Source organism: Coregonus clupeaformis, chromosome 4 (genome assembly GCF_020615455.1).
Source record: "Coregonus clupeaformis isolate EN_2021a chromosome 4, ASM2061545v1, whole genome shotgun sequence".
NCBI lineage: Eukaryota > Metazoa > Chordata > Actinopteri > Salmoniformes > Salmonidae > Coregonus > Coregonus clupeaformis.
The window spans coordinates 9,225,741-9,297,829 of NC_059195.1; the positions used below are offsets into that span (position 1 = coordinate 9,225,741).

Below are 72,089 nucleotides of genomic sequence, written 5' to 3' on the forward strand. Positions count from 1 at the left end.
TTCAGCACTCGGCGGTCCCGTTCTGTGAGCTTGTTTGTCCTACCACTTCACGGCTGAGCCGTTGTTGCTCCTAGACGTTTCCACTTGACAGGGGCAGCTCTAGCAGGGTAGAAATTTGATTTCACATTACTGGGAATACAGATATGCATCTGTTGGTCACAGATACCTTTAAAAAAGAAGGTAGGGGCATGGATCAGAAATCCAGTCAGAATCTGGTGTGAACACCATTTGCCTAACGCAGCGCGACACATCTCCTTCACATAGATCTTGATCAGGCTGTTGATTGTGGCCTGCGGAATGTTGTCCCACTTCGCAGGAACTGGAAAACGCTGTCGTACTCGTCGATCCAGAGCATCCCTATCTGATGAGTATGCAGGCCATGGAAGAACTGGGACATTTTCAGCTTTCAGGAATTATGTACAGATCCTTGCGACATGGGGCCTTGCATTATCATGCTGAAACATAAGGTGATGGCGGCGGATGAATGGCACGACAATGGGCCAGGATCTCGTCACGGTTTCTCTGTGCATTCAAATTGCCATCGATAAAATGCAATTGTGTTCGTTGTACATAGCTTATGCTTGCCCATACCATAACCCCACCGCCACCATGGGGCACACAACATTGACATCAGCAAACCGCTTGCCCATCTGCCCGGTACAGTTGAAACCGGGATTCATCCATGAAGAGCACACTTCTCCAGCGTGCCAGTGGCCATCGAAGGTGAGCATTTGCCCACTGAAGTCGGTCACGACGCCGAACTGCAGTCAGGTCAAGACCCTGGTGAGGATGACGATCACGCAGATGAGCTTCCCTGAGATTGTTTCTGACAGTTTGTGCAGAAATTCTTCGGTTGTGCAAACCCACAGTTTCATCAGCTGTCCGGGTGGCTGGTCTCAGACGATCCTGTAGGTGAAGAAGCAGGATGTGGAGGTCCTGGGCTGGCGTGGTTATGAGGCTAGTTGGACATACTTCCAAATTCTCTAAAACAACGGAGGTGGCTTATGGTAGAAAAATTTACTTAAAATTCTCTGGCAACAGTTCTGGTGGACATTCCTGCAGTCAGCATGACAATTGCACACTCCCTCAAAACTTGAGACATCTGTGGCATTGTGTTGTGTGACAAAACGGCACATTTTAGAGTGGCCTTTTATTGTCCCCATAAGAAAGTGCACCTGTGTAATGATCATGCTGTTTAATCAGCTTCATGATATGCCACACCTGTCAGGTGGATGGATTATCTTGGCAAAGGAGAAACAGGGATGTAAACACATTTGTGCACAACATTTCAGAGAAATAAGCTTTTTGTGCGTGTGGAAAATTTCAGGGATCTTTTATTTCAGCTCATGAAACTTGGGATCAACACTTTACATGTTACGTTTATATTTTTGTTCAGTATAGATTCCTCTGTGGGTAATACACAGGCACATTCAAGTTCTTTTTTGAAAAGTTTGAAAACTATTTTTGTTCACTATACAGTGGGGGAAAAAAGTATTTAGTCAGCCACCAATTGTGCAAGTTCTCCCACTTAAAAAGATGAGAGAGGCCTGTAATTTTCATCATAGGTACACGTCAACTATGAGAGATAAAATGGATAATTTTTTTCTCCAGAAAATCACATTGTAGGATTTTTTATGAATTTATTTGCAAATTATGGTGGAAAATAAGTATTTGGTCAATAACAAAAGTTTCTCAATACTTTGTTATATACCCTTTGTTGGCAATGACACAGGTCAAACGTTTTCTGTAAGTCTTCACAAGGTTTTCACACACTGTTGCTGGTATTTTGGCCCATTCCTCCATGCAGATCTCCTCTAGAGCAGTGATGTTTTGGGGCTGTCGCTGGGCAACAAGGACTTTCAACTCCCTCCAAAGATTTTCTATGGGGTTGAGATCTGGAGACTGGCTAGGCCACTCCAGGACCTTGAAATGCTTCTTACGAAGCCACTCCTTCGTTGCCCGGGCGGTGTGTTTGGGATAATTGTCATGCTGAAAGACCCAGCCACGTTTCATCTTCAATGTCCTTGCTGATGGAAGGAGGTTTTCACTCAAAATCTCACGATACATGGCCCCATTCATTCTTTCCTTTACACGGATCAGTCGTCCTGGTCCCTTTGCAGAAAAACAGCCCCAACGCATGATGTTTCCACCCCCATGCTTCACAGTAGGTATGGTGTTCTTTGGATGCAACTCAGCATTCTTTGTCCTCCAAACACGACGAGTTGAGTTTTTACCAAAAAGTTCTATTTTGGTTTCATCTGACCATATGACATTCTCCCAATCCTCTTCTGGATCATCCAAATGCACTGTAGCAAACTTCAGACGGGCCTGGACATGTACTGGCTTAAGCAGGGGGACACGTCTGGCACTGCAGGATTTGAGTCTCTGGCGGCGTAGTGTGTTACTGATGGTAGGCTTTGTTACTTTGGTCCCAGCTCTCTGCAGGTCATTCACTAGGTCCCCCCGTGTGGTTCTGGGATTTTTGCTCACCGTTCTTGTGATCATTTTGACCCCACGGGGTGAGATCTTGCGTGGAGCCCCAGATCGAGGGAGATTATCAGTGGTCTTGTATGTCTTCCATTTCCTAATAATTGCTCCCACAGTTGATTACTTCAAACCAAGCTGCTTACCTATTGCAGATTCAGTCTTCCCAGCCTGGTGCAGGTCTACAATTTTGTTTCTGGTGTCCTTTGACAGCTCTTTGGTCTTGGCCATAGTGGAGTTTGGAGTGTGACTGTTTGAGGTTGTGGACAGGTGTCTTTTATACTGATAACAAGTTCAAACAGGTGCCATTAATACAGGTAACGAGTGGAGGACAGAGGAGCCTCTTAAAGAAGAAGTTACAGGTCTGTGAGAGCCAGAAATCTTGCTTGTTTGTAGGTGACCAAATACTTATTTTCCACCATAATTTGCAAATAAATTCATTAAAAATCCTACAATGTGATTTTCTGGATTTTTTTTCTCTCAATTTGTCTGTCATAGTTGATGTGTACCTATGATGAAAATTACAGGCCTCTCTCATCTTTTTAAGTGGGAGAACTTGCACAATTGGTGGCTGACTAAATACTTTTTTTCCCCACTGTAGTATGCTTACTTACTTACTTACTTACTTGCTTATTGTGTTATTCATATTTCTTCTTATTTCTTGTGTGTTTTTTATAGCATTACATTGTTATTGATTATTGCATTGTTGGGTTTTGAGTTTGCAAGAAAGGCATTTCACTTTACTTGTGCATGTGACTTTAGAACTTAAAACTTAAAACTGAAACAATGTAAACTACGCTTTGGTCCTATTATTGCTCACACAATTTATATTTGGCACAAAATTAAAAAACAATGTAACTGGGAATCAAAATGGTATGCCTATACTCCAATATTTCACAATAATGCCTTGCAATCTGGAGGGCGGCCTTTTGCATCCACCCAATGATCCAACTGTGGAATCCGTAACCTTACCAATATCATGAACAGTAATGGTTTGAGAACATTCCAAAATTTGAAAGATACAGTTGAAGTCGGAAGTTTACATACACTTAGGTTGGAGTGATTAAAACTTGTTTTTCAACCACTCCACAAATTTCTTTGTTAACAAACTATAGTTTTGGCAAGTTGGTTAGGACATTTACTTTGTGCATGACATAAGTAATTTTTCCAACAATTGTTTACAGACAGATTATTTCACTTATAATTCACTGTATCACAATTCCAGTGGGTTCCAGAAGTTTACATACACTAAGTTGACTGTCCCTTTAAATAGCTTGGAAAATTCCAGAAAATGATGTCATGGCTTTAGAAGCTTCTGATAGGCTAATTGACATAATTTGAGTCAATTGGAGGTGTACCTGTGGATGTATTTCAAGGCCTACCTTCAAACTCAATGCCTCTTTGCTTGACATCATGGGAAAATCAAAAGAAATCAGCCAAGACCTCAGAAAAAGAATTGTAGACCTCCACAAGTCTGGTTCATCCTTGGGAGCAATTTCCAAACGCATGAAGGTACCACGTTCATCTGTTCAACAATAGTACGCAAGTATAAACACCATGGGACCACGCAGCCATCATACCGCTCAGGAAGGAGACACGTTCTGTCTCCTAGAGATGAACGTACTTTGGTGCGAAAAGTGCAAATCAATCCCAGAACAACAGCAAAGGACCTTGTGAAGATGCTGGAGGAAACAGGTACAAAAGTATCTATATCCACAGTAAAACGAGTCCTATATCGACATTACCTGAAAGGCCGCTCAGCAAGGAAGAAGCCACTGCTCCAAAACCGCCATATATCTTCATTCCATTTATTTTGTCTTGTTTATTACACACACCTGGTTCATATCCCCTCATCAGTACCTGTATAAGTGTTCCCTCTGCCCCCTTGTCTTTGTGTGTGATTGTTTATTGTAGAGGAGATTAAAGCTCGGTGGAGTTCGTTTCTATTGTGTATCGCTGGGTTGTTCACCCTTGTGCCTTATTTTCCCCAGTGCGCTGTTTGTCTGCGCTGGTGTGTATTACGCATTGCTGCGTACCTCTGTTTATTGATTAAACCATTTATTCCGTGATTTCCTCTACTGCGTCTGACTCCGTCCATCATCACCCGCTACAGTCTGTTTACACCATTTGTTCGTATGGTTGATATTTGATAATGTTCTTCATGGATTGGATTTTCGGATGATCTCCCTCTGAAATAAAGATGGACTTTGTGTTTGGGTGGAATTAGATATTGCAACACTGATCCTACGTTAAACAACTAGCAGTAGAAAACAGGAAATAGTTGTCTGAGACCCAACATTACAGTATATAACTGACTGCAAAATTGATTCATTTTATGATGTGATTTATTGTGTTCAACTTACTCTCAGTTACAAAGGGAATATGCCATCACAATCCTTTTGGAGAGAATGCCCTGAAGTGGCCTGAGAAAAATTATGATTTACTAAACAACCTTTCTTTTGCCTATTATGAAAACCTGCCCATGGGCACTAAAAGTACTAAGTCTAATGAATCATGTCTAAGAGAATAGCTTGGAAATGGGAGACTGTTGTCTTGAGGGAGAGGCAAAGGTGGTGAATCTGTGGTTGAGTAACTATTTTTGGACATTGTTGGGTGAGTAAGACTGATGTACTGACTGAAATACTGGGGTGTTGGAGGTCACAGGAGAGGACAATAGCAAGTTATTTGAAATACATAAAAGATCCCCTTGGGATCATAATCACAATAATTTCATAACGCCTAAGGACTACCTGATATGCACTGAGAAGCTCCACTAAGACACAGAAGACAGAGCAACAACTGCATGTTCTGATATATCTTCAAGTCACCTAATATTGTCAGATACATGTGAAACCAGATGGAAACATCCCAAGGGAGCGTGCTACCCCTGATAATTCAATTAGTCTATAGACACACGTGCCTCAGTCCCAGATATAAGCAGCTAGCTAGTGGACAGACATCACCCTGCAAGACAATACCCTGCAGATTGCTCCTAACTAGCCCCTGAAGCAATGGGGCTCCATGATGGACCAGACATTGATTTGATTTGAAGGAAGAATGAAAGCCGACGTCTGTGCCCTCTGTTGGAGAGGTGAACGATGATTGAATGATGTGTGTCCAGAGGTTTCACTGCAGAACTGTAAGGGACAAATAAGTGTGACATATAAATTAAGCTCTGCTTCATGAACATGGCTATAACTACATACGTACAATTTCTGTGAGATTCCTGGCCAAACAGGACCCATTTGGACCATTGTGCTTAAAACAGGCACACAAATGTTTTGACATGTTTTGATACAAGATATTTCTACTATGGGAATGATACAGATGTATACTGTATGTGGTAGCTACAGTATATTAAGGTATTATAAAACAACCAAATACACAAGACTTATCTTGATACAGGACCAAAGTAAACAGATGACCACTGTAGACAAAGATAACTGAAGGACCCAACTCTTACAGCAATGTAGATGCAGCTGATAACCGAGAGCTTCTGCTGCTGACACTTGATAAGCCTGTGGTCTGCATATTGCTCTGGCACTGCCTTAGATTCCTATAGCCCAAAGCAAATACTCAAGATGACAATCAGTCAATACAGTATCCGTTTATACGTGGTTGCTAACAAGCTCTGTAAAATCCTTGTTTATCTCGAGGTTTCATTCTTGCCATAAACTCAGGAGTCTTATGAGAGAGTTCAACAAACATCTCTACAGAGACATATGGGACATTTCCAGACAGTCCTACTTTCCTTCTCAAAATACTTGCACCTCACATCTAATGAGTAAAAACTGATTTACTTCAGAAATACATTTCACACAGATATTGCCAATATTACTGAGCTGAGTTTTCCACAAATTGCACCTGAAACAATTAACCAACCAAAGAAGACGCTCTGACTCATTAAAGGGCTATGTTTGCGTTCCATAAAAAGAGATGTTGATGTTCAATGAGCATAAACCACCATTTACCTCCTGTTTTAAATGGGCTAACTTATCCCTATTAAATAATCAACAAGGTAGACAGGACACTGGTCAATGAGCAGTAAACCCAAATGTATTATTTACACCAGATCTATATTTAGTCAAAAACAATCCTCTAAGGATTCAGGGGAGCAAGCAAGGAAAATAAACCCTCCATATCAGCAAAGGGATCTTAAGTCTTTAGCAAGAAAATATTTCAATTGTGCCTCAAACTCTGGGAAAATAAACCAAAAGCCAGCAGAATACAAAGCCCTCGGGCCCAGAGTGAGATCTTTTAGGATCTGTCTACAGAGACTACACAAGAAGGAAACTATACCACTGGGGGAGGGAGGGTTGTTTACTTTGCTTTAAAACCCACCAATTGTATTATTCTCATGGGAAACTACCTTAATCTTCCAGAATACAACAAAAAAGTGTATCATACCACTGTGCGTTTCTGCTAGTTTGAGTTCTACAGAGGACACCTAAATCAAATGTTGTATCTGTCCTGATCATCAACATTCACATCAAAAACATCTAGTAAAATAACAAACATGACCAATAGTCTGTCTGAGGAACTGCTTTTGTTCCTACTCAAACACAATCCCCAACTGGCAACCCATTCATACTGGCTCCCTGGGAGCACCAGACGACTGAACACACTATAATTAGGAGTACAGTTTCACTTGGGGGCTCATAATTATAGCTCACTTCCTGTGAAAGAGAGCAAAAACAAATTCCGTTAACAGGTGCCTGTTTTACTTTCTATTACCCATTCCTAGAGACAACAGGAATATAAAAATAAAACAACTATTTGTTTTGTGCTCACTTCAGGCAAGAAGGACCTGTGTTGTTATTCAGACTTCAAGGCACCAGAGCAGAAGTAAAAAATGTCCCTCTGGCTCGGCTGATATCCATCCATTTGTACTTCGTTTTCTAGTGTTTGGGACAGATCCATGCCATAACATAGTATATTCCAACTATCTACTCATTGAAATGGTCATGCCTTGACAGGAATGATCATATATGTTGTATTTCCATCAGAGTTAAATAGTTAATGAGCTCAGTCCGACTGTGTTGAGTGGAGCTATAAATCAGGCCTAAAAGCAAATGCCAGAGGTGACCGATCTGATGTAAATTTGTGTCTTTGCAGAGAGGATGTTAAAAATGCTCCATCTACATAACATTTATAAAGCTAATGAAGATCTCATGTTAATGTGAAACTATGTGCCAATAGTCAGATGTGTCCATGCTCACCACATGATTCCCATGTTTTAAACCTATTTTTGTTCTCATCCAAGAGAAAGGAAAGTGACAAGCAATCTTAAATCAAATCACTTTTTTTCTATTAAAGATTAAACTTTCACTCTGCTATATTGAAATACATGCATTCCCTTTTCAATTAATAAAGCATCATTTTATGTACTCTGTAACAATACACCAATTAATAATAAAGATATGAATGCATTCAATAGTGAGGCTTATCCACATGTTGATGTCTCACTGAGTGCTAATGCAGGGGATTTGAATTAAGTCTGGATTAACAGCAGGTTTATGACTTGTTCTCCTCAGACTGTCTATAAACCTTATCTACTGTCATCTGGACTATTGTTCCTCTTATCTAAGTAGATCAGGGCATTGGTGACCTGCCTATACGTTGGACGGGGCCTTCCTTCTCCTCTAAAAGCTACCCAGGCCATATGGATGGTCTCAGACCAGTGAAAGCTTGAAAGGCAGCCTGTGGTGATCCCTTTCAGTGCCTTCTGTCACAAATAGGTGCTGCAAAGAGCTCTCCTGCTGCCGATGGAAAGAGGAGCACTGAAGGAGAATCACTCAGACTGACGGGGAGCTATTGAATTATATGCTAAATCACCTGTCCTTCATTGAACATTGAAGCAGAAAACAGTTATCTTCTAGAGCACAAAAATTACTAAATTAGAATGATTTTATCAACCACTGAAATTCATGATTACATAGAGAAGGGTAGGCCTAAATGCAGAATTCTTAGAGCTGCATGGTCTATTTTTGTAGTATCAACTGTAGTATATGAGGTCTCACAAAAGAAGACTTGGCGCCTTCTCTGGATGTTTGTTAAGGCTATTGCACACCGCAAACCACAATTTAGCCGTTAGTAACAAGGGAAAGGGAACCCATGTTGCATTTATCTTGGACACAGAAAGAACACCCTTCCCTTATAAAACATAGCACTACGTTTCTCAACCACTGCTGTGGCTTATACTTGGGCTCCAAGCCAATTGGATATACATTTCCCCAACAGCCCCACGGGTAGTGTCACCTATTTCAATTTGATTGGCTCATGCCTTTTTTCAGACTTCTACTACTGAGTGAACCCGTGTCAGGTCACACAGCGGCAGGATTTGTGTCATCAGGGTTTAGTTTATTAGGATCCCCATTAGCTACTACACATGCAGCAGCTACTCTTCCTGGGGTCCACATAAAACATACAAATACATGACAAACGACAGAACAGTAATAGACAAGAACATCACAAGATATTACATACAATTCTAAATTAAAAATTAAAATATGAGTTATATATACGAAAGACACCAAGAGACAACAAAAATGCTATTTACACACTATTCATATATACATATTCATATTCTTATATACAGTACAGTTAAATTAGATCTTTAGAAAAAGGAGTGGTGCTGTGATACAGTATATTTTTTATCCGTTTTTTAAAGCTAAACTTTTTGTCTGAGTAACCTCTGGTGGCAGAGCATTCCACGATGACATGGCTCTATACATAACTGATAGATGTAGAGATAGGTAGAGGTAGAGATGTTCTGAAAACCTACCACTTCCTGTTTGACCTGCCTGTACAGAGAAAGTTGGGTTTGCTGACTTTATACAGGTCTATTTATATTTCTGTATGAGAAGCACTAAATGACCGCTTATAAGCATGAAGTGAAGGATGGACACAGTCATCACTTGTACTTTCACTGCCAGTTCTGATGTAGGCAGCTGCTATCACAGCAAAATGCAATAATACAGTACTTTTCAACAATGAGTTACGCTGACTATGTCAGTTTATTCTCAATGAGCTCTTTCACCAATATGTTGCATATTACTGATTTGTAGATTTAAACAATGAGTCAGTGCCAGTCTTTGATTTGAAGTAGGCTGTCAACTCTGTGACAGCAACCATCCTAAACATCGCCTAAGAGTCTGTCTGGCTGTTCCGAGACCAGCAGCAACAACGAGCTGGCTTGTAAGCATTATATAGACAGGTCTCACCCTAAACAGTTGGTGAAACCAAAACCTCTTTTTGTTCAGATAAGTTTGGGTGCATTTCTCATTACACAAATAGGCTGTTGTTCATAAAACAGCAGAATACAGCAGAATACATATTTTTTTCTAAAGAGAATCTGCTCTAATGATAAAACAGAACTTCACATGCAGAGTCTGTGGTGTAGCAGTAAACACTCCCCAGCTCTAACCACACATCTGCATCTCCCCACGGGAGACCAGGGTTCTTCTATCCTCATGTCTTCCCTTCCCACTATTTATCCCACCTGCCTGTCTCCCCCTCTTGTTTCACAACTGTCTGAAAAAGCTAAATTCATACATAAGGTTGAAGTTGTTTTTTTTAACAGAACTTTACAAATAAGTAGTATTTCTGACAGATGGGTGATTCAGATACATTTACATTTACATTTTAGTCATTTAGCAGACGCTCTTATCCAGAGCGACTTACAGTTAGTAGCAGATACTGCAAAGGCCCTGCTAACCAGCATATGATGACCAGTGATGTCAGTGGAGGAACTTTCCTAAAGTCAATACAGTCACCCACACCCAAGTAGGACGTTTCTGAAGGTGCCTTCCTCAGATAAGGACAACCTTTGTCCTTAAAGCGGGTCTATTGTTAAAATTTTTGGCCTTTCTATAAACACAAGCATTTAAACATGCATTCCGGAAATTTCTGAACAAAAAAATTCTACACAAGAAGAACGTAATCTTTAAGAGTCCCAATTCAATGAGGAATTACATTTTTTACTGGCACCCTCCTACATGAATTCCGATTAACTTCAACTACTTAGAGCCATGTAAAGCAAAACATGTTTGTTTTTATGACTAATTGTCTACGTCACCACTGTTCATGGGTGAGGTGTTGTGATAAGTCCCAGATATGAACGCCTCTACTCAGGTGTCATGTTCTATGCACCTCATCTCTCTTTACAGGAGACAAACTTTGCACAAAAGCACAGAGAGCAGGCCAAAACAAGCATGAGGGATCTCTCAACCCGACTGCCTCCTACTAGATGGCAAACAGCTTCCCCTCCCCCAAGACTCCATAGACCATGAAGAACAGTAGTACCCCGATAAAATCATTTTAGATACTGGAGTTGTGCATTCCAATATGAATACTGAGAATACCTTAATGTTTAGACATGTCGGAACAAACAACAAAATAAACCAAAGTCTTTAACAGATGTTTTACACTGCTAAATCAACCTATCGGAAAGAGAACATAATACACAGAGAGAAAATGAAAAGCTCTGTAAACCAGACTGTATTCCTAATATTTCAGTATAGGAATCGAATGGGTATGTACATGCATTCAAGACAAATATCCATAGAATAACCATATTGTGTAATTAATCAAAACACTTTTATTGAAGACCCACCCATTTAAATATGCTGCAACCAGTTGGCATTCCTTACAGACAGATTAAAAGCGTATTTCAAAAACCCTTTATTTGGGGGAAACCCAAAAGTAACAACAAAGGGTGTATCTCATTTTCTATGTGGTAATAAAAAAGTGAAGGTGATATTGGAGCGCTTCAATCATGATGAAAATGTTCTCTGCTAACTTGCTGTGGGCCATGGATGAGTTGTGACTGGAAAACAACCATTGTTGACTCAACCTCTCTAAAAGCATGGCTCATTCTTCTCTCTATCTCCCCTGCATTCTTACCCCATTTTAATACCCATTCTTGACTGAAGAGCCCTCTTACGGCTGTTCACACTTCTGATTTGTATTGTAAGTAGCTCATAGTTATTTTGTATTCTGATTGCTGAATGCTATCTGCAAGCTCCTGCAGCTTACACTGGGGTCTGCAGACCTGCAGACTTTTTCTGCAGTCTTTTGGAACAGAAAAACATTATACACTGTGCAAAAAAGAATGCCAATGAAAACAACAAATAGAGTGAAAATATCAAGTACATTTATATTTTTTTTATGATCTCCACAAACATGATATATCTCAATCTAGCTTTAGGGTCTCTATAACCAAAGTGGGTCGATGTACATGCAAGGGTCACTATAAACAATGTGGGCAAGACTAATGTATTTTACAGTAATTTCTATCTTGTTCCTGCATGCATTAGTGGATTATCTACTAAAACATGAGTGTACATAAAATTCAATGAATAGTTGGGTAAACATTTGTACTGAAGGCACAAAAAGTGTTTGTAATGGTCTTTTTTATGTAGTAAGACACTGCTTCTACATTTAATCCATCAGCACACACTTCTTCAACCACAGCTTTTGATTTCAAAGGAACAGAAAACAACTGTTTGCCAGTGGCTAGCTTTGATATGAGCAGCACATCCATTCCCATACAGTGGGCATTCTCTCTCTCTCCGGCCCCTCTCCTCAGGAGTCCAGGACCTGCAGATAACAGAGTGTTAGAATGGTTCCTAATAACACTGCTTCCTCTTCTCCTCTTACCCACATCAACTGCTGGTCTGCACTCTGCACTATGTACAGTATCTGATGGGATTGGTGTGGTGCATAAAACACTTGTTTACAACCCAAGTACATTGAACTGGTGAAGTGGATGGATTCATTCAATCAATCAGTCATATCAGATTTCAAAGAGGATAACTTTGCATGCTATACTCAGCTATTTGGTTACAGAGTGACCATTTTTTTCACTAAAGATCATAGTAACCTGCCCCCCTGTCATCACCCAACCCTTGCTGGGGATTACTTCAACAGAAATAAGAGATGGTGAGAGTACTTTGGTTGAAAAAGGGCGAGAAGAATGGAGTTGAGGGTTATGTTCTGTCTAAGGAATGAGCACACAAGGGAGAGAGGGATATTTCAAATCCGTTGGGTCAATCAGCACTTGGAAAGTGCAGACATAACAGTAGCCTACTTAGAAAGTGACAACCTGTGGAAAGAGTCGAGGCTGGGTTTGGAGAAAACTGTTATCAGACAAATCACATCACAGCAACTGCCTGACAGCACTCCAAATCAATGTTGCGAGGAGCATAGTTGATTTATAGTGAGAAAAATACATAGATGCACCGTGCACGGAGATTCCAAGACCAATTTACGCGTCATTCAAAATAATGTGTAGAATCGGTCCAATGTAAATGAGGGGCTACGTAGATTTCTCATAGTCTATGCATTTAGGAGGGGTCGGCCACTTCTGTGATAACCCTAAAAACAGCATGGTGTCACACGCGACCAAGGGCTCCTCCTTTGGGAGGAGCGCTAGGGGGTATTGCAAAGGGAGTAGGCTATTTAGGCGCATTCAAATCTTCAGGTCACCAAAGTTGCTCATACACTCAGTCACGATGTCTACTTATTACGAGGTGAGTTTACAATTTCAGTCATTCAAAAACGTACCTAATACTCTCTATAGATTTAATATAGGGATAGGGCTATACATCGTTTTCTATAGAATCAATTAGACTATGTTTCTGAAATTATATCGTCAATAATTGGCCGCTATTTTAAATTATGGACGTTTCTCAAATAAGGCAGATGTAGCCATATAGTAGCCCTATAATAGGCATACATTATTCCATGATAACTGCCTTCGTTTTATATGTTCACAAACAGCCAATTATTAGATTTAATAGACGTATTATAAACAATTATAAACTTACACTTTCTCCCCCTTTTTTTGCAGACCATAATTTTTTACAACGACAACAGCTCGGAAGAATCAGGGGATTATGACTTGGGCTATGAGGAACCGTGCAACAGAGTCGGTGGTGATGATTTTCAAAGGATCTTCTTACCGACGGTTTATGGAATAATATTCCTGTTAGGAATCGTCGGGAATGGACTGGTAGTGATAGTGATGGGCTACCAGAAAAAGGTCAAAACGATGACCGATAAATACAGGCTGCATCTCTCCGTGGCTGACCTCCTATTTGTCCTCACTCTACCTTTCTGGGCGGTGGATGCGGCCAGCAGTTGGTACTTTGGAGGTTTCCTCTGTACCACTGTGCATGTGATCTACACCATCAACCTGTATAGCAGCGTCCTTATTCTGGCCTTTATCAGTGTGGACAGGTACCTGGCAGTGGTGCATGCCACCAATAGTCAAACCACCAGGAAGTTGCTTGCAGACAGAGTGATCTATGTGGCTGTATGGCTACCTGCTGCTGTTCTCACTGTGCCTGACATAGTGTTTGCCACAGCTCAGGATGGAGGCTCCAGAACCACCTGTCAACGCATCTACCCCGAGGAGACTAGCTTCTACTGGATGGCGGCGTTCCGTTTCCAGCACATTCTGGTAGGCTTTGTCCTTCCCGGGTTGGTCATCCTCACCTGCTACTGCATCATCATTGCCAAGCTGTCCCAGGGGTCCAAGGGTCAGGTGTTGAAGAGAAAGGCTCTCAAGACCACTGTCATCCTCGTCCTGTGCTTCTTCAGCTGCTGGCTGCCATACTGCGTGGGGATCTTCGTGGACACCCTGATGTTGCTCAATGTGATCTCACATAGCTGTGCCCTGGAGCAGAGTCTGCAGACTTGGATTTCAATCACAGAGGCTCTGGCATACTTTCACTGCTGTCTCAACCCTATCCTTTATGCTTTCCTGGGAGTTAAGTTTAAGAAATCTGCCCTGAATGCACTGACTGTCAGCAGTAGATCAAGTCATAAGATACTGACAAAAAAGAGAGGACACATTTCATCTGTGTCAACTGAATCTGAGTCTTCAAGTGTCATGTCCAGTTAATAGTCACCAACCTATGACTTTTAACCTTCAGGGTAAAACTAAGCTTCATTTTCAGGGACTATCTACGTTTTGTACAGTTGTATACATTTGTAAAGATTTGTCTATTTGTAGTTGCCACTTGAGTTTTCATTCTCCGTAAATAAAATAGTTGTATGTACATAGACAATATAAATCTACAGGCAGAGCCTGATGGCCATTGACTTGTCAAATGTATATATTCCTCCTGCTACATTTCCTTGCAGATCATTATAAAGGATCCATTGTTCTAGCAATACACTGGGACATGCAATACTTCTTCATACCTGCTATGGGATACTATCTGTTTTCTTTAAAAGATCTGTACATAGTTGTTTGCCTTTGTGGTCGCACTTAAGTTGTGTGATAAGAAGTTATTATTTATTGCTGTCGCTCACGCTGAACGTTTTTTATCATTATTTCGTATTTTGTTATTAAGTGTTTGTATCATTTCAAAGTCATTGCATTTTTGTTCAAGTGTTCTAAAATAAAAATTTGAGAAAGGACATGTAATCGCTGTGTGGTGTTAATTTCTTCCGAATTGTTTTTCTTCCAAGTGGATGTCCCCTGGGGGGCAGGGAGAGGTCAGAGTAGAGGGGGGAGGTGTGTCAGGTCTCCAACACAAATGCCTCCACCTTATCTGACTGAGGACTGACCAGAGAGCCTTGTAATTGCAAGAACATCTGTGCACTTTAACATCTTAATCAGCCGCGGCAGTACAAAAGCTCTGAGATCGAGTCAGAATGAGCACCCATATGGCTTCTGCTGGAGTAAGAGAATAATGTGTGTTTAGTTTAGTTAGCCTAAAATGTTTTTATAAGACCGACTGCACCCCTCCTCCAATAATGTACTGAGCACGTAATTTTACATTTACATTTTAGTCATTTAGCAGACGCTCTTATCCAGAGCGACTTACAGTTAGTGAGTGCATACATTATTTTTTTCAATTATTTTTTCACACTGGCCCCCCGTGGGAATTGAACCCACAACCCTGGCGTTGCAAACACCATGCTCCACCAACTGAGCTACATCCCTGCCAGCCATTCCCTCCCCTACCCTGGACCAATTGTGCGCCGCCCCATGGGTCTCCTGGTCACGGCCAGCTACGACAGAGCCTGGATTCGAACCAGGATCTCTAGTGGCACAGCTAGCACTGCGATGCAGTGCCTTAGACCACTGCGCCACTCGGGAGCCGTAATGGGGTCCAGTGTGTTTCAACTCAATGATGTCATTTTTAAACTATCTGAGTTCATGATTAGAGATGCTGAATGATGTCCACCAACCAATCCCAGATTGGTGATTTGTTGACATTGACAAACAAAGATTGAGATGAATAATATATTTCTTGAAATCTAAAGGCTCAAGAGAAATTGTGATAATAATAAATTAGGGAACACACTGGTTATTTTTCATGTAGGCCCATAGAATTTGAAATAGAATGAATAAGCGGACAGACACATTAATCGTTCCTAATCCATTGGTTTATGGTGAATGTATTCATTTGAAATGATGAAAGGCTGAAAGGCTGATGATCAAGTTGGAGACTGGAGGAAGCCACAACAAAGGATGCCATGGCAAATGAAGTAGGTGTTTGGATTCACTGCATTGTGGTGGTCACAGTCATTTCACCAGAGTCCAACTAGGAGGCATTACCATATCTTTACATAAAAAAAAGGTATCAAGTACCCCCATCAGTCCCAGAAGTTTATGGTTATTTTTTAGTCTATGTTCTTATAGTCTGCTCACAATAAAACAGGATGAAATAAGAAGTGCTTTTTCATTTGTTAATGTGTTGGAATGGTCCACCTATTAGCATAAGAGCTCAGCTGCCCCACTCAGCTGAGGGAGAACAGTGCCATTCACATTCCATTGAGTTCAGATGGGCTCACCATTTCTGCTTCTTAACCACTTGGAAACCTCTATGACAGATGGGAGGCTTCCAGACTATTTTATAGGATACCCCATCTTCATACCATCATACAAAGCTTGTCACTGATCAAGCACTACTGTTTTGGTGATGCAACATCAGTTCCTTTGATATGGGATCAGTTCCTTTGATATGGGATCAGAAATGTATGTATTATATAAATTATTTGTTTATTTTGACAGAAGAACAATTCAGTTTTAATGTGACCATCACGATTACCACACAAACCAATGGTTTCAAATTAAAATATTTTTGGTTTTAATGAAAACATTTGACAGAATATTTTGAGTCAACATTTGGATAGGATGCTTTGTCCTTTTGAGAGGTTAATTAAAGGCTAAAGCTGTTGACATGCACAGGAAATTGTTTCTATCCTGGGTTCATTATCAATATGCATTCAACTGTTAATAGGTTCCAGTCGACGACATACTGTATAATGATCACTTCTATTGCAAGATTTGATCCTTAGCTATGGGGAAACTTGTGGGATGACATTATTGGGGAATAGCAAGATCACCTTCATATTAACCTTACGGAGGTGTGACATAGTGTTGTGAGTTGGGGGCTTTGGTAAAACAAACAGACAAGGTACCTCTGGGGCGTTAACCTATTATTAACGGTTACATTGTTTTAGTTGGGAAGTGACCAGCAGGAAGACTGTTTCCTGCATCAGGAGCTCCTGTGGCCAACAGCCTGTGAAAATACTCATGCTCCCCCAGCAGGGGTGTCAAAGTAATTTAGTCGCTGAGGCCATTAATGTAAAAGAAAATGTCAGTGGGGTCACACTGGGGAAAAACAGTATTGTGTACATCTCTGTGTATCGGACCTGGGTCAAACACATAAACTACTTGATACTCATTTATTTCATATACTTGAGCTGTACCTGATTTAATATGACTAGTACAATAGATGGGTTAGCCGACAATGTCACGAAAACGATGCGCACCTTCAATGGGGCAGAAGTCCGTGAGGTGTTGTGATTCTGGATGGCCAGATAGCTACCAACAATGACAAAAAATGCAATGTAGGGAATCTTAAGTGACTAGTTGCATCTTGTTTTTGATACCATGTCTTGTTTTGAGGTGTTTTGACTGAGTTCATGTCAATGCTAATATGGCAAAAAATGTGCTAGCTAGCTAACTAACAACTGTAATGATGTATTTGAGAGACAACAAGTGCTCATTGTGCAAATGTATTTGTTTTCAAAAAACATTGACCAAAAGTATGTGGACACCTGCTCGAACATCTCATTCCAAAATCATGGGCATTAATATGTAGTTGGTCCCCCCTTTGCTCCCATAACAGCCTCCACTCTTCTGGGAAGGCTGCAGGGACTTGCTTCCATTCAGCCACAAGAGCATTAGTGAGGTTGGGCTGACGCTTGGCATTGCGCATGGTGATCTTAGGCTTGTGTGCAGCTGCTCGGCCATGGAAACCCATTTCATGAAGCTCCTGACGAACAGTTCTTGTGCTGACATTGCTTTCAGAGGCAGTTTGGAACTCGGAAGTGAGTGTTGCAACCAAGGACAGACAATTTTTACGCAGTGAGCACTTCAGCACTCGGTGGTCTCATTCTGTGAGCATGTGCGACCTACCACTTAGTGGCTAAGCAGTTGTTGCTGCTCCTAGACATTTCCACTTCACAATAACAGCGCTTACAGTTGACCGGGGCAGCTCTAGCAGGGCAGAAATTTGATGAACTGACTTATTGGAAAGGTGGCATCCTATGACGGTGCCACATTGAAAGTCACTGAGCCCTTCAGTAAGACCATTCTACTGCCAGTGTTTGTCTATGGAGATTGCATGGCTGTGTGCTCGTGCTTTTATACACCTGTCAGCAACAGGTGTTGCTGAAATAGCCGAATCCAATAATTTGAACGGGTGTCCACATACTTTTGTATATATATTATAGATCACATGTTCAAATCAAATGTTATTGGTTACATACACATATTTAGCAGATGTTATTGTGGGTGTAGCGAAAGGCTTGTGTTCCTAGCTCCAACAGTGCAGTAGTATCTAACAATTCACAACAATACACACAAATCTAAAAGTAAAATAATGGAATTAAGAAATATATAAATATTAGGACGAGCAATGTCGGAGTGGCATTGACTAAAATACAGTAGAATAGAATACAGCAGTGGCGGCTCCTGAAAAAATTCTCAGGAGGGGCAATTTTTCTGATGATTTAGGTGACCTACACACATTTTAAAAAAGATATGTCCAGCAACAACATGAAGACAGGGGCAGCATATAAGTCAATACCAGAAGCATTTATTGACTGATCTGGGGAGATGGATTCCAGTTTCTGTGACAGATTATAAATAATCTCTGATGCCTTTGTTATATTAGCTTTTGGTTGAATGTACTGTCGTAGTAAATATATAATGTTATAGCTTGGTCTGACTAAAATCTTGTGCATGACCCATTTTGTGTTGGGCGTTTGTTTTCAATCAATGCTGTTCCTATCCTATAACAATGGACAAAAGAGTCCTATCTTGTCAGCCTTGTCAGCAGGTGGCCAAGGACAACACCCACGCCATAGGTCTCTCAGTTCTTCCAACTCACGAGTTCTTGCTCTGAGGACACACACACACACACACACACACACACATCATCACTGATAACACACACACACACACACATCATCACTGTTAAACACACACACACACACACACACAAATCCCCTCTCTTTAGGCTGAACATTTGAAGACAGAGAAACCGACTCAGAGCCAATGCAACAGTGGAGGGGACCTCGCCCAACTCATCAGGACCAATCAGAAGATCAGAACTACTAGATTCAACCTACATCATTTATTGTATAAAATGTCTGCACACAATGTTTTCGGGGCTCTCTTCTCCCTAAGAGTTTGACGAACGAGTCCGTGCACGCGATTCCAGATATCTTTACCTCTGAATAAACTGCCTTTATTATACCATATCCACCCTGTCCAAAGTCTCTACTTGGTCTCAGTTCTCCAGTAAACTTGTGATTATCAACAGTACACAACGGTAACAAACAATTGGGGGAACTCACGGGGCAGATAGTAAGGTCGCAATGACACAGAAAGCAGTTCAATGTCGGGGTACAGAGTCGCTCTCTTACCAGGATCGCGGTCCGCTCTGACCAGGGTGAAGCCGGCCGGCTCCACTTCTCTGTCCGGGACTCTGTCATCCAGCCAAGTCTCCCAGCTGTATTGGGATTCCGCTGCCAGCAGCGTTTTCATTATTTAGTCCGTTCGTAGCGGGTATGTACACGATCAACAAGATCAGTCCAAAACCAACCACTGGAAATCCATGGTTGGCAGAATGTTTGTAAACTAAGTCTACAAATTAAAAACATAAAATAACGCCACACTGCAGGTCGCAACAGAGACGCTGCTAGCCGCTATTGTCTTAGTTACGTTCATGGTTACGTCACGTATGACGAAAGCGCGTAAGTGCAAGCCCACAGACACCCATAGAGAATGTATTGAAAGCTTTGAAATTTGAAAAAAATAGATTTTACATGACAGGCTATGAGAGACTTCTGGGCGATTTTCAACTTGACTGAAATCGCCCCAAAAACGGGCGGGGCCATTTGAAGCACGACTTTAGCCTGATTTGACATTTAGTGGCTGGCAGATCAGACGTGAACACTGATAACTACTGTTGCCGTGATATAATTGATTAGAAAAAATCCCTTCCTTTTCCCGTTTGGCAGTGCGTCGCCCATATTGCCCTATTGAACAGGCCGTCCCTGGAATACAGTATATACATATGACATGAGTAAAGCAGTATGTAAACATTATTAAAGTGACTAGTGTTCCATTATTAAAGTGACTAGTGATTCCATGTCAGCACCCTCTAAGGTGCAGGGTTGAGTAACTGGGTGGTAGCCGGCTAGTGATGGCTATTTAACAGTCAGATGGCCTTGAGATAGAAGCTGTTTTTCAGTCTCTCGGTCCCAGCTTTGATGCATCTGTATTGACCTCGCCTTCTGGATGGTAGTGGGGTTAACAGGCCGTGGCTCGGGTGGTTGATGTCCTTTATGATCTTTTTTGGCCTTCCTGTGACATCGGGTGCTGTAGGTTGTGGTACATGTTGTGTGTGGTACAGCAGGGGTTAATATAAGCCACACTGCCTGCCAATGTTTCACTTTTGAATTTGAATGGTGCCCAGGCAAGATGAGATAACTTTTTCTGAGCCAGTCAAAATCACGCATCAATGTTATTATCATGGACATATCCAAGTGAATGCCAATAGAAAAAAAGCTTAAACAAACGAAAATGCAACTAGTGTACTGTCATTCCAGGTTCAATATTTGACATGACTGAGTTAGTTGAAGTTGGCTAGCTAGCTAGCAAGTGACAAGAACATTAACGAGCCTGCATAGCAACCATTTTGTTCAGAACAGACAACCAATGCTTTTGCATAGCAACTAAGCAAAACGAATGAAAGACTGGGTCGCATCTGTAGCAACAACACCAAAAAAACTAACAACCATATTTTTGTCTGGACTATATCTTCTGGCGGAAGAATGAAATCGTATAAATTGACTTAAAATAAGTCAGCGATAATGGGGCTATGTGTTCTATGGAAAATAATGAATGACGTGGAAGGTGTGTTCCAAGAGGAACTGACCTTCCATGGAGTTGCATTATTTTCCAGAGAATGCATAGAGCCGCGAGTTGATTATCCCTTTTATACCATGACTATAATTTAACACATTTGCTGCTAGAAATGTGTTCATTTGCAGGTAGAAATGTGTTCAACATCCACTGAAGTAACAAGCAAGTTTACTAGAGAGCTACAGTAGTTGCCGTGGTAACAAAACAAACATAATTGTTAGTTTAGCTAAGCAAACCATCGGTCCTAGCTTGCCATTATGAAAATCGAATTCAACAATGCCAATAATGTTTTCAATTCGACTTTTGCTTTCAAAAGCAGCTCAAACATAGAACATGTAAGGGATAATCAACTAGGGGCTATGCATTCTATGGAAAAATACTGAATGACGTGGAAGGTGTGTTCCACTAGTTGCAGCTCAAACAAAACATTTAAAACTATAGCCATTGAATTCTACCGTGCAAATATACTGTGTGTTACAGGGAAATATATAATTATAAACTGGGTGGTTCGAGCCCTGAATGCTGATTGACAAAACATTTATTTGTACTGCTCTATTTACATTGTTAACCAGTTTATAATAGCAATAAGGTACCTCTGGGGTTTGTGGTGAATTGCCAATATACCACAGCTAAGGACTGTATCCAGGCCGTGGTATATTGGCCATATACCACACCCCCTCTGGCCTTGTTGCTTAATTATACAATGGGTGGGTCTACTCTGAATGCTGATTGGGATAAACCGCATTCCAGCCAGTGTCTATTCCACAAGTTACCACCAGCTAAATCTATGACGTTAAAATGCCTATTTACTCTGTTCCATCTGACTGTGCAATCCACTGTCTCATCAGCCCAGCCAGGCACTTTTATAAACTTGATCTCCACTATAAAAAGCATCTAGACATTATCTCACATTTCTTTCAGACTAACATTTCGTTTTCAACAGCCGAGATTTGTATAAACCTCTCCGACATTTGCAACATTGTTTCAATATTCAAATTCGATCTCGAGCTGTCCCATAGTAATGAACGTGTCGGGAATCGGGACAAGTCAGACAGGCAGTCAGCGTTTCTCAGCCAGTCGAAATCATGAATCAGCTGGCATAATTTTTATGGAAATATACAAAGAAATGTCAATTGAAAAAAGGTCAAATGAAACGAAGTTCAGCTAGTTTGCAGTCTTTCCAGCTTCAGTTTGAAGTGATTGTGTTAGCTGTGTTGTTGGCTAGCTCCTCTGAACAACAGTGTCCTGAAGAGTGAACACATTTTCTATGCCAGGTGATATCGCGCCTCATTAGCTCATTGTCATGGATGTATCCAAATAAATGTCACTAGAAAACAGCTTGAACAAATGCAAATGCAGCTACTTTGCTGTTATTCTGGCTGCACTTTTTGACATGACTGTAAGTTAGCCGTAGTTGGCTAGCTAGCAAGCAAGGGATAAGAACGTTGCCAGCCAGTATGGCAATGGAACATTTAGAACGAACGACTGGGTCACGTCCATAGATACAGAACAAAAAGTATCTCGCAACCGAACCGATAGAACGAACGACCAGCCGGCTTGGGTAGCAACCCTAGATTTGTGTCGGGGCTATATCTTGGAGAAGGATGAAATAGTATGAATAAATTCATCAAAATAATGTTTTTAATTAAAATATGTCAATCATTATTTTAATATGTTTGTAACCCGTTGTATAAAAGTGATAATGCCCTCGAAGCCGGTGTTTGGAGGATATATTGGCACGGTTTGCCGGCCCTCGACCTCATCTCGGGCCTAACAACACCCGTGCCAATGTATCCTCCAAACACCGGCTTCGAGGGCATTATCACTTAAATATATAATGCACGCTCTAGAATGCCCTTCAAGCCAATCAGAAAGGAGTATTCAACAATGCCATGGCATACTGTAAGTAAGATTATAAACTGGGTGGTTCGAGCCCTGAATGTTGATTGTCTGAAAGCCGTGGTATATCAGACCATTTACCACAAGTATTACAAAACATAGATTTTTACTTATATAATTATGTTGGTAACCAGTTTATAATAGCATAATGGGTGTTTGTGGTATATTGCCAATATACCACGCTAAGGGCTGTATCCAGGCACTCCGCGTTGTGTCGTGCTTAAGAACAGCCCTTAGGCGTGGCAAATTGGCATTTTTAAATGAACTATAGCCATTGAATTCTACCGTGCAAATATACCGTGCGTTATAGGGAAATAATGCACGCTCTAGAATGCCCTTCAAGCCAATCAGAAACAAATATTCAACAATGCCATGGTACAACGTTAATGAAAATATGTAAGTCATTGTTATTTAAATATGTAGGGTAACAGTTTTATAAAAGCAATAAGGCACGCGAGGCAGTGCTGTATCATGAATACAGTCACAAGTAAATAGGTTGATTGACCCTCACAGGTAAATGGGTTGACTGGCCTGACCTGATACAATGCCATTTACCTGTGACTGTATTCATGATATAGCACTGCCTCGCGTGCCTTACTGCGTAAATAAAAAGTGCAAACATCCATATTATCAATCTTTCATTATCTTTAAAAAATGACAAGTTGATATTTCCACAGCTCTGGCGGAACTATTGTTATTTGCTCTAGTTTCTACCCGGATTGAGTGAAACTCCTTTCCTGTGCATCAGGGAAGCAGGTTCAAAAGATCCAAGGACAGGACATACTGGGTCAGCATTTGTAGTGCAGGAATGTGGGGTGGAAGTCAGGAAACGTAATACAGATCATCTGGCTGTATATACGGCGGAGCTGATGGCCATACTGTTGGCCCTGCAGTGGGTGGAGGAAGTCAAACAAGACAGAGTAGTTATTTGCTCTGATTCATGTGCAGTGTTAATGAGTCTCCAGTCTTTTAGCTCACGTAGCAGACAAGACCTGCTTTATGAGGAGCTACAAACCCATGGCAGGATTAAACAGATGGGTATACAGATAAGATTTACTTGGGTCCAAGCCCATGTGGGGGTGGAGGGGAATGAGGCAGTAGATGAACTGGCTAAACAAGCACTTAGTAGTGGGGATGTTGATGTTGAACTTTCAATGAGCAAGGCACAGGCAAAAAGACTGATATATACAGTGATGGTGCAGAGATGGCAGGAGCAGTGGAATAGAGATAATAAGGGAAGGCATTTCTTTCAAGTACAGAGGAAAGTCGGGGAGGGGAGGACGGCAGGAAGGGACAGAAGAGAGGAGGCTATTTTTACAAGATTAAGGGTGGGACACAGCCAGTTGAATAAGACATTAAATGTGATAGGAAAGCATCCAACAGGAAAGTGTGATTATTGTCAGGAAACAGAGACCGTGGAGCATGTATTGCTACAGTGTGGGTAGTATCAGAGGGAAAGAGAGAAGATGAGATCTAGTATAAGGGAGAAGGGGATACAGGAAATTCGTTTAAAGAGTATATTGAGTAGAACGTCATTGGATATAGTCTCAAATATTTTGTCATCTTTTTGTAAGAGCGGGCCTGTCGGGTAGGATTTAGTTTCTCCCTGTCGCTGGCCCACACTCCAGTACAGTAGGTGGCGGTAATGCACCATAACGTTGGATGCCAACTGCCGATAAACCCCACTGAAGAAGAAGAAGAACAGGGACGCAGGTCCTTCTACTACCACCCAAGCATGCTCTGTGAACAGCTGATGGGTTGACTCTATCAGGGAATAATAGTCAAGAAACGTTTGATATCTAGCCACGTTAACTTCCCAAAAGAATGATAAGTGTCATGACTAAAGACGCAGTCCAAGGGTAAGATAAACTAAGGTTTGACAGCTAGCTAACGTTAGCAGCTAACTAACTTGTTAGTAGGAGCTAGCTAGCATTAGCAAGCTAACCATGCATGCATGCCAATGTCTTCTGACCGTGCCATCATGCGCCATGCTTAACACAAATGAAATCATGTCATTAAAGCGTTACTAGCTATATCATATGAAACACAATCTGTGATAGAGGTAGCCAGCTGTATTTGTATTGCTTCATGTTATCAACGTATTTCTTCAAATTACACACTGGCCTACTTTCTTTCCCACCAAACCAAAGGCCCTTGGTGACATTTATTGTTTGCTGTAATGGCTCTACAAAAGGTGACTTGTCATAACCTGTCCATCCATACAAATTCCACTGGTTGCTTGACCAGTGGCAGTTTCCCCACAGGACAATGAGCACAACTTTGTCATGAAGAGGGGTGTTTTCCTTATAACGGGTCTAGGCAGGGGTAGAGGGAGCATTACAATTTGTTTTGGGACAGAAATAAACCTGACGAGGCTGTGTCCCTGTTTGACAGCTAGTTGTGGACATTATATAGCATATATTTGCAACATCAATGATTCTCTCTCTCTCTCTCTCTCTCTCTCTCTATATATATATATATATATATATATATATATTAGGAGTGGGCGATATACCGGTTTGATAGTAAAAACCGGTATTGTGCCGCGCCATGATATGGATTTAGCAATATCATGGATACCGCGATTATTCAGAATTCATAAATTCGAATTTTGCATCAATATTTTTTTGTTCCAAATTTCAACTGAGTGATAGTACTAAGTAGCTACATCTTTTTTTTTTTTTTTTATCCAACCTTTCTTGGTTCTTACGAATAAAAGAATGTATGTTAATATGTTGACCTATTTTTTATGAGCGCACGTCGCATGCACTTGTTGCACGCATGTAGTGCTAGCAACAAAGAAGTGTGCAGGCAGCTGCAGTTAGGAGGCAGGTTAACTATTGGGGGAAAACTTTACAATCCAGGATGAGCGAAAACACAGAAATTGATGTTGCTCAAGAGCAGGAGGATAAATTGGTTAAGAAGAAAGGGGGCACCTCTGTTGTTTGGAACTGGTTTGGCTTTAAAATCTCCGACCCGACCAAAAACACTACCCTATGCAAGTTGTGTCGTCGTGTTGTCTTAGCAAAAGGTGGAAACACGACCAACCTGTTCAATCACTTAAAAACATACATGTCCGTGAGTATGAACAATGCACCAGAATGCGTGAGACAGTAAGCCCAGGAGCTCGCTCCGAAGACAAGCCAGACTCGCACTCAACAATCAATTATATCATCATTTGCTGCCGGTACTTGCTATGAGAAGACGAGCAAAAAATGGATAGACATCACAGCTGCGATTACAAATCACATAGCGAAGGACATGGTACCGATTCAAACTGTGGAGAAAGAGGGGTTCAGAAAGTTGATTCAAACTCTGGACCCAAGATATGAGATCCCGAGCCGCAAATATTTTAGCCAAAAATGCCTGCCACAGCTTTTACACAGAATGCTGGGACAGAGTTTACAGTGAGATAAATAACATTCCATTCTTCTCCACTACTGCCGATCTATGGTCAAGTCGTACCACAGAACCTTATATAAGCCTCACAATCCATTACATAGACGGTGACTGGAAACTGAAAAGTAAGTGCCTACAGACGTCTTATTTCCCGGACGACCACACCGGGAAATAATTGCAGGTGGGCTGAGGGACATACTGTCGTCCTGGGGATTAAAAGAGTCGCGTCAAGTTTGTATGACGACCGACAGCGGATCGAACATGATCAAGGCATTGCAGCTGAACAAGTGGGCAAACCTTGGATGTTTCGGACACAGGCTGCACAATGCTATTGGTAAGTTTCAGGACTGTAGCCTAGGCCTACCCTGTATGATGCTTATTATTAAGAAAAAAATACAGCTCACATCAGCCATGTACCGTAGGCTAAATCTAAGCACATCAGATTTGTAAAATGTGTAACAGTTGAATGTAAATGCCGTAAATCCTCAAACAAAGATTAAAAGTTATATTGTATTGTGATTTCTATATAAAAATGCATTATTATTAATTATTATTGTATTGTGATTCGATTATTTTTCACCCTATTATTTTGATTTCTTATTCCCAATTTCCAGAGAGGAGTGTCCAAAACGCTCCCGGGCCACAGGGGTGTGCGATTTCCCGGGCCACAGGGGTTTGCAAAAAGGTGGTTAGCACGTTCTCATACAGCTGGAAAAAGCAGAAGGCCCTGATGACAGCACAGAATGAACTAAGCCTGCCCCTGCACAAGCTCATCACAGAATCTCCGACAAGGTGGGGGATCTCGTCTGAAAATGATGGAAAGAGTCCTGGAGCAGGAAAAGGCCATTACACAGGTCCTGGCAGGGGACAAAAAGACACGGCACCTTGTACCTACCTGGCAAGACATCCAGGTCTTGGAATCAGTCACAGCAGCACTGAAGCCACTCCAGGACTTTACAGATGCCCTGTCAGGAGAAGCGTATGTGAGCGTGTCCTATTTGAAGCCTGTCATCAATCTGTTAAATGCAGAGGTTCTAAATCTGAGCAAGGACGATACAGAACTGACCAAAGAGATCAAGATCAAGGTTCTTGATTACTTGAATAACAAGTACACTGACCCTGCAACAGATGAGCTGCTCTCCATGGCTACCTTTCTAGATCCAAGGTTCAAGACCAGGTACATGTCCGCTGAGAAACTGGAGGACATTAAGGTATTTATTCATTTGTTCTTGTTTTATTGCTTCAAATGTAAAGCACTTTGGGCTGCATTTTATGTATGAAAGGTGCTATACAAATAAAGTTTAATTATTTTCATTTTTAAGGTGAGAGCTGCCCAAATCGTCTCTTGCAGAGGATCACACTGACAGGGAGAAAGAAGCTTCCACTGCTCATCAATCAGGCAAGAAGCCCAAGAAGAGCCTTGGGAGCTTCTTTAAGCAGACCAGCAGTGCACCTGCCTCATGTTCAGAGAGGCAGATCATTGAGCAAGAGCTGAATAGCTACATTCTGGCAACGGCAGCAGACAGCGAGTCTGATCCTTTGGAGTGGTGGCGATTTCACGGATCTAATTTTCCACGTGTGAGTTGTCTGGCAAAGAAATACTTATGCATCCCTGCCACAAGTGCCCCTCTGAGAGGGCATTCAGCACTGGGGGGCAATGTGGTGACATGTCACAGGGCAGCACTAAAGCCAGAAACAGTCAACATGCTGGTATTCCTGGCACGGAACTTGTGAAGAAAGTTCTAGTGAAGATTTGTTGATATTGTTGATAATTGATGGTTGAGGCTTGAAAGGTTTAGTTTCAAACGGTTAGTTTTTTACATATCTACGGACCGTAGCCAAAACAAACACACGTATTTGAATTTGTAATTACCTTATTTTCTTTATCTCCTGTTATTTTTTATTTAATTTTACTTAATATCTAATTTATATATATATATATATATATATAGGCCTACCCTACCTCATGTTTACGGAATGCATGTTTGCACAATACAAATAAAAACTTTTCAGGTCCATACGGTCCAATGCCTCACTCTTTCTGGTTATATAAGGTTCAAATACATATTTTTCCTTAACTAATATAATTTAACCAAGAAGGGATATTAAAATGTGATTCATATTTTTTTACGTCATATATCGTGATATCATATCGATATCGTCTGGACAGTGGAAAATATCGTGATATGAATTTTAGCTCATATCGCCCACCCCTAATATATATATTTGCATCTACTGTAAATTAAACAACTACAATTGGCAGTGTCAATGTAATGACCATGCCCACAGCAGGTGTAGGCTAATCCAGAAGTGAATTGACAACAGAGGGAAGGTGTCCTGGGGGCAGCAGTAGTCCCCAAAAAGTGGAAACACTGTAATAATGACTGAAAGTCATAAAGTAGCCTAGGCCTATTCATTATGAAAATTAGGAATGAGTATGGTGCCTAATCAATCAGTTCATGACATGTTTTACTTTAACTTATTCAATTCTTTGTTTTCTATTAATGAATAGTAATCAATTAGTCTATGCATGATGGCACATGTTAAAGTAGTTACACTGACTCCCTGAGTCTTCCATTTGGAGGAATATGTCTACACGGGGCCCCGTGTAGCTCAGTTGGTAGAACATGGCGCTTGCAACGCCAGGGTTGTGGGTTCGTTTCCCACGGGGGGCCATTATGAAAATGTATGCACTCACTAACTGTATGTCGCTCTGGATAAGAGCGTCTGCTAAATGACTAAAAATGTAAAAAATGTAAAGTTAGATGCCATTAACTATAGCCTGACCAGGGGTCCTACCACCAATTTCCTCCTCTCCTCATTGTGTGTTAATGCCACTGGATATGTAGATACAGTGGGGGAAAAAAGTATTTAGTCAGCCACCAATTGTGCAAGTTCTCCCACTTAAAAAGATGAGAGAGGCCTGTAATTTTCATCATAGGTACACGTCAACTATGACAGACAAAATGAGAAAAAAAATTCTCCAGAAAATCACATTGTAGGATTTTTTATGAATTTATTTGCAAATTATGGTGGAAAATAAGTATTTGGTCAATAACAAAAGTTTCTCAATACTTTGTTATATACCCTTTGTTGGCAATGACACAGGTCAAACGTTTTCTGTAAGTCTTCACAAGGTTTTCACACACTGTTGCTGGTATTTTGGCCCATTCCTCCACGCAGATCTCCTCTAGAGCAGTGATGTTTTGGGGCTGTCGCTGGGCAACACAGACTTTCAACTCCCTCCAAAGATTTTCTATGGGGTTGAGATCTGGAGACTGGCTAGGCCACTCCAGGACCTTGAAATGCTTCTTACGAAGCCACTCCTTCGTTGCCCGGGCGGTGTGTTTGGGATCATTGTCATGCTGAAAGACCCAGCCACGTTTCATCTTCAATGCCCTTGCTGATGGAGGTTTTCACTCAAAATCTCACGATACATGGCCCCCTTCATTCTTTCCTTTACACGGATCAGTCGTCCTGGTCCCTTTGCAGAAAAACAGCCCCAAAGCATGATGTTTCCACCCCCATGCTTCACAGTAGGTATGGTGTTCTTTGGATGCAACTCAGCATTCTTTGTCCTCCAAACACGACGAGTTGAGTTTTTACCAAAAAAGTTCTATTTTGGTTTCATCTGACCATATGACATTCTCCCAATCCTCTTCTGGATCATCCAAATGCACTCTAGCAAACTTCAGACGGGCCTGGACATGTACTGGCTTAAGCAGGGGGACACGTCTGGCACTGCAGGATTTGAGTCCCTGGCGGCGTAGTGTGTTACTGATGGTAGGCTTTGTTACTTTGGTCCCAGCTCTCTGCAGGTCATTCCCTAGGTTCCCCCCGTGTGGTTCTGGGATTTTTGCTCACCGTTCTTGTGATCATTTTGACCCCACGGGGTGAGATCTTGCGTGGAGCCCCAGATCGAGGGAGATTATCAGTGGTCTTGTATGTCTTCCATTTCCTAATAATTGCTCCCACAGTTGATTTCTTCAAACCAAGCTGCTTACCTATTGCAGATTCAGTCTTCCCAGCCTGGTGCAGGTCTACAATTTTGTTTCTGGTGTCCTTTGACAGCTCTTTGGTCTTGGCCATAGTGGAGTTTGGAGTGTGACTGTTTGAGGTTGTGGACATGTGTCTTTTATACTGATAACAAGTTCAAACAGGTGCCATTAATACAGGTAACGAGTGGAGGACAGAGGAGCCTCTTAAAGAAGAAGTTACAGGTCTGTGAGAGCCAGAAATCTTGCTTGTTTGTAGGTGACCAAATACTTATTTTCCACCATAATTTGCAAATAAATTCATTAAAAATCCTACAATGTGATTTTCTCGAATATTTTTTCTCAATTTGTCTGTCATAGTTGACGTGTACCTATGATGAAAATTACAGGCCTCTCTCATCTTTTTAAGTGGGAGAACAATTGGTGGCTGACTAAATACTTTTTTCCCCCACTGTAGGTGTGAATGTGCTTAATTGCCCTCACTCATCCTGGCTATATTGTCTATTGACATACTCATATGGTTCCCATGGGTTGCTATGATAGTATTACAGGATATAAGGATTAATCAATATCAGGAATTTTGAGTTTGGTAAATGGTCATTTCCATGTAAAAGGACCCATGAGCACCAATGTGAAGTTTATAGGAGCATATCCATTTTGGTATTAAATGAAAGCTAAGAGTCTATAGTTTTTGGAAATGAAGGCATAGATAAGTTTTTCCACCATTTTCCATCCTGAAAATGATGAATAAAGCAAAAGCTTTCATTTCTGGTCACACAGATGGAAAAGGGGTCTTAAAAAACATCTACTAGAATAAGTCTTAAGGTATTAGAAAATACATCAAAACACAGTAATGTTGAAGTAAAGGCCCCTGCCAACTAATATCAACATTTATGTATATTTTTGCAAACGTTATTTCCATTTGTAAGTTTAGGAAATATTGCCTAGTGTCTTGTCATCCTGTTACCAACAGAATGAGAAGACACTTTCTCTCCCCCATGAGGAGGGAGGATTAGGAAAGTTCACAGAAGTAACAAGTACAGGTAGACCTGCCAATTAGTTAGTGTTTTTACTGATACAATTTTTGTTGGTGAATTATTAAAGCCCCCATGCAGTCTATTTTTATATATCTAATAAATCAATGTGTGTTTATTTAATGAAAATAACTCCAAAATATATTTGTTATTTTTTAATACCCTGAGCCTCCTTTTTCTCTTGAAATGCTCAGTCTGATCGTGTGGGCGTTAGGAAACAAATGTAAAGATATTTACATACACAGCCCTGATTGGTTGATAGGATGGTCTAGAACCCACCCCCTTACCCATAGGAACAGTTGTTGGTCTATTATATGCAGATCACATTGTGACATCATAATGTGGGCCAAAATTTCCATCCCACCTGAACAGGCTGAAATTCCAGGCATTTTTTTCAAACAGCCCTTACACAAAAAGGGCATTATAGTGTGGAAATATCAAATGATTAAAACCCATCACTCTGTTACCAAATCGGTAGTGAATGAAAAATCTGTAACAGAATGACTACAATTGAATTGGCCACAATGGGAAATCCTAGTAGTTACAAACCACAGTTGCAGTAGAGCACAGATTAGTACAGTAGAGCACAGTAAAGAAAAGTAGAGTATAGTTAATTACAGTAGAGTTCAGTACAGTATAATGTAATATACTCTGGTGATGGGGGGAAAAATCGATACAATTACGTATTATTATTATTTTTTGCTACTGTACATAGCGTTAGCTAGTGCTAGTCGGCTGTACCTGCGTCAAAACTCTGGTGTTTTTCATCCTATAGCTTGTTCTCCATCATATTTTACACTTGTGAGCCAACATGTTTCCAGCACTTTTTTTCCTTGACTGATTAAAACTTGTTTTCTCATGCTCTCTCTTGTCTCTCTGCAGCAGACATACACTGGGCATACCAAACATTAGGAACACCTTCCTAATATTGAGTTGCAACCCCCCTTTTGCCCTCAGAACAGCCTCAATTTGTCGGGGGATGGAATTTACAAGGTGTCAAAAGCGTTCCACAGGGATGCTGGCCCATGTTGACTCCAATGCTGCCCACAGTTGTGTCAAGTTGGCTGGATGTCCTTTGGGTTGTGGACCATTCTTGATACACTCAGGAAACTGTTGAACTTGAAAAACCCAGCAGCGTTGCAGTTCTTGACACAAACCGGTGCGCCTGGCACCTACTACCATACCCCGTTCAAAAGCACTTAAAACTTTTGTCTTGCCCATTCACCCTCTGAATGGCACACATACACAATCCATGTCTCAAGGCTTAAACATCCTTCTGTTACCTGTATCCTCCACTTCATCTACACTGATTTGAAGTGAATTTAACAAGTGACATCAATAAGGGATCATAGCTTTCACCTGGATTCACCTGGTCAGTTTATGTAATGGAAAGAGCAGGTGTTCTTAGTGTTTTGTATACACCGTGAGTATAGTGAGCAATATGTTTGGAACATCAAATCGCAGTATTGAATCGCAATACATATCATATCAGCACCTAAGTATTGCGATAATATCGTGAGGTCCCTGGCAATTCCAAGCCCTAATATACTCTACTGGACTGTACTGTACTGAACTATACTTTACTTTACTGGAATGTACTGTACTCTACTGTGCTGTACTGAACTATACACTACTCTACTTTTCTTTACTATACTAAACTCTACTGTACTCTTTTGTAATGTACTGTACTTTGCTCTACTGTACTGAACTCTACTCTACTGTGCTGTACTGTACTCTACTGTGCTGTACTGTGATGTCCAAACTTGTGAAACATAGACGTTTATGATTGGTACAGATTTTGTCCGGTCTGGACCAACCAAATTTGGTCTTGTTTGGGGGCGGAGCTTATTAGAATAATAGCCAGTATGTAGAATAAAATCCAAACATGCATATTACATTTTTCTGCCTTTTATGTACCTATTCATGAAGAGAATGACATGAATAATTATGCATTTCTGTATAGTACAGATCAAGGACCCATGACGTCATTCTCTTACCGTCATTCTGTTACCTGGTGTTGATCCACTTCACTTACTGTAGTTCAATAACCAATATATTTTTTCTATCTCAAGGTGTCATTTCTTAGCTGACACCCCATTATTTCTGCAGACATCTTTGAATCTGAATTTGGAGAATATATTAAAGTTTTTAGAAAACGTGGTCGCATAAAAAAAGGAGAGATGTGACTGTCATTCTGTTACCAAACTTTGCATCTGCACCGTTCCTCAAGTAAATGCGTTTTAGTAAAATGTTCAGTGGCAATTGTTAACAGTAGACTTCTGCATATAGGTGTATGGTTTGTTAAACATTGCAATCAATGGTTTTTCATGGCATACATTTTAAAGTGACAAAGCTATTATGATTTCCTTTGCAAAAGGAAACAAGTGCAACGGAAAATGGTGTAAAAACACTGGCAGGTGCTTCAGGTCCTTCTTTTGAAGTCGTGCACAACGTCATATGTTGCTGTTGTGATTGTTGTTTATATTTCTATTTATATCACTGTTCTCCCTTGATCAGTATTATTTCCTGTAGACCATTTACTGTCTTAGGACAATGACTATCACAGGTTGTGGTTCAGAAAAATACCTCCTGTCCTGCGACACCTAACTGGTTAGTAATATTATTGAGGAAGTGCAAAGTTTAAGTTATTTTTCTTTCATGCAATCTTTGATCTCAGTCTGGAGTCTGCAGACCGAGGCTGCGTTTACACAGGCAGAGCAATTCTGATATTCTTCCACTAATTGGTCTTTGACCAATCAGATCAGCTCTTTTGCCAATCATTGGGCAAAAAATCAGCTGCATGTGTAAATGCAGCCAATAGGCCTACCACTCATTGGAGCTGACTGTAGTCATAATTTAGGCTAGACACCCTTGTAGTCCTTATTAATCCTATTGACCTAGAATTTGAAGCGAGCTATTTGTTCCCTAATAGCTGTGTTTATTGTTAGGTTGATGAGCCATGTCTCTGTCCAGGCTATGTCGTTAGCTATTAATGTCCACATCCTTATTTTGTCTTCACAGTAGACTGGATTCTATTCTATTCAGCTCCCCTTGAGTTATAGAATTGTCAGCATAACACATTGTTTGCAAATAAAGGCACCACTAGTTATCAAGATGAATGCTATCATAACAAGATTATCAGTATTTACTATTCATTTTGAGGGCTTTTCTACTGTGAGGGGATTAGAACGGAATAGTAAAAGCATTGTTCTACTCCCCAGCTCATACCTGCTTTGTGTTTATCCATCTAATCTCACTGTGTGACAGTGTAAACACCTTTTCTCCACTCGATCCTAGAGTTCACATGCTAACTGCTGTGTTTGAAAGCATGTGAAAACAATAGGATTAAAGGTAGACAAACTTAAAAGCCTGTCAATGGGACTGCAAGCCAGAGGTGGTGATGGCTGGAATTAACCGGTCAAAAACGTCCTACAGGAAGCTGGAGAAATAGACCTAGGAAGTTGACTTATATGTTTTGCGTTGTTCTGGACTTCCTGTTGCAGAGCCGCGGAGGAGGCGGACCAGGCCCAGTCGAAGAAAGGCCTGAAGAAACAGCAGAAGGAAGCGGAGAAAGCGGCGAAGAAGGCTGAGAAGCAGGCCAAGCTGGTCAGTGGGTTTTATCTGCCTCTCTGCCCCTCACAGCTGTTGACGTGCCGAGGGCACAATCGGGCGAGGGAGGGGGGTTCCATTGTTTATCAGTTATATTTATCATAATATCAGTCCACTAGCTGTTTCCAATACAAGGCCCTTTATCAGGATTTATCAGGATGTCCCGTTGCAGTAACTAACTGTTTTGCCTCTTGTTTTCAGGCTGCTGACTCACAAAGCACAGATGAAGATGTAAATATCCTGGAGGATCAATTCTTCCATGTTTTCAGATTTATTATTTATTTATTTATGATTATTTACACCTTTTCTATATGGTGGAATGTTAAATGAATATTACATTTTATGCACCTCTAATGATGTTTCCTATAAAGCTATTGTATTTAAATGCTTAGCAGATTATTTCTTATTTGTGCAGGACTTTGCCAAGGATCGGTACGGTGTCCCTCCGATGGTCCAGTCCCAGCAGAAACTGGGTCAGTACAGTCGGCAACTACCTCCTCTTCTTTGTTCTTCCACACAAACATATTATTTACAGAGGATATCTCCATTTCAACAACCATGTTTACTACTACTTGTTAAGTAATACAGACAACGTGATTATATCTGAGTCACTCAGGGACATGGCGGCAGTAAGTAGTAGAGATAGCCTAGATATCAAAGATGATTGTGGTGACTAATAGCGTGCCATTGCTCCCAGATAAACGTGAAAGAGACTGGGTCGTCCACCTGTCTGCCTGCTCTTTCAGCTCCAATGGCAGAGAACAAAGTTGGCTTCTCACTTGTATGCCTGTCCACAGGGATGAGGAACGATAGAGACAGCCAGCCAGCCTGCCTTTCATGTGGGTGGAATCAGGTTCAGCCAAATGGGAGGCTCACAGCCGCCGGGACGAATGAGGCGCTCTCTGTCTCAACTAGCTGATCATAATAACGTTAAGCATGCCTCAGAGTGACACAGGGCAAAGCAGAGTCCATTTGTCTTAAGGCACAGAGAATGGGCCGTCATCTACGCAGTGTTTCTGTTCTCCTTGTAATATGAGTGTCTATGTGTGTGTGTGGGGAGGGGGGTATATGGTATTTTAAGTTGTATTGAAAGGCGCGCTTTTCCTCCCTGTGAGCCAGACAGGGTGTTGGTGCGTGTCCAGGAGCTGACACCTGAGAAGGCTGACCAGCTGATCTGGGTGCGTGCCAGGATTCACACTAGCAGAGCTAAAGGTGAGATTCTCCATCTTTGTCCAGCTCCATAACACACTTTAGTCCTCAGGCCACAGCCAGGCTTCTAATATAAATGGCTCCGTAACTGAACCTTGGGGTTTACCAAAAATATTACCAACTGTCCTTGGGCCAAATAGTCACTGTCAGGGCCTAAAATGTACTTTTTGGTCCACCAGCCACTGTGGCAGGTAGATGGAAAAATCTACCAGCCACTCAGATCTTTTATCAGCAAACTAATGTTGAAAAACAACCAAGCTTGTCAACAAACAATGTACATTTTCAATGCGATGGGAAAGTAACCGATAGTAACCCGAGCTGACTAGGTGAAAAATCTGTCGATGTGCCCTTGAGCAAGGCACCTTAACCCTAATTGCTCCTGTAAGTCACTCTGGATAAGAGCGTCTGCTAAATGAATTAAATGTAAATAGCCAAGATCACGAGGACAAAGTTTCTCTTTGTAGACTTTCAAGTAAATTAAAAATGAATCTATCAGCACTTCACTCAGTGCGCACAGCTTCCCTGCCAGGCAGTGTTACTTTGCGAGGTGGGATATAGGATTCCTATTTCTTTGTGCGATTAGCAGCTATGAAACAAAACAGCAGAAATACTTTGAAAACAGCTACTGCAGCTTTTTTCTAACCCTAACTTGCACGTGCTCATACTTGCCTTTTGACCATTTTTATTCTTGAATGTAATGCTCACACTGTAGAGCCCTGCAAGTTGACCACCCGGCAACGTGGCTGGTGAAATAGACATTCAAATATCAAAATCTACCCGTATTTGGCGGATGTTCATTTTATGCCCTGGTCACTATCCAGAGAAGAGCAACATTTTTCAGTCAACTATCCTCAGGTTGGCAAATAAGGTCAACAGCTACTAGAAATGTACTAAATCTTGTAAAATAACTGCATGGCACCAGAATTGAGTTTTTCACCTTATTTGCAGCCCGGGTGATGAGGGACATAGGGGATGGGGGTTGCAGAGTGCAACGTTTTTTCTATTATACACTGAACAAAAACATAAACACAACATGCAACAATTTCAAAGAGTTAGAGTTCATATAAGGAAATCAGTCAATTGAAATAAATTCATTAGGCCCTAATCTATGGTTTTCACATGACTGGGAATACAGATATGCATCTATTGGTCACAGATACCTTTTAAAAAAAGGTAGGGGTGTGGATCAGAAAACCAGTCAGTATCTGGTGTGACCACCATTAACCTCATGCTGCGCAACACATCTCCTTCGCATAGAGTTGATCAGGCTGTTGACATGGGGCCATGCATTATTATGCTGAAACATGAGGTGATGGCGGCAGATAAATGGCACGACAATGGGCCTCAGGATCTCGTCACAGTATCTTTGTGCATTCAAATTGCCATCGATAAAATGCAATTGTACATTTCTGGGATCTTTTATTTCAGCTCATGAAACTTGGGATCAACACTTTACATGTTACGTTTATATTTTTGTTCAGTATAAATTCCTCTGTGGGTATTACACAGGCACATGCCAGTTCCTTTTTTGAAAAGTTTGAAAACTCAAACCAAAGCTCAGTTATTTAACTTGGATTAAATTGAGTTATTTTCCATTTGAGGCTTTAATACAATGAGCTCATTGAGCCTTGCCTTAGTCGGATCCCATCCAGAATGATTCGAAACATCGAGCACGTACACATCTGTGCTAACAATATGCTAATCAATAAACCATCATATTATGATCTTGCGGTGGCTTCCTTACAGGAAAACGTCCATGTCAAGAGCCATTTTTCTCCCCCTTCGTTCATTCATTCAGCTCTACAGTGAAGGATGTCATTGAAAGCAGAATAACATCCTGATTTACACAGGGATGAAGTGACTGTTTTTTTTTGTGATCCCCCCCCCCCCACATCAAAGCACTTGGGTGGTCTCTGATGTTGGTATGATAATTGACAAACTTGATTTACACAGTCTCAAGGTGTGTGGTTGGGAATTGGCTCTCAATCTCCCTCCATACACCATTCTTCAAATGGTCGTCCGTTCACTGCTCTCTGACAGTTACCTGGAAATGCGTTGAAAATGTTTTTTTATGGGCGAGAGGTGGTATCTAAAGCAGGTAGGACCTCTGCCATGTTGGCCTGAGAGAGTGACATGGCATTGTATAGAACCATGGCTCCTGTTTTGACAAGTGCATTAGGAGTTGCTAGACCCAATTAGAGGTAGCCTGCTGATGTATATTGTGTTGTTGTGGTCATTTTAGGGAAGCAGTGCTTCTTGGTCCTGCGTCAGCAGCAGTTTAACGTGCAGGCCCTAGTTGCCGTGGGGGAGCGTGCCAGCAAGCAGATGGTGAAGTTTGCCGCCAAGTGAGTACAAGACTGCATTTCCTGGAGGCCCCGGGAGGCCCCTGGTGGCCCCCGACAAACAATGGTGGGAAAAGCTGGATCCTAATGGGCTCCCGATTTATTTTCACACATTCTGAAAGAATCGTAAATTTTTCAGCTCCTGACAAATGCGTCCACTTTCAGATGGGATACAGTATAGAAGTGTTTAATGGAGCCGTTCCTGCCCAGATAACAGAGTAGATACAATATATACAGTACATCAAAGTTGAAGAGGTACTTAAGAGCCTGAGCATCATTAGTCATTCTGGGGTCAGAGTCAACTCTGCAATGGCTAGCAAAGTGATTTGTGGTGGCTAATTAACGGTAAATAAGTGAATTGTTTAGACCCACATTTAGCCAGCTAAAATTATTAACAGTTAACAATCGCTCCTACACGCTTATTCTAGCTACAATAGGGCTGCTTTGCCAATAACATGTCTCCAAAAATGACGGTGTCTCCAGTTGTTTACATTTAGCGATTGTGACGCACCTTCCATGCCTATTTCCACTTAATGTCACGTTTGCCAGACCCCAGAAAAACTCTTACCAGGTCTCAGCCACTTGTTGGTTTCCTGCTGAACTTGGACTATGTCAGACGTAGACTAGTACGGAAGGAAACTGACCCCAAATAAAGGCCACACAAGTTATTTAGGCCAAGGCCAAAGTCACACTGGTCAACCTCATTGACGGGAACCTCTGACCGACCTTGTAAGTTGTGTCAGAGTGGTTTGACCGCTCTGTTTCCTCTCAACCTCTTGCGTGTGATGATACAATCTGAAGGTTGCTTCAGAGCTGGCTCGTATTCATTAGTGCACGCCGTAGCAAAACGCTTTGCAACCGAGAGCAAAAAGAAGCGTTTCTTATTGGACAAATTCAGGTAGGCACCTGTTTTGGCCCATTTGCTTCCGCTTGGATCCTAGTGAATATGACCCTGGTTTTTACTACTTTAAGGACAATAATGCTCTGGCTTGATCTTGTCTATCGGATCGTGTGTTTCGTAGAAATCATGTGGCCCGATTGCTCCAAAATGATTTGGTTCCTTTTTCCTTTGCTTGTGTAATGTCATGTGGTTTGATGTGGCAGTTGATTGTATTGCACTTATTGCACGCAACCACTTACCCCATGGATGGCTCCTTCCCAAATAGCACCCTATTCCCTACATAATGTACTACTTTTGACTGCTCTGGTCAAAAGTAGTGCACTATATAGGGAATAGGGTGCCATTTGGGACACTACCCATTAATCCATGACTAAGCATCAGTCATAAACCAGCTTCTATCAAAGCACACTCAAGACAAATGTATAGTCAGGGTTGAGGCCCGCAGCTTCTGCACTAAATCCGCAGAGGTCTAAACATCCTGGCCCCAATCTTAACAATCCACACAATGCATATTGCACTCTGCCCAACATAATTTGACCTGAAAAACTATAGGCCCTAACAAGTTGATAAAATCAAGCCTCTTAATGTTCTATGTTCTTTGAATTCTATGGAAGCTTAGTAAGCTTTGCATTACAGGAGTCCTTTCATAATCATCAAGGTTGATCCAGGCCAGTGGTGACATATAGGGAAGAGCGTGCAACACCTGTCACATATAGTATTTCAACTTCCCCATACAGAGTTAAATTAGGGGTAAGGTATCCTCTACGTCCCCGTCAACAATTTCCTCTAAGTGTCTCGTTTTACTTTCTCTTACTAGAACGTGTTAAACAATGCATTGAAAGGTTTCACATATCTTTATAATACACAGTCAGTTGTTAGCTAAGATTATAGTAAGTAGCCTTGTCTGAGCCAGAGCGGTCCATAGGATCTCCTTTTTCTGTAGTGTGAGGCAGCTTGATGTACAAGTACAGCCTAGGGACAGGACGCTAGTCCGGTCAATCAAAACCCTTACTTGTATGACTTACTCATATTAATTGATGGGCAGTGTTTATTGTCCCCAGGCATGCTGGCCGGGTGTTTGAGTGAGGAGGTTATTAATGTGGGCTTTATTTGTCTAGCTGATCCTGTAGTGGATATCTGTGACTGAGGCAGCTGCAGAGGACTGACTGGGTTCACCATTCACCACTGTCCTGTCTCTCATTACTGCGTTTTAATGAGAAGAGGTGAAGGATTACACTGGGCTTGTTCCATCTGGCCCCATGCTATGGGACAATTGGTATTGACAGTTCATCATATTTCTACAAGGCTCTGTTGGATCAAGGACAGTGGGAAAGGACAGCGGTGGCCTGCTCTGGTGTTCTCTCAACATGTCTTTCAGATGGTTGTTTAACCTCGGTCTTATTGATGTGTGGCCACTGGTGTTTTACTGTAGTTCATATCTGTGTCACATGTTTGTTTTCTACACGTTGTCACAATCGGCTGATTAAATCAAAAGAAAATAGGAAATTGTCATATTGAAACCATCCAAACAACATGATCCTGTGACATTTTACCTCAGGAATAGTAGGGTCTAGGGTGTCGGGTGTTTTTAGATTTTGTTTGTTTATATCCAAGGTTACCAACTGCTCAACAAATCTCAGCTCACACTTCTGTGACTGTGTGAACTTCAATCAGGGTTTTGAATGTAAACTTTCAGTTCTCAGCTAGCCTCCCACTCGTTTGACTTCAATTGATCTGTGTAGACTGCTAAGCGCTGTGCCTATCCCCGCCCCCGTCCCCCCTGTCTGCAGCATCAACAAGGAGAGCATCGTGGACGTGGAGGCAATGGTGAGGAAGGTGGAGCAGAAGATCGAGAGCTGCTCTCAGCAGGATGTGGAGCTGCACATTGAGAAGGTAGGGCTGTCTGATTCTCTGTCTGACCACACCACAGACCAACAGACTGACTGGGATGAAGGGACAGCCATTCACTCTCATTATGAATCAGAGAAACTACTGGTTAAAAGAGAACTGTATGAGACTTTCTTTGCTTTCTGATTTTGGAATTGTGGTACTTTCCTTTCCACTCAGCAGTTCAACTTGGAAAGTACTGTGAATTTAGAGGTACTCTAACTGTAAATGTATTAAAACCAACATCTCCCTTCTAAAAAAAACAATATCACCTTTTTTTCCTGTCTCAGATTTTTGTGATCAGCCAGGCCGAGCCTCGCCTGCCCCTGCAGCTGGAAGATTGTGTGAGGCCGGAAGGAGAGGGGGATGAGGTGAGGATGAGGGCCAGGGCTCCTGGGCCTCCCGCAGGCAGCTCTTTGTAGCTGATCAAAGGTCAAAATCATTGCGTTCAGAGATTATCCTCTATTCTAATGCAGTTCAACACAGGCACTGGATGAAAAATACATGACTTGGTTCCCACACTCAAGGCCTGTCGCTGTTGTTTTGGAGGAGTGTTGGTTCTATACTGCCATGTTCTCGGTCGGTGTCTGTCTAAAGGGTCATCTCTCTCTAGTATGGTTCAGTTCAGAGACAGCTGAAGGGTGTCAGTGTTTATGCAATAAGCCAAACACAGCTGAAGTTGCGGCCCAGGTGTCGTCTGTCCGTCAGTAAGTTACAGCGCCTGCCGTTGGGGAGGAGACTCTGGGCTGGGCCTGCCTGCCTGCCTGCCTGCCTGTCTGTCTCTCTGTCTGTCCGTTACAGCACCTGCCGTTGGGGAGGGCTGGGCTGTCTCTGTGTCTCCCTGTCTGTCTTCGTGTCTCTGACTCAATATGAGCAGGATGTGTGAAGCTTGTTCATAGGTGGTTTTAACCCCACGTGAGTTCCAGGAAGCCTGACAACCATGGGCATCGTGTTCTAGTATTTAGGAGCTAATGAGCTCTTTTACTCTTTTATATGATTGGAATTGGTCGTATTCAATGCAGTTCAATGGTGATTGTGTCGTCCGTGTATCTGTTGGGGTGGTATGCAAATTGTAGTGGGTCTAGGGTGTCGGGTAAGATGGAGGTGATATGGTCCCTAACTAGCCTCTCAAAGCACTTCTTGATTACAGAAGTGAGTGCTACAGGGCAAAAGTCATTTAGTTCAGTTACCTTCTGTTTCTTGGGTACAGGGACGATGGTGGACATCTTGAAGCAAGTGGGGACACCAGACTGGGATATTGAGAGATTGAATATGTCCGTAAACACTCCAGCCAACCCGGTCTGCGCATGCTCTGAGACCATGGCTTGGGATGCCGTCTGGGCCGGCAGCCTTGCAAGGGTTAAATGTCTTATTCACGTCGGCTACGGAGATCGGGAGCACACAGTCCTCGAGAGAGGCGGGGGCCAACGTCGGCGGCTTTGTGCTGTTTTCCTTGAAACGGGCGAAGAAGGTGTTTAGTAGGATTGGGCGGTATCCAGATTTTCATATCGTCATACCGTCCTTCTCGCATCCCGGGATTTAGGGTATTACCGGCTTAGTACATAAGGGGGCGCCAAAAACGCAACAAAAGCCCATTGGGCGTCTATTACCAGAATGCTAACAAAATTAGCACAAGTAATAACGAAATTCCATGGAGGCTGCTAGCTTAATATTCTAACGAGTGCAAACGAAAATAAACTAAATGCAAAGACAGGCAATCCAGCTCATAAAGTTACACATATATTTTTGGTAAGTTTGGACATTTACAAGCTAATGTGAACGAGAGATGTGCAAATCAACAAAGTTTTGACACATGCTTGTCTGAAGGAAGAATAGTACTGGCTCTGTGTGCAGTCTGGAGTTTGCATTAAAATGCAAATCAATTTATAACATTTTTTACATGCGTTTTTCTGGATTTTTTTGTTGTTAATCTGTCTCTCACTTTTCAAATAAACCTACCATTAAAATTATAGACTGATCATTTCTTTGTCAGTGGGCAAACGTACAAAATCAGCAGGGGATCAAATACTTTTTTCCCTCACTGTACCATTAAAATTATAGACTGATCATGTCTTTGTCAGTGGGCAAACGTACAAAATCAGCAGGGGATCAAATATAGAAAATTTTATACATTTGAATATCGTACTGTAGGTACAGTTTTCACACAAATGTAATCGCTTGTTCCGATGTTCTTCAGATGTGTTAAATACTTAAATGTTTTGTAATGTGGTGAAACTATTGTTGTGTGTCTCTACTCAGGATGGAAGAGCGACGGTCAACCAGGACACAAGACTGGACAACCGAGTCATTGATCTGAGGGTAAGTTGTACACTATTACACTTAAGCCAGTGTTACCTTAGATGAGAAATGAATTACACAAAAAATAAATATAATTCGTTTATTGGGTTTGAAGACACTACATTTGTATAAAAAATATTGTAATGATGAGATGCCATTTGTGACAGAGTTAGCCTGCTTGTAGAGTGCAGTATAGAACTGTGCAGGGATTCAGAGGGGAAAGGAAAGGGTTGCTAGAGGTCTCATTGTTGTGCTCTGTTCTGAGGTGCCCACACTGATGTGGCAGCAGCAGGAAAACAGCTCTAGCGCTCGCCTCAGCCTGGCTTTGTCACAACACCTGTTTCTACACAATGTCTCTTTGAGCTCACACTTAGATGAACAGTAAACCCATAAACAGGTTTTCACACAGACCCCTAACCCCAGTCAACAATAAAGTGTCAAAAGTAATGAACACACCAGGCTCGGTTTTCCAAGTTGTTGTGAAAATGAAAAGATTATTTCACTTAATTTTTTAAAACTCCCTTTGAGAAATAGACCTAATAGCTAGACATTTTGCTGAAAATATATTGATGCACTCTAATGAAAGACAATATCAGTTAGGCACAATCTGAGTGGTGGTGGTGGCATGTGACCAAAAACACAAGCCATGGCCGTTAGACACTTTTGTTTTGAGAGCTTGAATGTCAACGAGAGTGACATACTGAGCTATTTTGCTCTCACTCTCTTTTATACCCTCCACCCTGGTGTGAGGGCGTCGAAAGAGAAGTGATCTATGAGAACATAACAGTCCACCAATCTCCTCACAGTATAGAGAAGTGTTTTGCACAGGAACTCCTTTAGAGTTATGTAAATAATTTTGATATGTCAGATCCTACTCAGGCTATCATAGCAGTTGGTTGGCTAGTTGGCTATTTGTCTAGTGTTTTATCTAGTGTTCTTCAGAAGTGTTCTTATTCATCAGAGCAGTAGTTACTTTCCAACCTCTGTCAACTATACATATAATCCATGAGGCAGGGGGGGGGTCAGTTTCATGGACTAATATATCAGTTGACCATTTCTAACAGGGCCCTGAACTAAAGTCTGACTGGACCAGAGTCATTGTCTGCAGATTCATTGTCTGACAATGGGATAGTCACTCCCATTCAGGACTTTGGGAAAGTCTAGAAGATAGAAATGTGAGCCTTTAATGTTCAATCAAAAGGCTCAGAGCTTTTTGTATTCATCAAAGTGCCTAACCCTGGCTTTATGTAGATACATGAAACCAGATAGAACTGGTTGAAAAAATCCTTACTAATAACACCAGTCATATTAAGAAATTAGTCATCTGATCAACTGAGAACTAAGAAAGAACACACCTATTGACAATGCTGTTTGTAGCCCAACGGTCATAGGGTTGGGGTTTTTTAACTGTTCCTCTGCTCTTTCTCAGATGTTCTGTGTAATACCCAGCTCATTGACATGCCTCATCACAAGTTGTTTTGATGACTAGGTTATTGTCTATGCAACTAAGTTGAACTCTGTATACAACCAGATTGCTCAAAGCTGATTTTATATGTGAATAGAGAATTTCAGATGAACTTATTTGCCAATATTATTTTGAAAAGACGACAGAGCTTTATATCTCATGTTTATTTTTTAAAGGCTTACATTAGTGTGAATTGCACCCTCCTCTTTAACTTGCATCAACAGCAAAAAGTACACTTGAGTGTTCCATTTGGAAATAGGCCTAGCCTTAATATCTCTACTCCCTTTAATGAAATGAAAGGTGTCGAGACTGTATAAGGCAAGATGTGAAGCAAGCAGTGTTATTGACTCTTCTTTGGCATTGTGTAATACATCTGTTGACTCTTGTTGTTTCTGCTTGTTTCTCCTCTGGTAGACAACAACCAGCCAGGCCATCTTCCGCCTGCAGTCTGGAGTTTGCCAGCTCTTTAGAGACACCCTGACCAACAAGGGCTTTGTGGAGATCCAGACCCCCAAAATCATATCAGGTACCACCAATGTGCCCCTGTGTCACAGACTGGAGGTGATTTGTCAATTAACATTTTCAAGGTGAATAATATTGGCCTTTAGATTACTACTTGACTTGTATTAAGTACAGGTAGTAGGAAGACGAGGTACTTTTCCACTATTTTGGCTGCAAAGTGCAAACTGCCTCAAGGATACATGCTCTTTCATGTTCAGATGGGTTTGGGGAGTTGAGGATGGGGAGTAGAGTGTGAGCAGTGTAGAAATTCAAGCTCAAAAGGCCATTTATTCCTCTATACTGCTGATAGGGCTTCGAGTTCACATAACCCTGAGATAACTCACAGTAGGATTCTGTCTACCAGTTATCTTATGAAGCAGTGCAGGCTCGACTCTGTCTGGTCATTCATGCTCTTATTGATGAGCTGACTCTAAACTGCACTTCACAAGTATAAGCACATAATGAGTGAGCATGTGTCATATTTTGTAGACATAGAAATAAGCTTTAAAAGACGTGTTGTTTACTGCTGTACTTGCCACCACAGCACAACATGTACTACCTCGTGTAGTGTACTGAGTTGTGGTGTAACACGTGTTGCTTTCACTTCCTCTACTGTAGGAGCCAATGAAATAAGCTCAGCCTAGCATTGACACATTTAAAATTGCCGCCTTTTAGGTGCAAGCAGCTGTGTATCAACAGTGTGTACCACTCTAAAAAAAACGCATTTTCTTCTGCCAACACCCATCACACGTAGTACACTGTACAAAATGTACTCTGTGACCACCCTTCTGTAAAGGACAACACCTATCACAGGATCTACTATGATGTGAATGTCAAATATGGCTCATACGTAAGTTAGACATGCTCCAGAACTTTGGCACCTACTAATGTGTCAATGTTAGTGCTGAGCTATTAGTGCTTTTTGAGGTCGGTTCAGTTACAGTTAGATTATACAAAAATAATCACGGATTTCGGTTTCAATAATTTTTTTAGACATGAAATGCACTATGCATTATGTTGGTTGAATGCTGTCACAGAATAAAACAATTAATAAAAGTAAAATAAACAATTAATGGTAGTGACTGCCCATTACTGCTTATCACTTATTAACCACAATTTATTCACATTACTTTATTTTATTTGATGACTTTATTATTTCATTCCAAGTCATCATCCAAGTCATCATCTCATCTCTATAGAGCTGCTGCCTATGCTGTCTGACAAAATCACAATTTTAGAAGTTCTTAAAAAGTAAATAAGGCATACCAACTATCAATCACTTAGATCAGGTATTTTCAGGAAGAGATACCTCGCGAAGCAACTGCTTTCTATCCCTCTGGATCGTGTGTTTTCTCCGTGTCTTCCCACATTGTTCTTATTATAGCTCAGTGCTCCACACAGACCGGACAAGTTCAAAAAAACTAAAAAATAACCAACTTTTCAGAGCGAGAGAGAGCAATGAAGTGGTGCACATATCTGCTGTCAACTAATACGCAATTTCCGGGGACCACTTTTGGCTCGTGAGCACTACGTTTAGAACTACTAGCTAAAAGTATACAACATTACTGGAGAATCTCTCTAATGGTCAATAATGGGAATCAAAATCTAATCAAATTCATAAACAACAGTGAAATGCTTACTTACATTGTTAGGAAATGGAGTTATCACATAGGTTAGTTAAAAAATATTATTATATATTGCTTCTCTCCTGGGATAGTTTGACTAAAAGGTATCTTTCTCCTCTCTAGCTGCCAGTGAGGGTGGCGCGAACGTCTTCACTGTGTCCTACTTCAAAACCAGTGCCTACCTGGCCCAGTCTCCCCAGCTCTACAAGCAGATGTGTATCTGTGCTGACTTTGACAAGGTGTTCTGCGTGGGACCAGGTAAGGCAATATCTAGTGCAGAACCTGTGGTCTAGCTGTAATGCTTGCCGCCAGGCACATACTCTACTCCCCACCGGAGACCAGGGTTCAATCTCCACGTCCTCCCTTACATCTGTGTTCCTGCTTGGCGGTCCCCCTTGTTTCCAGCCATTTTAATAAAGTGTAAAATGTCAAAAAATATATCTTGAAAAGACATCTCAAAGCCCTTCACCTAACCCCTTTTCACTCCCCAATGAACACTCTATCCAATAATGGGAATTAATTCAAACTATTGTGTTGAATACATCAGTCACGAGTTATGTAGTCAACAAACAAACAGTATTCAGGAAAAGGGACCTTCACAATATTAAACCTGGGCGGATAACCGCATTACACAGATTATTTCATACATATGTAGAATGTGTTGTGATTGCGCACATGTTGATCAATAGGAAACATTTATCTCACTGGTTGCATAATGTCCCCAGTCTCTGTGAGGTAGCTCAACAGGGCCATCACCTGGCCTGATCCACACATAACCAGAGGAGTAATGACTTCTCCCCCACTGCAGTCTCACATCTGCTCAATGTGCCCTGGTCGAAGTAGTGCGCTATAAAGGAAATAGGGTGCTATTTGGGACGCAGCCTCCGATGTCACCTCTGAGGTGATGGATATAATCCTCTTAGTGAAATACAATGTTGCTGATGCTAACTGAAGATGTTCTCCATTCCAGTGTTCAGAGCAGAAGACTCCAACACCCATCGTCATCTGACAGAGTTTGTAGGTCTGGATATTGAGTTGGCGTTCAACTACCACTACCATGAAGTGATCGAGTCAATCACCGACACCATGGTCCAGATCTTCAAAGGGCTTAGAGACAAGTAAGATGTGATGCACTTCTAACCCATATTTTCAAGCAAAGTGAATGAGTATGGTTTAAACTTTAGAGGGCCTATTACAGGTCTATAACTGAACACATGGATGACGCCCCATATAAAGTACACCACTGAAAGGGCACTGCATCTGTGCTGAGGTAGCAGGTGTTAGTTGAATGACTCAGTGATGTGTATGTGCGCGCGCTTGTTTGTTTATATATGTGTGTGTGTGTTGGCCAGGTTCCAGACAGAGATCCAGACGGTGGGGAAGCAGTACCCCAGTGAGCCCTTCAAGTTCCTGGAGCCCACTCTGAGGCTGGAGTACAGGGAGGGCGTGGCCATGCTCCGGGAGGCCGGGGTGGAGATGGGAGATGAGGAGGACCTCAGGTCAGTGGCAGGTCAAGAGTTTGCAGCAGTGTTACGTTTACACCTGTTATTGATAAGACCTTAAAGTAAAGGTTTGTTTTTAAGTCTTTAATTTCCACAAAAAATTTTCTTGGGGGGGGGGTTGTTTATCATTTAATTGATCTAAAATAAATGGTTTAACGTTTCTCACAGCACTCCCAATGAGAAGTTGCTCGGTCGTCTGGTGAAAGAAAAGGTATGTTATCATTCCATTGACTTCTTGGGTGACAACAAATGTAGTTATGTTACTCTCTGTATCTACAGGTAACTGCCCAATAATGGAAACACTTGAGTAAACGAGGGATACAAAGTATATTGAAAGCAGGTGCTCCCACACAGGTGTGGTTCCTGAGTTAATCATGTATAAAAATGCTGGGCAGGCCATTATTTTGGCTGCCATGGCTATGCCCCCATAGGATAGCAATGCCCACATCCATAGGGCACGAGTGGTCACTGAATTGTTTGATGAGCATGAAAACTATGTAAACCATATGCCATGGCCGTCTCAGTCACCAGATCTCAACCCGAATGAACACTTATGGGAGATTCTGGAGCGGCGCCTGAGACAGCATTTTCCACCACCATCAACAAAACACCAAATTATGGAATTTCTTGTGGAAGAATGGCATCACATCCCTTCAATAGAGTTCCAGACATTTGTAGAATATATGCTAAGGTGCATTGAAGCTGTTCTGGCTCGTGGTTTCCCAACGCCCTATTAAGACACTAAAGTTTCCTTTATTTTGGCAGTTACCTGTAGGTATACATGCAGATCATTTATGGCTGTAAAGCGGACTAACTCATCTCTATCTCCTTTCTGTTAGTATGACACTGACTTCTATGTGCTGGACAAGTACCCCCTGGCAGTGAGGCCATTCTACACCATGCCTGACCCCAATGACAAAGTATGCACGTCACTACACACAAACAACACATTCACCAAGTTGCTCATGACACTATTGTGGCATTCATTGAACTTGTTCCTCCTCAGAAATACTCCAACTCCTACGACATGTTCATGAGAGGAGAGGAGATCCTCTCTGGCGCTCAGAGGATCCACGATGCCCAGCTGCTCACTGAGAGGGCCATGCACCACAACATTGGTAACTAGACAACTCTGCCTTGTTATTCAAGGCTGCCATATTGGTCACTCAATAAATCAAACTTCCTTCCTTCCTCTCAAGCGATTGCTAAAGAATAAGCATATTATTACTATGTTACAAATACACTGGTGGCTGGTGCTGATATGTAAAGTGTTGATGCTGGTATCAAATATTACCATGACTTGAACTGATTTGTGTTCCTGCAGATCTGGAGAAGATCAAGTCCTACATCGACTCTTTCCGTTACGGGGCTCCCCCACACGGAGGTGGTGGCATTGGTAAGACATGAAATTCTTATTCTAAACCCATACCCTCTCAATATGAAATACGATGTAAATATATTGTAAATAAACTCATTGTAAATATACTCATTATGAAAATATTGTAAAGGTACTCTAAATATACTAATTGTAAGTGTACTGTGATGCTGACTGTGAGTTCTCTCCCTCAGGGCTGGAAAGAGTCTGCATGCTCTACCTGGGTCTTCACAATGTCCGCCAGGTCTCCATGTTCCCCCGTGACCCCAAACGCTTGACCCCCTGAACGGCCATCGCCACTGGAGACAGATGGGAAACTATATTCATCTCCAATACACCAGACAGAGTTGAGAAATTAGTGCCACGACACTGAAGTGCCACTGTGATTAACAAAATAATAGAGAATCAAGCCAGGGTACTACGGTCAACAGTATTCAGTTATAGAAAATGACACAGGAAGAAATAGATTGATAATATAAGGGAGAAATAGTCTTAATACACAATAAAGAAGTGGAAAATGATTAAGGAATGTGTTTGCTTAGGCTCAGCTATGTATTACTAAACATGTGTTGTATGTCTTAACACTTTTCTATGGGGTTGATCAACTTTGATACCAGTCTTTGTCACGCTACAGAGGTATGACTAATAAATAATCGTGGTCTGGTGACATTTAAGTTGTAATTGTTTGATGTTTTTAAAGTTATTGGAGGACTTCAAAAGTATTAAGAACTTCAAAAGCAAATTTCACTTTCTTTGCCTTCTTTTATGGGAGAAACAACCCTTATCATATTCTACATATTCTTTGCTATAGACAATGTGCTAAGGAGCTTGCTCTTCTCCACTGATTCATTTGGGTGTTTTTATCACTACATGCCCGGTCACTTGAGAAACAATGTAGAAGTATTTTGGTTACCTGTGGGGATGGCTGATGTCATGTTTTAAACATATTTTAGGGTTCATTATATTTTTTATAATTGGTAGATGATAAAGCACTTTTTGTCAGGAAAAGCACCATGGTGAAATGGCACCTGAAAGGAATAGTGTCTGAAATCAACTCATAGTCAGTAGGCTCATAATTGTAAAAGTCCATACACTGATAAGCTGTATATGAGAACATGCCTTTTTCATTGCTTCCTACCTCTATTCCATCCTAAATCAGTTAGGTTGGTGATTGGGTTGTAATTAAGTCCCTATGGAATAATTGCTTTTTCACAGACCAAACTGCAGGACTATAGGAACCTTCTGATTATATAATTGTCTTGATTAAGGAGAGGTTCTGATAATCAGAAATATATATCTCAAAAAAAGTTCATCCCTTTCTACAGTGTATCACATACAGTACAATCGGAAAGTATTCAGACCCTTTGACTTTTTCCACATTTTGTTACGTTACAGCCATATTCTAAAATTGATTAAATTGTTTTTTTCCCACTCATCAGTCTACACACAATTCCCCATAATGACAAAGCAAAAACAGGTTTTTATAAGTTTTTGCATAAAATATTTGAACAAAGTTAAAAATCACATTTACATAAGTATTCAGACACTATCCTCAGTACTTTGTTGAAGCACCTTTGGCAGCGATTACAGCCTCGAGTCTTCTTGGGTATGACGCTACAAGTTTGGCACACCTGTATTTGGGGAGTTTCTCCCATTCTCTGCAGATCCTCTCAAGCTCTGTCAGGTTGGATGGGGAGTGTCGCTGCACAGCTATTTTCAGGTCTCTCCAGAGATGTTTGATTGGGTTCAAGTCCCGGGTCTGGCTGGGCCACATTCAGAGACTTGTCCCGAAGCCACTCATGCGTTGTCTTGGCTGTGTGCTTAGGGTTGTTGTCCTGTTGGATGGTGAACCTTCACCCCAGTCTGAGGTCTGGAGCAGGTTTTCATCAAGGAGCTCTCTGTACTTTGCTTTGTTCATCTTTCCCTCAATCCTGACTAGTCTGCCAGTCCCTGCCGCTGAATAACATCCCCACAGCATGATGCTGCCACCACCATGCTTGACCGTAGGGATGGTGCCAGTTTTCCTCCAGATGTGACACTTGGCATTCAGGCCATAGAGTTCAATCTTGGTTTCATCAGACCAGAGAATCTTGTTTTTCATGGTCTGAGAGTCCTTTAGGTGCCTTTTAGCAAACTCCAAGCGTGCTGTCATGTGCCTTTTACTGAGGAGTGGCTTCCGTCTGGCCACGCTACCATAAAGGCCTGATTGGTGGAGTGCTGCAGAGATGGTTGTCCTTCTGGAAGGTTCTCCCATCTCCATCTCATCAGTTTCTTGGTCACCTCCCTGTTTCATTGGAAACAGGATGCACCTGAGCTCAATTTCAAGTCTCATAGCAAAGGGTCTGAATACTTATGTAAATAAGGTATTTTATTTTCTATAAATTAGCAAACATCTCAAAAAATCGGTTTTTGCTTTGTCATTATGGGCTATTGTGTGTAGATTGATGAGGTGTCTTTAAAACAAAAAAGGTATCCCCTTTTTCGTGATATTACGATCTTGTCACATCGCTGCAACTCCCGAACTGGCTCAGGAGAGGCGAAGGTTGAGTCATGCATCCTCCGAAACCGCGCTTCTTAACACCCGCTCGCTTAACCCGGAAACCAGCGGCACCAATGTGTCGGAGGAAACACCGTTCAACTGATGACCGAAGTCAGCCTGCAGGCGTCCGGCCCGCCACAAGGAGTTGCTAGAGTGCGATGAGCCAAATAAAGCCGGCCCGGGCAAACCCTCCCCTAACCCGGACGACGCTCTGCCAATTGTGCGCCGCCCTATGGGACTCCCGGTCACAGCCGGTTGTGACACAGTCTGGGATCGAACCCCAGGCTGTAGTGACACCGCAACACTGCGATGCAGTGCCTTAGACCACTGTGCCACTCGGGAGGCCCCATGGATTTTTTATTTTTATTTAATCAATTTTAGAATAAAGCTGTAACGTAACAAAATGTGGAAAAAGGGAAGGGGTCTGAATACTTTCCGAATGCACTGTACAATTTCTAAGAGAAGCAATATTAGAATATAGTGTCATTTGAAATATAGCACCAATGGATGCATACAAGCACACAGTGTATTGAGCTAGTTTGACATTTAATGGATTGACAATGAACATTTTATTATGTTTAAAATGTTTACTGTTTCAGGAAAATAGGCAACGTAAGGACAAAGTCCAGACAAGCATGTATGCATATTGCATTCATAGCTTACTATTTCATCACTTATCATCCATTCTGGGAATAATAAATATACTGTAAATATATACCAATCTTAATTGAAAGTGTGCAGCACTCTCATAAGGTTACCATGTTAATGGCGTCAAAATACTAAAAAAATAAGTTTAAAAAAAATGATGTATGAGCACCGACAGTTTGGGTGAATAAATACAATAGAAGTATGATCCACACCAGGTCATATGTCATCCTCCTGCCTTTATTCTGTGGAAGCGCCAACTAGTTGCAAGAGGAAAATGAAGATCTGGACAATGTCAACATAAATTGAAAGTGCTCCAAAAACATACTCCTCTGGGCTGATGGAAAGTTCACGGTTTCCGATGAGTAGCTGGTTGTTGTATGCTAAAAACGGCAAAATAAAAATGGTTAATTTCATACTGGTTGGTTTAAGAGAAATGTCAACTTTTCATTGAACTCACCAGCGTGTAAACGACAGCTCCGACAGCTCCGACTGCAGCATATAGCATGTGAAGCCAGGGGAAGAAAACACAGGATCTTCTGTACTGTGTGTATAGGCCTACATTTCTCAGATGAACTACATTACCAAAAGTATGTGGACACGTGCTCGTCGAACATCTCATTCCAAAATCATGGGCATTAATATTGAGTTGGTCCCCCCTATGCTGCTATAACAGCCTACACTCTTCAGGGAATGCTTTCCACTAGATGTCGGGACATTGCTGCGGGGACTTTCCTCCATTCAGCCACGAGCATTAGTGAGGTCGGGCACTGATGTTGGGCGATTAGGCCTGGCTCGCAGTCAGGCGATCCAATTCATCCCAAAGGTGTTCGATGGGTTTGAGGTCAGGGCTCTGTGCAGGCCAGTCACGTTCTTCCACACCGATCTCGACAAACCATTTCTGTATGGACCTCGCTTTGTGCACGGGGGCATTACATTTACATTTACATTTTAGTCATTTAGCAGACGCTCTTATCCAGAGCGACTTCCAGTTAGTGCATACATTATTTTTTATACCCCCAGTGGGAATCGAACCCACAACCCTGGCGTTGCAAACGCCATGCTCTACCAACTGAGCTACATTCAGCATTGTCATGCTGAAACAGGAAAGGGCCTTCCCCAAACTGTTGCCACAAAGTTGGAAGCACAGAATCGTCTAGAATGTCATTGTATGCTGTAGCATTAAGATTTCCCTTCACTGGAACTAAGGGGCCTAGGCCAAACCATGAAAAACAGCCCCAGATCATTATTCCTCCTCCACCAAACTTAACAGTTGGCACTATGCATTCGGGCAGGTAGCATTCTTCTGGCATCCGCCAAACCCAGATTTGTCTGTTGGACTGCCAAATGATGAAGCGTGATTCATCACTACAGAGAATGCGTTTCCACTGCTCCATAGTCCAATAATGGCGGCAAGCTTTACACATTTACATTTTAGTCATTTAGCAGACACTCTTATCCAGAGCGACTTACATTATTATTTTATTTTCATACTGGCCCCCCGTGGGAATTGAACCCACAACCCTGGCGTTGCAAACGCCATGCTCTACCAACTGAGCTACATCCCTGCCGGCCATTCCCTCCCCTACCCTGGACGACGCAGGGCCAATTATGCGCCGCCCCATGGGTCTCCCGGTCGCGGCCGGCTACGACAGAGCCTGGATTTGAACCAGGATCTCTAGTGGCACAGCTACACCACTCCATCCGACGCTTGGCATTGCGCATGGTGATCTTAGACTTGTGTGCGGCTGCTCGGCCTTGGAAACTAATTTCATGAAGCTCCCGACGAACAGTTATTATGCTGATGTTGCTTCCAGAGGCAGTTTGGAACTTGGTAGTGAGTGTTGCAACCGAGGACAGACGGTTTTTACGTGCTACATCACTTGGCAGTCCTGTTCTGTGAGCTTCTGTGGCCTACCACTTCGCGACTGAGCCGTTGTTGCTCCTAGACATTTCCACTTCACAATAACAGCCCTTACAGTTGACCGGGGCAGCTCTGGCAGGGCAGAAATTTGACAAACTGACTTGTTGGAAAGGTGGCATCCTATGACGGTGCCACGTTGAAAGTCACTGAGCTGTTCAGTAAGGCCATTCTACTACTAATGTTTGTCTATGGAGATTGCATGGCTGTGTGCTCGATTTTATACACCTGTCAGCAATGGGTGTGGCTGAAATAGCCGAATCCACTAATTTTAAGGGGTGTCCATATACTTTTGTATATATAGTGTACTTACGAATAGAGATATGCCCTACAATTGAAGTGCATTTAATGTGAAAAAGATGCATGCATATTATTATTTCAGCTTTTTCAAGTAGTTCAACATTTGACCACACCGAGGCACTTACATATGTGAAGGATAGTACTATGATGGTGATTATCACAGTAACTAAGACTACAATGGCAAGAATACTGAAAAGTCCCCCACAAGATGTAAAATCCATCTGCCATAAGCATAGACATAGCTACATGTTATACACATCATTGGTCATACGACAATCAATAAGGTAAAATTGTTGGAATGTTTCATAAGATGGCACATGAATGGGCTATGAACACACAGCGGTGCGAATCACCTCAAGATAAAAACGTAATATTCAATATCAGTAAGTTAGACTAAATATGAACACTTCATATACTCCTGGGTAATAACACAAAACAAATCATAAGGCTAGAGAAATGTATCAACAAATATTACGACAACAAGCAACACTCAAACATGACGAAGGGTAAACATGGATAATCAATCTCCAAGAGAAAACGCAGCGACTCGATGGATACAGATGATTTATGCTTTTCACCACTGGGACTGGTAAGTGTGGAAAGCGATCTGTTGAAGTCGATAAATGACAAACTGGGCATACTAGAATTAGTCAGTAAGGATGTAAAGGAGTTGAAGGCGAGCCTTGAAATGAGTGACGAAAAAGCTGCGATAATGGAGAAAGATACAAAAAAGCTAAAAGGGACAGTCACTAAGATAGAAACGGACGTTAATTAACTTATAAATGAGAACACATTTCTGAGAGATGCCTTACTTGACATACAGACTAGATCTATGAGAGAAAATCTAGTACTTACGGGTATCCCAAAAAAAGAAGGAGAGGTTCCCGAAAAAATTACAGCGCTTACAGCGCTTCAAATCCCACTCCAACGTATACACCGTTTCGGACAAAGAGGACAGAGATATGAGCGTCCAATCGTTGCCAAATTTGCTTTCTTTAAGGATCAAGTAATGGTTAAAAGCTTAGGTAAAAGACTTGCTGGCACCAAAATAGGCATGAATGATCAGTTCCCGAGGGAGATTGCAGAACGGCGCAAAGTTCTGTACCCAATCTTCAAGGAAAATAGATTAAAAGGGAAGCGCGTTGCTCTCGTGGTCGATAAACTGTATATTGACAACCAAATGTTCCGTGACACAAAGACTACTCCATCGCTATTCTGAAAGTTCTAATAGAGGAGTCGAATAATGGAGCACCCAATACTAGCCATGGTAGGGATCATAATAATAAAACACTTTTATAGTATTTATAGTATTTTATAAAGGGATAAGAGGGCATTAGAAGAAAGGATGACTAGCAAAAGAATACATCTTCAAATATAACCAATTAGAACACAAAAGTACTCAATCAACATAGTGGAGATAAAAACATAGCAAACAGAAGACATAGAAGGCACAGTATGTGGGTATGTGTGGATGTATTGTGATGGAAGGTGTGGTGTTTGTTTTTGTGTTTGGAAAAGTGTGGTATTGAGTGAGAAAGGAAATGGTTGCATATCCCAGAACCAATGTGTGTCTGCGAGAAAGGGTTGTGAGAGAGAGCTTTAAATTTTGTGCAGATGAGGGATATACATTTTAAAATAAAGTATACATGTAATTTTTTTTTTTTTAATTTTTAATTAATTTATTTATTTCACCTTTACTTAACCAGGTAAACCAGTTGAGAACAAGTTCTCATTTACAACTGCGACCTGGCCAAGATAAAGCAAAGCAGTGCGATAAAAACAACAACACAGAGTTACATATGGGGTAAAACAAAACAAAGTCAAAAATACAACAGAAATACATATATATACAGTGTGTGCAAATGTAGCAAGTTATGGAGGTTAGGCTATAGTGCAAAATAATTACAATTAGTATTAACACTGGAATGATAGATGTGCAAGAGATGATGTGCAAATAGAGATACTGGGGTACAAATGAGCAAAATAAATAACAATATAGGGATGAGGTAGTTGGGCGGGCTAATTTCAGATGGGCTGTGTACAGGTGCAGTGATCGGTAAGGTGCTCTGACAACTGATGCTTAAAGTTAGTGAGGGAGATAAGTGTCTCCAGCTTCAGAGATTTTTGCAATTTGTTCCAGTCATTGGCAGCAACGAACTGGAAGGAATTGCGGCCAAAGGAGGTGTTGGCTTTGGGGATGACCAGTGAGATATACAGTGAGGGAAAAAAGTATTTGATCCCCTGCTGAGTTTGTATGTTTGCCCACTGACAAATAAATGATCAGTCTATAATTTTAATGGTAGGTTTATTTGAACAGTGAGAGACAGAATAACAACAAAAAAATCCAGAAAAACGCATGTCAAAAATGTTATAAATTGATTTGTATTTTAATGCGGGAAATAAGTATTTGACCCCTCTGCAAAACATGACATAGTACTTGGTGGCAAAACCCTTGTTGGCAATCACAGAGGTCAGATGTTTCTTGTAGTTGGCCACCAGGTTTGCACACATCTCAGGAGGGATTTTGTCCCACTCCTCTTTGCAGATCTTCTCCAAGTCATTAAGGTTTCGAGGCTGACGTTTGGCAACTCGAACCTTCAGCTCCCTCCACAGATTTTCTATGGGATTAAGGTCTGGACACTGGCTAGGCCACTCCAGGACTTTAATGTGCTTCTTCGTGAGCCACTCCTTTGTTGCCTTGGCCGTGTGTTTTGGGTCATTGTCATGCTGGAATACCCATCCACGACCCATTTTCAATGCCCTGACTGAGGGAAGGAGGTTCTCACCCAAGATTTGACGGTACATGGCCCCGTCCATCGTCCCTTTGATGCGGTGAAGTTGTCATGTCCCCTTAGCAGAAAAACACCCCCAAAGCATAATGTTTCCACCTCCATGTTTGACGGTGGGGATGGTGTTCTTGGGGTCATAGGCAGCATTCCTCCTCCTCCAAACATGGCGAGTTGAGTTGATGCCAAAGACCTCCATTTTGGTCTCATCTGACCACAGCACTTTCACCCAGTTCTCCTCGGAATCATTCAGATGTTCATTGGCAAACTTCAGACGGGGCATGTATATGTGCTTTCTTGAGCAGGGGGACCTTGCGGGCGCTGCAGGATTTCAGTCCTTCACGGCGTAGTGTGTTACCAATTGTTTTCTTGGTGACTATGGTCCCAGCTGCCTTGAGATCATTGACAAGATCCTCCCGTGTAGTTCTGGGCTGATTCCTCACCATTCTCATGATCATTGCAACTCCACGAGGTGAGATCTTGTATGGAGCCCCAGGCCGAGGGAGATTGACAGTTATTTTGTGTTTCTTCCATTTGCGAATAATCGCACCAACTGTTGTCACCTTCTCACCAAGCTGCTTGGTGATGGTCTTGTAGCCCATTCCAGCCTTGTGTAGGTCTACAATCTTGTCCCTGACATCCTTGGAGAGCTCTTTGGTCTTGGCCATGGTGGAGAGTTTGGAATCTGATTGATTGATTGCTTCTGTGGACAGGTGTCTTTTATACAGGTAACAAGCTGAGATTAGGAGCACTCCCTTTAAGAGTGTGCTCCTAATCTCAGCTCGTTACCTGTATAAAAGACACCTGGGAGTTGTTATTCTGTCTCTCACTGTTCAAATAAACCTACCATTAAAATTATAGACTGATCATTTCTTTGTCAGTGGGCAAACGTACAAAATCAGCAGGGGATCAAATACTTTTTTCCCTCACTGTACCTGCTGGAGCGCAGACTACGGGTGGGTGTTGCTATGGTGACCAATGAGCTAAGATAAGGCGGGGATTTGCCTAGCAGTGATTTATAGATGGCCTGGAGCCAGTGGGTTTGGCGACGAATATGTAGTGAGGACCAGCCAACAAGAGCGTACAGGTCACAGTGGTGGGTATTATATGGGGCTTTGGAGACAAAACGGATGGCACTGTGATAGACTACATCCAATTTGCTGAGTAGAGTGTTGGAGGCTATTTTGTAAATGACATCGCGAAGTCAAGGATCGGTAGGATAGTCAGTTTTACGAGGGCATGTTTGGCAGCATGAGTGAAGGAGGCTTTGTTGCGAAATAGGAAACCGATTCTAGATTTAACTTTGGATTGGAGATTCTTAATGTGAGTCTGAAAGGAGAGTTTACAGTCTAACCAGACACCTAGATATTTGTAGTTGTCCACATACTCTAGGTCAGACCCGTCGAGATAGTGATTCTAGTCGGGTGGGCGGGTGCAAGCAGCGTTCGGTTGAAGAGCATGCATTTAGTTTTACTAGTGTTTAAGAGCAGTTGGAGGCTACTGAAGGAGTGTTGTATGGCATTGAAGCTCGTTTGGAGGTTTGTTAACACAGTGTCCAATGAAGGGCCAGATGTATACAAAATGGTGTCGTCTGCGTAGAGGTGGATCTGAGAGTCACCAGCAGCAAGAGCGACGTCATTGATATACACAGAGAAAAGAGTCGGCCCAAGAATTGAACCCTGTGGCACCCCCATAGAGACTGCCATAGGTCCAGACAACAGGCCCTCCGATTTGACACATTGAACTCTATCTGAGAAGTAGTTGGTGAACCAGGCAAGGCAGTCATTTGAGAAACCAAGGCTATTTAGTCTGCCAATAAGAATGCGGTGGTTGACAGAGTCGAAAGCCTTGGCCAGGTCAATGAAAACGGCTGCACAGTACTGTCTATTATCGATCGCGGTTATAATATCGTTTAGGACCTTGAGCGTGGCTGAAGTACACCCATGACCAGCTCGGAAACCGGATTGCATAGCGGAGAAGGTACGGTGGGATTCGAAATGGTCGGTGATCTGTTTGTTGACTTGGCTTTCAAAAACTTTTGAAAGGCAGGGCAGGATGGATATGGGTCTGTAACAGTTTGGATCTAGAGTGTCACCCCCTTTGAAGTGGGGGATGACCGCGGCAGCTTTCCAATCTCTGTGGATCTCAGACGTTACGAAAGAGAGGTTGAACAGGCTAGTAATAGGGGTTGCGACAATTTTGGCGGCTAGTTTTAGAAAGAAAGGGTCCAGATTGTCTAGCCCAGATGATTTGTAGGGGTCCAGATTTTGCAGCTCTTTCAGAACATTGTCCTATCATGATGGAACGGTCCCCAACCCTATAACCTAGACACCCACCTGAGCCCACCTGAGCGACCCATACACCAAAGAGAAGTCCCCATCTGTTTTATGGCCCTGCTGTAAGTTGCCTATATGCAGCGAAAAAAGAAAGATAAATGCGGTCAGAGACCTACCAGAGCAGCACCGCCCCCTCAAGATTCTGAGCCTGCCTGGCAGGGTTGGTCCTACAAAGCCAGAGCCCCCTGATGGGAGAGGATAATATACAAGGAAATTCTCAAAGCTGCTAATGAGAACCTTGACGACCTTGTACCTAGTCGGTGAAGATTCCGGTGGGGTACCCCCACCCAGGTAGTGGCAGTGCTGGCAACACTGGCTGCAGTAACCCATGGAGAGGGGGTCACACTCGGACAATCAGAGAGAGGGGGCATATTATTGTGGCCCTGGTGGCACAAAATAATCAAAGGTCTGACTGCACAGAGATGCTTGGGAAAATGGTTACTACGTGGGACCAGAGTGTGTGTGTGTTTCAGGGGAAGGGGGTGGATCTGATCTCCATCACCTAGGACTTGACATAGGTTAATCAAATCTCAAATGTTTTGTCAATTTTTGCTCAATCTTGCATGCTTTCTCGAACAGCTGTAACTGTATATGCATTCGTAAATCAGGTCCTTTCTTGAGTTGGGCTCTGGGATGTAACAACTGTTGAGCATCTGAGCTTATGGTTGATAGTGGAGGAAAGGGGTTGAGTGTGTAAGAGTGTGTGTGTGTGTGTGTATGTATCCCACATCTGTTGCAAGGGGGTAAGGATGTTAAGGAGAATATAGGATGAACCACAATAATTGTTTGCTAAAATCATAATTGCTTGACAAAAATGTAATGTAATGCGATGGCAATCCGGGTTATAGGTAACAATCATTTTCATGAACTGGTGACATTATTACGCATATTAATTAATTTATAATTTGAATAGATATATATTTTTAATAGCTATATATGAAGCAAATTGAGGTGAGAGCATTGGAAAAGCTTTTGGCGGTTGACCTGTTTCTGTTTTGTGGGTGGCACTGTCTGCTGTTTTCAAAGGATGGGTCCTGGCCTCTCGGGGGGCCTAGGGATCCAGGGGGACGGGGGTGGTCTGCCGATCACTAGGATAACAACCCAACGTGGGATGGGGAGGGGCTTTAGCGGGGGGAATAGTGGAGAACAATTGGAGGGTTACTTACAGTGAGGGAAAAAAGTATTTGATCCCCTGCTGATTTTGTACATTTGCCCACTGACAAAGAAATGATCAGTCTATAATTTTAATGGTAGGTTTATTTGAACAGTGAGAGACAGAATAACAACAAAAAAATCCAGAAAAACGCATGTAAAAAATGTTATAAGAGCTGAGATTAGGAGCACACTCTTAAAGGGAGTGCTCCTAATCTCAGTTTGTTACCTGTATAAACGACACCTGTCCACAGAAGCAATCAATCAGATTCCAAACTCTCCACCATGGCCAAGACCAAAGAGCTCTCCAAGGATGTCAGGGACAGGATTGTAGACCTACACAAGGCTGGAATGGGCTACAAGACCATCGCCAAGCAGCTTGGTGAGAAGGTGACAACAGTTGGTGCTATTATTCGCAAATGGAAGAAACACAAAATAACTGTCAATCTCCCTCGGCCTGGGGCTCCATGCAAGATCTCACCTCGTGGAGTTGCAATGATCATAAGAATCAGCCCAGAACTACACGGGAGGATCTTGTCAATGATCTCAAGGCAGCTGGGACCATAGTCACCAAGAAAACAATTGGTAATACACTACGCCGTGAAGGACTGAAATCCTGCAGCGCCCGCAAGGTCCCCCTGCTCAAGAAAGCACATATACAGGCCCGTCTGAAGTTTGCCAATGAACATCTGAATGATTCAGAGGAGAACTGGGTGAAAGTGTTGTGGTCAGATTAGACCAAAATCGAGCTCTTTGGCATCAACTCAACTCGCCGCGTTTGGAGGAGGAGGAATGCTGCCTATGACCCCAAGAACACCATCCCCACCGTCAAACATGGAGGTGGAAACATTATGCTTTGGGGGTGTTTTTCTGCTAAGGGGACAGGACAACTTCACCGCATCAAAGGGACGATGGACAGGGCCACCGTCAAATCTTGGGTGAGAACCTCCTTCCCACAGCCAGGGCATTGAAAATGAGTCGTGGATGGGTATTCCAGCATGACAATGACCCAAAACACACGGCCAAGGCAACAAAGGAGTGGCTCAAGAAGAAGCACATTAAGGTCCTGGAGTGGCCTAGCCAGTCTCCAGACCTTAATCCCATAGAACATCTGTGGAGGGAGCTGAAGGTTCGAGTTGCCAAACGTCAGCCTCGAAATCTTAATGACTTGGAGAAGATCTGCAAAGAGGAGTGGAACAAAATCCCTCCTGAGATGTGTGCAAACCTGGTGGCCAACTACAAGAAACGTCTGACCTCTGTGATTGCCAACAAGGGTTTTGCCACCAAGTACTAAATCATGTTTTGCAGAGGGGTCAAATACTTATTTCCCTCATTAAAATGCAAATCAATTCATAACATTTTTGACATGCGTTTTTCTGGATTTTGTTGTTGTTATTCTGTCTCTCACTGTTCAAATAAACCTACCATTCAAATTATAGACTGATCAGGTCTTTGTCAGTGGGCAAACGTACAAAATCAGCAGGGGATCAAATACTTTTTTCCCTCACTGTAGTAGCAATGCAAAAATCATGGTACAGCTATATGGACACTCAATCACTATGGTACTTTTTAATGGTAAATGTACAAACATATTATGATAAATAGATTTGAAACTTGTATCTCATTATGGTAAACTATCACCCTCATGCTCTTAAGGAAATCATGAATGTCATGGATACATTAGAACTAGTGGATATATGGATGCTTAAATATCCTGACCTAGTGAGATATACACTACCGTTCAAAAGTTTTGGGTCACTTAGAAATGTCCTTGTTTTCGAAAGAAAAGCAATTTTTTTGTCCATTAAAATAACATAAAATTGATCAGAAATACAGTGTAGACATTAGGAGTGGGCGATATACCGGTTTGATAGTAAAAACCGGTATTGTGCCGCGCCATGATATGGATTTAGCAATATCATGGATACCGCGATTTATTCAGAATTCATAAATTCGAATTTTGCATCAATATTTTTTTGTTCCAAATTTCAACTGAGTGATAGTACTAAGTAGCTACATCTTTTTTTTTTTTTTTATCCAACCTTTCTTGGTTCTTACGAATAAAAGAATGTATGTTAATATGTTGACCTATTTTTATGAGCGCACGTCGCATGCACTTGTTGCACGCATGTAGTGCTAGCAACAAAGAAGTGTGCAGGCAGCTGCAGTTAGGAGGCAGGTTAACTATTGGGGGAAAACTTTACAATCCAGGATGAGTAACACAGAAATTGATGTTGCTCAAGAGCAGGAGGATAAATTGGTTAAGAAGAAAGGGGCACCTCTGTTGTTTGGAACTGGTTTGGCTTTAAAATCTCCGACCCCGACCAAAACACTACCCTATGCAGGTTGTGTCGTGTGTTGTCTTAGCAAAAGGTGGAAACACGACCAACCTGTTCAATCACTTAAAAACATACATGTCCGTGAGTATGAACAATGCACCAGAATGCGTGAGACAGTAAGCCCAGGAGCTCGCCGAAAGACAAGCCAGACTACGCACTCAACAATCAATTATATCATCATTTGCTGCCGGTACTTGCTATGAGAAGACGAGCAAAAAATGGATAGACATCACAGCTGCGATTACAAATCACATAGCGAAGGACATGGTACCGATTCAAACTGTGGAGAAAGAGGGTTCAGAAAGTTGATTCAAACTCTGGACCCAAGATATGAGATCCTGAGCCGCAAATATTTTAGCTAAAAATGCCTGCCACAGCTTTACACAGAATGCTGGGACAGAGTTTACAGTGAGATAAATAACATTCCATTCTTCTCCACTACTGCCGATCTATGGTCAAGTCGTACCACAGAACCTTATATAAGCCTCACAATCCATTACATAGACGGTGACTGGAAACTGAAAAGTAAGTGCCTACAGACGTCTTATTTCCCAGACGACCACACCGGGAAATAATTGCAGGTGGGCTGAGGGACATACTGTCGTCCTGGGGATTAAAAAGAGTCGCGTCAAGTTTGTATGACGACCGACAGCGGATCGAACATGATCAAGGCATTGCAGCTGAACAAGTGGGCAAACCTTGGATGTTTCCGGACACAGGCTGCACAATGCTATTGGTAAGTTTCCAGGACTGTAGCCTAGGCCTACCCTGTATGATGCTTGTTATTAAGAAAAATACAGCTCACATCAGCCATGTACCGTAGGCTAAATCTAAGCACATCAGATTTGTAAAATGTGTAACAGTTGAATGTAAATGCCGTAAATCCTCAAACAAAGATTAAAAGTTATATTGTATTGTGATTTCTATATAAAAATGCATTATTATTAATTATTATTGTATTGTGATTCGATTATTTTTCACCCTATTATTTTGATTTCTTATTCCCAATTTCCAGAGAGGAGTGTCCAAAACGCTCCCGGGCCACAGGTGTGCGATTTCCCGGGCCACAGGGGTTTGCAAAAAGGTGGTTAGCTACGTTCTCATACAGCTGGAAAAAGCAGAAGGCCCTGATGACAGCACAGAATGAACTAAGCCTGCCCCTGCACAAGCTCATCACAGAATCTCCGACAAGGTGGGGATCTCGTCTGAAAATGATGGAAAGAGTCCTGGAGCAGGAAAAGGCCATTACACAGGTCCTGGCAGGGGACAAAAAGACACGGCACCTTGTACCTACCTGGCAAGACATCCAGGTCTTGGAATCAGTCACAGCAGCACTGAAGCCACTCCAGGACTTTACAGATGCCCTGTCAGGAGAAGCGTATGTGAGCGTGTCCTATTTGAAGCCTGTCATCAATCTGTTAAATGCAGAGGTTCTAAATCTGAGCAAGGACGATACAGAACTGACCAAAGAGATCAAGATCAAGGTTCTTGATTACTTGAATAACAAGTACACTGACCCTGCAACAGATGAGCTGCTCTCCATGGCTACCTTTCTAGATCCAAGGTTCAAGACCAGGTACATGTCCGCTGAGAAACTGGAGGACATTAAGGTATTTATTCATTTGTTCTTGTTTTATTGCTTCAAATGTAAAGCACTTTGGGCTGCATTTTATGTATGAAAGGTGCTATACAAATAAAGTTTAATTATTTTCATTTTTTAAGGTGAGAGCTGCCCAAATCGTCTCTTGCAGAGGATCACACTGACAGGGAGAAAGAAGCTTCCACTGCTCATCAATCAGGCAAGAAGCCCAAGAAGAGCCTTGGGAGCTTCTTTAAGCAGACCAGCAGTGCACCTGCCTCATGTTCAGAGAGGCAGATCATTGAGCAAGAGCTGAATAGCTACATTCTGGCAACGGCAGCAGACAGCGAGTCTGATCCTTTGGAGTGGTGGCGATTTCACGGATCTAATTTTCCACGTGTGAGTTGTCTGGCAAAGAAATACTTATGCATCCCTGCCACAAGTGCCCCCTCTGAGAGGGCATTCAGCACTGGGGGCAATGTGGTGACATGTCACAGGGCAGCACTAAAGCCAGAAACAGTCAACATGCTGGTATTCCTGGCACGGAACTTGTGAAGAAAGTTCTAGTGAAGATTTGTTGATATTGTTGATAATTGATGGTTGAGGCTTGAAAGGTTTAGTTTCAAACGGGTTAGTTTTTTACATATCTACGGACCGTAGCCAAAACAAACACACGTATTTGAATTTGTAATTACCTTATTTTCTTTATCTCCTGTTATTTTTTATTTAATTTTACTTAATATCTAATTTATATATATATATATATATATATATGGCCTACCTACCTCATGTTTACGGAATGCATGTTTGCACAATACAAATAAAAACTTTTCAGGTCCATACGGTCCAATGCCTCACTCTTTCTGGTTATATAAGGTTCAAATACATATTTTTCCTTAACTAATATAATTTAACCAAGAAGGGATATTAAAATGTGATTCATATTTTTTTACGTCATATATCGTGATATCATATCGATATCGTCTGGACAGTGGAAAATATCGTGATATGAATTTTAGCTCATATCGCCCACCCCTAGTAGACATGGTTAATGTTGTAAATGGCTATTGTAGCTGGAAACGGCTGATTTTGAATGGAATATCTACAGTTGAAGTCGGAAGTTCACATACACTTAGGTTGGAGTCATTAAAACTTGTTTTTCAACCACTCCACAAATGTCTTGTTAACAAACCATAGTTTTGGCAAGTCAGTTAGGACATCTGCTTTGTGCATGACACAAGTAATTTTTCCAACAATTGTTCACTTATAATTCACTGTATCACAATTCCAGTGGGTCAGAAGTTTACATACACAAAGTTGACTGTGCCTTTAAACAGCTTGGAAAATTCCAGAAAATGATGTCATGCTTTAGAAGCTTCTGATAGGCTAATTGACATAATTTGAGTCAATTGGAGGTGTACCTGTGGATGTATTTCAAGGCCTACCTTCAAACTCAGTATGCCTCTTTGCTTGACATCATGGGAAAATCAAAAGGAAAAAAAAAAGTAGACCTTCACAAGTCTGGTTCATCCTTCGGAGCAATTTCCAAATGTAAGGTACCACGTTCATCTGTACAAACAATAGTACGCAAGTATAAACACCATGGGACGACGCAGCCTTCATACCGCTCAGGAAGGAGACACGTTCTGTCTCCTAGAGTTGAACGTACTTTGGTGCGAAAAGTGCAAATCAATCCCAGAACAACAACAAAGGACATTGTGAAGATGCTGGAGGAAACAGGTACAAAAGTATCTATAACAGTAAAATGAGTCCTATATCGACATAACCTGAAAGGCCGCTCAGCAAGGAAGAAGCCACTGCTCCAAAACGGCCGTAAGAAAAACCAGACTACGGTTTGCAACTGCACATGGGGACAAAGATCATACTTTTTGGAGAAATGTCCTCTGGTCTGATTAAACAAAAATAGAACTGTTTGGCCATAATGACCATCGTTATGTTTGGAGGAAAAAGGGGGCTGCTTGCAAGCCGAAGAACATCATCCCAACCGTGAAGCATGGGGGTGGCAGCATCATGCTGTGTGGGGTGCTTTGCTGCAGGATGGACTGGTGCACTTCACAAAATAGATGGCATCATGAGGAAGGAAAATTATGTGGATATATTGAAGCAACATCTCAAGACATCCGTCAGGAAGTTAAAGCTTTGTCGCAAATGGGTCTTCCAGATGGACAATGACCCCAAGCATACTTCCAAAGTTGTGGCAAAATTGACAAAAAAGGACAAGAAAGTAAAGGTATTGGAGTGGTCATCACAAAGCCCTGACCTTAATCCTATAGAAAATGTGTGGGCAGAACTGCAAAAGCATGTGAGAGCAAGGAGGCCTACAAACCTGACTCAATTACACCAGCTCTGTCAGGGGGAATGGGCCAAAATTCCCCCAACTTATTGTGGGAAGCTTGTGGAAGGCTACCCGAAACGTTTGACCTAAGTAAAAAAATGTAAAGGCAATGCTACCAAATACTAATTGAGTGTATGTAAACTTCTGACCCACTGAGAATGTGATGAAATAAATAAAAGCTTAAATAAATCATTCTCTCTACTATTATTCTGACATTTCACATTCTTGAAATAAAGTTGTGATCCTAACTGACCTAAGACCGGGAATTTTTACAAGGATTAAATGTCAGGAATTGTGAAAAACTGAGTTTAAATGTATTTGGCTAAGGTGTATGTAAACTTCCGACTTCAACGTACAGAGGCCCATTATCAGCAACCATCAGTCCTGTCTTCCAATGGCACGTTATGCTTGCTAATCCAAGTTGATCATTTTAAAAGGCTAATTGATCATTAGAAAACCCTTTTGCAATTATGTTAGCACAGCTGAAAACTGTTGTGCTGATTAAAGATGCAATAAAACTGGCCTTCTTGAGACTAGTTGAGTATCTGGAGCATCAGCAATTGTGGGTTCGATTACAGGCTCAAAATGGCCAGACACAAATAACTTTCTTCTGAAACTCGTCAGTCTATTCTTGTTTTGAGAAATGAAGGCTATTCCATGAGAGATATTACCAAGAAACTGAAGATCTCGTACAACGCTGTGTACTACTCCCTTCACAGAACAGTGCAAACTGGCTCTAACCAGAATAGAAAGAGGAGTGGGAGGCCCCGGTGCACAACTGAGCAAGAGGACAAATACATTACATTGGAGTTGAGAACGAGACGCCTCACAGGTCCTCAACCGGCAGCTTAATTAAATAGTAACCGCAAAACACCAGTCTCAACGTCAACAGTGAAGAGGCGACTCCGGGATGCTGACCTTCTAGGCAGAGTTGCAAAGAAAAAGTAATATATCAGACTGGCCAATAAAAATAAAAGATTAAGATGGGCAAAAGAACACAGACACTGGACAGAGGAAGATTTGGAAAAAAAGTGCTATTGACAGACGAATCGAGGTTTGAGGTGTTCGGATCACAAAGAAAAACATTTGTGAGACCCAGACCAAATGAAAAGATGCTGGAGGAGTGCTTGATGCCATCTGTCAAGCATGGTGGAGGCAATGTGATGGTCTGGGGGTGCTTTGGTTGTGGTAAAGTGGGAGATTTGTACAGGGTAAAGGGATCTTGAAGAAGGAAGGCTATCACTCCATTTTGCAACGCCATGCCATACCCTGTGGACGGCGCTTGATTGGAGCCAATTTCCTCCTACAACAGGACAATGACCCAAAGCACAGCTCCAAACTATACAATAACTATTTAGGGAAGAAGCAGTCAGCTGGTATTCTGTCTATAATGGAGTGGCCAGCACAGTCACCGGATCTCAACCCTATTGAGCTGTTGTGGGAGCAGCTTGACCGTATGGTACGTAAGAAGTGCCCATCAAGCCAATCCAACTTGTGGGAGGTGCTTCAGGAAGCATGGGGTGAAATCTCTTCAGATTACCTCAACAAATTGACAACTAGAATGCCAAAGGTCTGCAAGGCTGTAATTGCTGCACATGGAGGATTCTTTGACGAAAGCAACGTTTGAAGGACACAATTATTATTTCAATTAAAAATCATTATTTCTAACCTTGTCAATGAATACATTTCCTATTAATTTTGCTATATTTCCTATTCAAACTAATTTCATGTATGTTTTCATGGAAAATAAGGACCTTTCTAAGTGACCCCAAACTTTTGAATGGTAGTGTACATGGCGGAGACTCAATCAAGCTAGTCATCTTGACTTCTTTCTTATGTCATTCTCGTTGGCTCCAAAAGTTTTAAAAGTGTTGATAGGGGACAGAATGCGGTTGGACCATCATATAATTGGCATATACATTACTCTTACTGAATTTCCACGTGGGCGAGGATATTTGAAATTTAATCAAAGCGTGTTGGATGATAACTTGTTTTTAACTAGGACAGAGGAATTTATTACTGAATTTTTCCAACATAGTATAAATAGTAAATAGTAAATAGTATGCCATTTAGCAGACGCTTTTATCCAAAGCGACTTACAGTCATGCGTGCATACATTAAATTTTTTTTTGTGTATGGGTGGTCCCGGGGATCGAACCCACTACCTTAGCGTTACAAGCGCCGTGCTCTACCAGCTGAGCTACAGAGGACCACAACATAACATACAGTGGGGAAAAAAGTATTTAGTCAGCCACCAATTGTGCAAGTTCTCCCACTTAAAAAGATGAGAGAGGCCTGTAATTTTCATCATAGGTACACGTCAACTATGACAGACAAATTGAGAATAAAAAATCCAGAAAATCACATTGTAGGATTTTTAATGAATTTATTTGCAAATTATGGTGGAAAATAAGTATTTGGTCACCTACAAACAAGCAATATTTCTGGCTCTCACAGACCTGTAACTTCTTCTTTAAGAGGCTCCTCTGTCCTCCACTCGTTACCTGTATTAATGGCACCTGTTTGAACTTGTTATCAGTATAAAAGACACCTGTCCACAACCTCAAACAGTCACACTCCAAACTCCACTATGGCCAAGACCAAAGAGCTGTCAAAGGACACCAGAAACAAAATTGTAGACCTGCACCAGGCTGGGAAGACTGAATCTGCAATAGGTAAGCAGCTTGGTTTGAAGAAATCAACTGTGGGAGCAATTATTAGGAAATGGAAGACATACAAGACCACTGATAATCTCCCTCGATCTGGGGCTCCACGCAAGATCTCACCCCGTGGGGTCAAAATGATCACAAGAACGGTGAGCAAAAATCCCAGAACCACACGGGGGGGACCTAGTGAATGACCGGCAGAGAGCTGGGACAAAAGTAACAAAGCCTACCATCAGTAACACACTACGCCGCCAGGGACTCAAATCCTGCAGTGCCAGACGTGTCCCCCTGCTTAAGCCAGTACATGTCCAGGCCCGTCTGAAGTTTGCTAGAGTGCATTTGGATGATCCAGAAGAGGATTGGGAGAATGTCATATGGTCAGATGAAACCAAAATATAACTTTTTGGTAAAAACTCAACTCGTCGTGTTTGGAGGACAAATAATGCTGAGTTGCATCCAAAGAACACCATACCTACTGTGAAGCATGGGGGGTGGAAACATCATGCTTTGGGGCTGTTTTTCTGCAAAGGGACCAGGACGACTGATCCGTGTAAAGGAAAGAATGAATGGGGCCATGTATCGTGAGATTTTGAGTGAAAACCTCCTTCCATCAGAAAGGGCATTGAAGATGAAACGTGGCTGGGTCTTTCAGCATGACAATGATCCCAAACACACCGCCCGGGCAACGAAGGAGTGGCTTCGTAAGAAGCATTTCAAGGTCCTGGAGTGGCCTAGCCAGTCTCCAGATCTCAACCCCATAGAAAATCTTTGGAGGGAGTTGAAAGTCCTTGTTGCCCAGCGACAGCCCCAAAACATCACTACTCTAGAAGAGATCTGCATGGAGGAATGGGCCAAAATACCAACAACAGTGTGTGAAAACCTTGTGAAGACTTACAGAAAACGTTTGACCTGTGTCATTGCCAACAAAGGGTATATAAGAAAGTATTGAGAAACTTTTGTTATTGACCAAATACTTATTTTCCACCATAATTTGCAAATACATTCATTAAAAATCCTACAATGTGATTTTCTGGATTTGTTTTCTCATTTTGTCTGTCATAGTTGACGTGTACCTATGATGAAAATTACAGGCCTCTCTCATCTTTTTAAGTGGGAGAACTTGCACAATTGGTGGCTGACTAAATACTTTTTTCCCCCACTGAATGCTCCATTTTGAAGAGTAGGCAGCTTCTCAAGTATATCTGACATATCGGTATTCTGCAAAGGCTTATACTCCAGGTTCTGTCCTCGAATTATCACTGGCATCATTTTCTTACTTGTGTTCCCTTTTCTTGGCCTCAATATGTATTTCCTCTAAAAAAATTTAGATTCTTTTTTCAGCAGTTTCTCCTTCTGTATCTTCAGCTTCTTGAGTTGTTCTTCCAGTTCTCTTACTTCTTCTAAATTATTCGCCTTATCCAAGCATGATATGCATCGGTCTATATCTCTTTCTATTTCTTCTGTGCTAGTCATTGTAGAATA

General features: G+C 41.9%; 2 protein-coding genes across 2 annotated transcripts; both read left to right on the forward strand.

Annotated features, from left to right (window-relative positions):
• Positions 1 to 12,946: 12,946 nt before the first annotated feature.
• LOC121555914 (C-X-C chemokine receptor type 4-like) lies at positions 12,947 to 14,920 on the forward strand. Its single transcript, XM_041869774.1, has 2 exons — positions 12,947 to 13,016; positions 13,337 to 14,920. Exons 1-2 carry the CDS (start codon positions 12,999 to 13,001, stop codon positions 14,390 to 14,392), a joined length of 1,074 nt encoding a protein of 357 aa, XP_041725708.1. The 5' UTR covers positions 12,947 to 12,998; the 3' UTR covers positions 14,393 to 14,920.
• Positions 14,921 to 24,524: 9,604 nt separating this feature from the next.
• On the forward strand, positions 24,525 to 50,662 carry LOC121551588 (aspartate--tRNA ligase, cytoplasmic). The gene is made up of 18 exons (XM_041864294.2): positions 24,525 to 24,705; positions 34,778 to 34,880; positions 35,085 to 35,114; positions 35,299 to 35,356; positions 36,003 to 36,095; positions 38,335 to 38,437; positions 41,126 to 41,228; positions 41,513 to 41,593; positions 43,482 to 43,541; positions 45,400 to 45,511; positions 47,235 to 47,369; positions 48,082 to 48,229; positions 48,464 to 48,610; positions 48,782 to 48,824; positions 49,453 to 49,533; positions 49,620 to 49,731; positions 49,938 to 50,009; positions 50,183 to 50,662. The coding sequence occupies exons 1-18, from the start codon at positions 24,671 to 24,673 to the stop codon at positions 50,272 to 50,274; spliced, it is 1,608 nt and encodes a 535-aa protein (XP_041720228.1). The 5' UTR covers positions 24,525 to 24,670; the 3' UTR covers positions 50,275 to 50,662.
• The last annotated feature ends 21,427 nt before the right edge of the window (positions 50,663 to 72,089 follow it).

What these genes read in the sequence shown, in the direction of transcription:
- LOC121551588 (XM_041864294.2), top strand. Translation starts at nt 24,671, where the DNA reads ATGATAAGTGTCATGACTAAAGACGCAGTCCAAGG. An exon ending in TCACACTAGCAGAGCTAAAG is followed by an intron (nt 36,096 to 38,334) that starts GTGAGATTCTCC and finishes TGGTCATTTTAG; the next exon opens with GGAAGCAGTGCTTCTTGGTC. An exon ending in ACCGAGTCATTGATCTGAGG is followed by an intron (nt 43,542 to 45,399) that starts GTAAGTTGTACA and finishes CTCCTCTGGTAG; the next exon opens with ACAACAACCAGCCAGGCCAT.